Source organism: Hordeum vulgare, chromosome 4H, assembly GCF_904849725.1.
Source record: "Hordeum vulgare subsp. vulgare chromosome 4H, MorexV3_pseudomolecules_assembly, whole genome shotgun sequence".
NCBI lineage: Eukaryota > Viridiplantae > Streptophyta > Magnoliopsida > Poales > Poaceae > Hordeum > Hordeum vulgare.
In genome coordinates this window covers 45,330,532-45,401,589 of record NC_058521.1, presented here as the reverse complement: position 1 = coordinate 45,401,589, position 71,058 = coordinate 45,330,532, and the positions used below count along the sequence as shown (strand labels likewise).

Here is a 71,058-nt window from a genome sequence, read left to right as displayed (position 1 = left end):
TGAACCGGCCGCGGCGGCGGACCGATCCAAGCCGGCTAGGGGCCTTGGAAATCGGAGTGAGGCCGTATGCGGAGTTATACTCGCGCTGCGTGGCCTCCATCCGACGCTTTGCCGAGGCGATGGCAATGCCCTCCTCCAAGATATGCTTGCGAGCCTCCTCCAGTGAGGCTCGGGCGTCGTTAGTGTTTGCGGAAGCAGCGATGGGTGTCTTCAGGCCGGTGATAGCGTCCTGAAGAGTATCAACGGTGGCAGCAGCGGGCTCACCAGCGTTTGTTGACGCCTTGCCATGAGGCGCGCTGGTGCCAGCGCTGATAACCATCACCTCCACGATGTTGGAGACGGCGGCGACATGGTACGAGGTGAACAACCCCACCGACGGCGGAGGGCCGTCGAAGACGAGTACGTTGTTGGGATACACATCGTGTGCACGCGTCTCAGCGATAGAGAGCCTGCTGAAGCTGGCGCATAGCGCCTCCACGTCGAAGTCCTCATCGAAGTAGCGAGGACCGTCACTGAGACGCAGGTCACTAAAGAGGACATTGAGGTTCTCCATAGCAGCGACGACGATGCTAGGAAGCGCCTCGTCATCAGAATCTTCGTCCGAATCCGCATGGCGGACGGGGACGTCGATCGTCATCGGTGATGCCTGATACGTCCATTTTGCATCATGCTTTCATGTTGATATTTATTGCTTCTTGGGTTGTTATATTACTTGTGGTACCATATTTATGCCTTTTCTCTCTTATTTTGCAAGGATTATTTGAAGAGGGAGAATTCAGGCAGCTGGAATTCTGGACTGGAAAAGGAGCAAATCCTAGTCCACTATTCTGCACATCTCCAAATGCCGTGAAAATTTATGTGGTTTTTTATGGAATATATTAAAAATACTGGGCGAAAGAACTACCCGAGGAGGGCCACCAGCGCCCCACAAGCTTGCCCACCACCACCACCCCCCCCCCCTGGTGGTAGGGATGGCAATGGGTCGGGTTTGGAGCGGGTGGAGCTGGTCCAAATCCAACCCATGACCCATATTCCTACCCTTTGCCCATCCACCAAAGTATCCATGGGCACAAATTGTGCCCATGCCCAAACACATTGGATATCCAGATATCCATGGAGCTCCATGGGCATAGAAAAATATACATGAAGCCTTCCCAAAGATCAAATTAACTCATCATTGTTCGTTAACTAAGATTAGGTTTATTAATTACGTTAGTGGAGTTGTGGGGGATTAGGGAACATGGGTCACACTTTGACCTTCTCTGACTGCGAGTGACTTGGGGTTGGACATTTTCTTAGTTTAATGTGACTACCATAGGGGACCATTTGTCATATGGGTATCCATTGGATATCCATGGAGTATAATTAAAACTGTGTCCAACTCGGCTGGTCATGGGTATCCATATCCATGGATCCATGGGCAGAAATGCGCTCTATACCCTTGCCCAACCGGGTCGGGTATCCACGGGTATCCAGATCCATGGATAAAATTGCCATCCCTACCTGGTGGTGCAGGGCAGGCTTCTGGGCTGCGTGAAGGCCCACTAGCCCCCCTCTTTTGCTATATGAAGCGTCCTGGTCTGGAAAAAATCAATAGGGAGCTTTTTCGTGGTTTTGCCGCCGCCACGAGGCGGAACTTGAGCAGATCCAATCTAGAGCTCCGGCACGCGATCCTGCCGGGGAAACTTCCCTCCCGGAGGGGGAAATCGTCGCCATCGTCATCACCAACACTCCTCTCGTCGGAGGGGAGGCATCTTCATCAAAATCTTCATCAGCACCATCTCCTCTCCAATCCCTAGTTCATCTCTTGTAACCAATCTTCGTCTTGCAACTCTGATTGGTACTTGTAAGGTTGCTAGTAGTGTTGATTACTCTTTGTAGTTGATGCTAGTTGGATTATTTGGTGGAAGAGTTTATGTTAAGATCCTTGATGCTATTCATTACACCTCTGGTCATGATTATGATTATGTCTTGTGAGTAGTTACTTTAGTTCCATAGGACATGGAATAAGTCATGCTGATAATAGTCATGTGAATTTGATATTCGTTCGGTATTTTGATATGTTGTATGTTGTTTTTCCTCTAGTGGTGTTATGTGAACGTCGACTACATAACACTTCACCATATTTGGGCCTAGAGGAAGGCATTGGGAAGTAGTCAGTATATGATGGGTTGCTGGAGTGACAGAAGCTTAAACCCCAGTCTATGCGTTGCTTCGTGAGGGGCTGATTTGGATCCACTAGTTTAATGCTATGGTTAGACTTTTTCTTAATTCTTCTTTTGTAGTTGCGGATGCTTGCGAGAGAGGTTAATCATAAGTGGGATTCTTGTCCAAGTAAGGGCAGTACCCAAGCGCCGGTCCACCCACATATCAAACTATCAAAGTAACGAACGCGAATCATATGAACATGATGAAACTAGCATGACAGAAACTCCCGTGTGTCCTCGGGAGCGTTTTTCCTCCTATAAGACTTTGTTCAGGCTTGTCCCTTGCTGCAAAAGGGATTGGGCCACTTGCTGCACTGTTGCTACTACTTGTTACTTCTTACACTTTGCTTGCTACGTTTCACCTTGCTACACAATCACCTATTACCGCTACTTTCACTGCTTGCAGTTATTACCTTGCTGAATCCGTTTATCAGAGCCTTCTGCTCCTGTTGGGTTCGACACTCTTACTTATCGAAAGGACTACGATTGATCCCCTATACTTGTGGGTCATCAAGACTCTTTTCTGGCGCCATTGCCGGGGAGTGGAGCGCCTTTGGTAAGTGGAAATTGGTAAGGAAACATTTATATACTGTGCTGAAATTTATTGTCAGTTGTCACTATGGAAACTCTTCCTTTGAGGAGTTTGTTCGGGGTATCTTCACCACGAACGAAAGCACGAGGAGTTGCTCCTCAACCTGAGGTACCTACTGAAAATATCTTTTATGAAATTCCTTTGGGTATGCTTGAGAAACTGCTGGCTAATCCTTTTACACGAGATGGATCTTCACATCCAGACTTGCATCTAATCTATGTAGATGAAGTTTGTGGTTTATTTAAGCTTGCAGGTTTGCCCGAGGATGAGGTAAAGAAGAAAACCTTTCCTTTATCTTTGAAGGATAAGGTTTTGACATGGTATAGGCTATGTGATGATGCTGGATCATGGGGCTACAATCGGTTGAAATTGAAATTTCATCAAAAGATCTATCCTATGCATTTAGTACATCATGATCAGAACTTTATTTATAACTTTTGGCCTCGTGGCAGGGAAAGCATAGCTCAAGCTTGGGGAGGCTTAAATCAATGCTATATTCATGCCCCAATCATGAGCTCTCGAGAGAAATCATCACTCAAAACTTTTATGCTCGGCTTTCTCATGAAGATCGTACCATGCTTGACACTTCTTGTGTCGGTTCTTTTATGAAGAAGGATATTGATCACAAGTGGAATTTATTGGAGAGAATCAAACGCAACTCTGAAGATTGGGATCTAGAGGAAGGTAAGGAGTCAGGTATGAATTTCCAGTTTGATTGCGTTAAACCTTTTGTTGAGACAAACACTTCTAGAGATTTTAGCGCTAAGTATGGACTTGACTCTGAGATAGTAGCTTCTCTATGTGAATCTTTTGCTGCTCATGTTGATCTTCCCAAAGAGAAGTGGTTTAAATATCATCCTCCTGTAGAAAGCAACATAGCCAAAACCAATCTAGTTGAGGAGAAAATCATAGCTTTTAATGATCATGTTGTTCCTTGTGCTTACACTGAGAGACCACCATACCCTGCTAGGATAAAGGATTATTCTAAAGCTCCAACTGTGATACGTAGGGGTTATATTAGACCACTTGCACCCCCTGAGGAGATTAGAGTTGAACCTAGTGTTGCTATTATCAAAGATCTCTTAGCCGAAGACATAGACGGGCATGTTATTAAATTCTGTGAGGACTCCGCTAGAATTGCTAAACCTCACGCGAAAGACAAGCACGGACCTGTAGTTGGCCTGCCTGTTGTTTCTGTTAAGATAGGAGATCACTGTTACCATGGTTTTTGTGATATGGGAGCTAGTGTTAGTGCGATACCCCGTTCTCTCTATGATGAAATCAAAGATGAGATTGCACCTGCTGAGTTAGAACCCATTGATGTCACTATTACGCTAGCTAATAGAGACACTATCTGCCCTCTGGGAATTGTGAGAGGCGTAGAAGTCATGTGTGGTAAGAAGAAGTATCCTACTGATTTCCTCGTCCTTGGTACTGCACAAGATAGCTTTTGTCCCATCATATTTGGTAGACCCTTTCTCAACACTGTCAATGCTCACATTGATTGCATTAAGCAAACTGTCATAGCAAGTTTCGAGGGTGTGTCTCGTGAATTTAACTTCTCCAAGTTTGGAAGACAAACCCATGAAAGAGAGTCGTCTGGTAGAGATGAAATCATTGCTCTTGCCTCTATTGCCGTACCTCCTACGGATCCTTTAGAGCAATATCTGCTTGACCATGAAAATGATATGCATATGGAGGAGAGAGATGAGATAGATAGAATTGTCTTAGAACAACATCCTATTCTCAAGAATAATCTGCCTGTTAAACTGCTTGGGGATCCTCCCCCACCAAAGGGTGATCCTGTGTTCGAGCTTAAACAGTTGTCGGATACTCTTAAGTATGCCTATCTTGATGAGAAGGAGATATATCATGTCATTATTAGTGCTCTCCTCTTAGAGCGCGAAGAGAAGAAGTTACTAAAAACTCTGAGGAAACACCGCGCTGCTATTGGATATACTCTTGATGATCTTAAGGGTATTAGTCCTACTCTATGTCAGCACAAGATTAAAACCGATCCTGACTTTAAACCAGTTGCGGATCATCAAAGGAGATTAAATCCTAAGATGAAAGAGGTCGTTAGAAAAGAAATATTAAAGCTTCTGGAAGCAGGAATCATTTATCCTGTTGCTCATAGTGATTGGGTAAGTCCAGTACATTGCGTACCCAAGAAGGGAGGTATCACCATCGTTCCTAATGATAAAGATGAACTAATCTCACAAAGGATTATTATCGGCTATAGAATGGTGATAGACTTCCGGAAACTGAACAAGGCAACCAGGAAAGATCATTATCCTTTGCCATTCATCGACCAAATGCTAGAAAGGTTATCAAAGCACACACACTTCTGCTTTCTAGACGGTTATTTAGGTTTCTCGCAGATACCTGTTACACAATCTGATCAAGAGAAAACCACTTTCACCTGCCCTTTCGGTACCTTTGCCTATAGACGTATGCCTTTTGGCTTATGTAATGCACCTGCCACCTTCCAAAGATATATGATGGCTATATTCTCTGACTTTTGTGAAAAGATTGTCGAGGTTTTCATGGATGACTTCTCCGTTTACGGGTCTTCCTTTGATGATTGCCTCATCAACCTTGATCGAGTCTTACAGAGATGCGAAGAAACCAACCTCGTCTTGAATTGGGAGAAGTGCCACTTTATGGTTAATGAAGTTATCGTTTTAGGACACAAAATCTCTGAAAGAGGCATTGAAGTTGATAAGGCTAAGGTTGATGCAATTGAGAAAATGTCGTGCCCCACAGATATCAGAGGTATACGAAGTTTCCTAGGTCATGCTGGTTTCTATAGAAGGTTTATTAAAGACTTCTCTAAGATTTCTAGGCCTCTTACCAACCTCTTGCAGAAGGATGTTCCTTTTGTTTTTGATAAGGATTGTGAGGAAGCTTTCGAAATACTTAAGAAGGCTTTGATAACCGCACCTATTGTTCAACCACCTGACTGGAACTTGCCCTTTGAAATCATGTGTGACGCTAGTGATTATGTTGTTGGTGTTGTTCTAGGACAAAGAGTTGACAAGAAGTTGAATGTCATTCACTACGCTAGTAAAACTCTAGACAGTGCTCAAAGAAACTATGCCACTACGGAGAAGGAATTTTTAGCAGTCGTGTTTGCATGTGAAAAGTTCAGATCTTACATAGTTGACTCCAAAGTCACTATTCACTCTGATCATGCTGCTATTAAGTACCTTATGCAGAAGAAGGACGCTAAGCCTAGGCTGATCAGATGGGTTCTCCTGCTACAGGAATTTGATTTGCACGTCGTTGACCGAAAAGGTGCTCATAACCCTGTAGTAGATAACTTGTCTAGGCTAGAGAATGTCCTTGATGACCCACTACCAATTGATGACAGCTTTCCTGATGAGCAATTAAATGTCATCCGCACTTCACTTAGTGCACTGTGGTATGCCGATTATGCAAACTATATCGTAGCCAAATACATACCACCTAGTTTCACCTATCAACAAAAGAAGAAAATCTTCTTTGATTTGAGACACTACTTTTGGGATGATCCTCACCTTTATAAGGAAGGAGTATATGGTGTTATTAGGCGTTGTGTGCCTGAACATGAACAGGGACAGATCCTGCAGAAGTGTCATTCCGAAGCCTACGGAGGACACCATGCTGGAGATAGAACTGCCCATAAGGTATTGCAATCAGGTTTCTATTGGCCCACTCTCTTCAAGGATGCTCGTAAGTTTGTCTTGTCTTGTGACGAATGCCAAAGGGTAGGTAACATCAGTAAGCGTCAAGAGATGCCTATGAACTATTCACTTGTCATTGAACCATTTGATGTTTGGGGCTTTGATTATATGGGACCCTTCCCGAGTTCCAATGGGTATACTCACATCTTAGTTGCTGTGGATCACGTTACTAAGTGGGTAGAAGCTATCCCCACTAAAAATGTTGATCGCCACACCTCTATTAAGATGCTTAAAGAAGTCATATTCCCAAGATTTGGAGTCCCTAGATACTTGATGACTAATGGTGGTTCACACTTCATTCATGGTGTTTTCCGCAAGATGCTAGCTAAGTATGATGTCAACCATAGAGTTGCATCTCCTTATCATCCTCAGTCTAGTGGTCAAGTGGAGTTGAGTAATAGGGAGATCAAGTTGATCCTACAAAAGACCGTCAATAGATCTCGAAAGAACTGGTCTAGCAAACTTGACGATGCACTATGGGCTTATAGGACTGCTTATAAGAATCCCATGGGCATGTCACCGTATAAAATGGTTTACGATAAGGCCTGTCATTTACCTCTTGAGCTGGAACACAAAGCTTATTGGGCAATCAAAGAGCTCAACTTTGATTTCAAACTTTCTGGTGAGAAGCGGTTGTTTGATATCAGCTCGTTGGATGAATGGAGGGCCCAGGCATATGAGAATGCCAGGTTGTTCAAGGAAAAGGTTAAGAGATGGCACGACAAACGAATACAGAAACGAGAGTTCAATGTAGGTGATTATGTCTTGCTATACAATTCTCGTTTGAGATTCTTTGCAGGCAAGCTTCTCTCTAAATGGGAAGGTCCCTATGTTGTCGAGGAAGTATATCGTTCCGGTGCCATCAAAATCAATAACACGGAAGGAAATTTTCCTAGAGTGGTAAATGGGCAAAGAATCAAGCATTACATCTCTGGTACTCCCATAAATGTTGAGACCAATATCATCAATGTCATAACTCCAGAGGAGTACATAAGGGATGTTTATCAGCCTGCTTCAGACCTTGAAAACGAAGAGGTATCTGTTTTGGCAAGAAATTGGACTCCGATACTTTTCCAATAGAAAATTTCCTCAGTTTTGGAATTTTTGGAAAATTAGAAAAATAAGAAGCAGTCGGGAGAGCAAACGAGGCAGCCACAAGGGCCCACTCCGCCACCACCCCCCACTGGTGGCGGTGGGCAAGCTTGTGGGCACCTCGTGTGCCTCCCGGACTCCGTTTTCTTGCGGAGGACTCCTTCTGGCCCAGAAAAAATCAATATATAGTCGCCCGAAGGTTTTGATCTCCGTATCACGTAGTCTTCCTCTGTTTTCATTTCGAGCTTGTTTCTGCCGCAGATCTAGATCATCATGACTTCCCCAAACGCTCCTAAGGACAAGATCTTCGAGAAGGTCATCAATCCCTACCTCACGGAAGTGCTGAAACACCCTCAATCTATCAAGATGAGCGAGGGGATGTTGCACATCCGTGATGTTGAGGGGCCTAAGAAGACTGGAAGCGTGGAGACGAGGCTCGAAGCAATGGAGCAACAAGTCTTCAAGTGCCAAGGGATGGTTGAGCGTGGACTCAACGCCAACCATACGATGATCACGGAGTTCACTAGCAATCACAAGATGGATGCCATTGATATTGGGAAACACCTCTCCAGACTTTACGATAGGGTTGACCAACTTCAGGGCCAGATCTATGACCTGCTGAATCAAAACTTTGAGTATGAGTACAGATTTAAATCAATAAGGTTGGCTGCAGATTTGCGGATTCCGGTGACTCGTTCATCCTGCCATGATGGAGCACCTATGCCTTGGAAGACGGAGGATCAGACTACTCCAACAATACCGCCATCACCACCAAAGGAAGACAACTAAGCATTGGTATGGGCAATCCCCTTGGCTTCTGCCAAGCTTGGGGGAGTTGCCCTGGTATCGTATCACCTTTATATCTTTTGCTTTTACCTTTGTTTTAGTTCTTTCCTTTTCAGTTTTTATTTCTTCTTTTACAGGAATAAGTCTTTAGTTTTTAGTTTGAGTCTTTTTCTTTTGTCTCTCCCCCGATGCATTCGAGCTTACGAGCTATATAATAAAGAGTGTCTTAGTCAAGGGCTTTGCTTTGTGCCATGATCAAAGAGTATGAAAAGAACGATAGCATGAAAGATCATGAGACGATCTTATGGGAAGTGATAACTTCACTTATGACACGTATGATGATTGAAACTTGTTGAGAATAAATTAACATAGACCTCAGTCATTGTTGCAATTAATAAGAAGTAATAAGGAAAGAGAGGTTCACATATAAATATATCATCTTAGACACTTTTTACAATTGTGAGCACTCACCAAACTATTACATGCCTAGGAGTAGATGTTGGACAAGGAAGACAACATAATGAATTGTGTTTACTTGGTTCCAAACAATGTTATATGATTAGAGATCCCTTAGCATGTGACGATTGCTTCCACCTCATATTAGCCAAAACTCCCGCACCAAGTAGAGATACTACTTGTGCATCCATAAACCTCCAACCAGTTTTGCCATGAGAGTCCACCATACCTACCTATGGATTGAATAAGATCCTTCAAGTAAGCTGTCATCGGTGCAAGCAATAAAAATTGCTCTCTAATATGTATGATCTATTAGTGTGTGGAAAATAAGCTTTGTACGAACCTGTGATGAGGAAGACATAAAAGCGACAGACAGCATAATAAAGTTCTTTATCACAGGAGGCAATATAAAGTGACGTTCCTCCGCACTAAGAGGACACGCATTCAAACCTCAAAAGCGCATGACAACCTCTGCTTCCCTCTGCGAAGGGCCTATCTTGTACCTTTACTTTTTACCCTTGTAAGAGTCATGGTGATCATCACCAATTCCCTTTTTGCCTTTGTCTTGGCTACCGTCACATGCTTGAGAAAGATCTATATTCATATATCAACTTGGAGTTGAGTACTTATGCTTTATTGTTGTTGACTTTACCCTTGAGGTAAACCGTTGGGAGGCAAAACTATAAGCCCCTATCTTCCGCTGTGTCCAGCTGAAGCTTTGACACCATGAGTACCACGTGAGTTATAACAATTGTGGAAAACAAAAGAGATGATTGAGTATGTGGGTTTGCCTTACAAGCTCTTATTTGACTCTTTCTAATGTTGTGATAAATTGCAATTGCTTCAATGACTATGGACTATTGTTGGTTACTTCTCGGTAAGGTTTTTGCTTCATGCTTTGCTTTGTGAAGGAATTGTTACTTTCCCATAAGAATCTTTATGATATATTGTTGTCCTATGTGTGATCATGATGCCCTCATGTCCGTATTATGTTTTATCGACACCTTCATCCCCAAACATGTGGACATGTTTATGGAACTTGGTTTTCGCTTGAGGACGAGCGAGGTCTAAGCTTGGGGGAGTTGATACGTCCATTTTGCATCATGCTTTCATGGTTATATTTATTGCTTCTTGGGCTGTTATATTACTTGTGGTACCATATTTATGCCTTTTCTCTCTTATTTTGCAAGGATTATTTGAAGAGGGAGAATTCAGGCAGCTAGAATTCTGGACTGGAAAAGGAGCAAATCCTAGTCCACTGTTCTGCACATCTCCAAATGCCCTCAAAATTTACGTGGATTTTTTCTGGAATATATTGAAAATACTGGGCGAAAGAACTACCGGAGGGGGCCACCAGGGTCCCACAAGCTTGCCCACCGCCGCCGCCACCCTGGTGGCGCAGGGCAGGCTTGTGGGCTACCTGAAGGCCCACTAGCCCCCCTCTTTTGCTATATGAAGCGTCCAGGTCTGTAAAAAATCAATAGGGAGCTTTTTCGTGGTTTGGCCGCCGCCACGAGGCGGAACTTGAGCAGATCCAATCTAGAGCTCCGACAGGACGATCCTCCTGGGGAAACTTCCCTCCCGGAGGGGGAAATCGTCATCACCAACACTCCTCTCGTCGGAGGGGAGGTATCTTCATCAACATCTTCATCAGCACCATCTCCTCTCCAATCCCTAGTTCATCTCTTGTAACCAATCTTCGTCTCGCAACTCCGATTGGTACTTGTAAGGTTGCTAGTAGTGTTGATTACTCTTTGTAGTTGATGCTAGTTGGATTATTTGGTGGAAGAGTTTATGTTCAGATCCTTGATGCTATTCATTACTCCTCTGGTCATGATTATGATTATGTCTTGTGAGTAGTTACTTTTGTTCCTGAGGACATGGGATAAGTCATGTTGATAATAGTCATGTGAATTTGATATTCGTTCAGTATTTTGATATGTTGTATGTTGTTTTTCCTCTAGTGGTGTTATGTGAACGTCGACTACATAACACTTCACCATATTTGGGCCTAGAGGAAGGCATTGGGAAATAGTAAGTAGATGATGGGTTGCTGGAGTGACAGAAGCTTAAACCCCAGTCTATGCGTTGCTTCGTGAGGGGCTGATTTGGATCCACTAGTTTAATGCTATGGTTAGACTTTGTCTTAATAATTCTTCTTTTGTAGTTGCGGATGCTTGCGAGAGAGGTTAATCATAAGTGGCATGCTTGTCCAAGTAAGGGCAGTACCCAAGCGCCGGTCCACCCGCATATCAAACTATCAAAGTAACGAACGCGAATCATATGAACATGATGAAACTAGCATGACAGAAATTCCCGTGTGTCCTCGGGAGCGTTGTTCCTCCTATAATACTTTGTTCAGGCTTGTCCCTTGCTGCAAAAGGGATTGGGCCACTTGTTGCACCGTTGCTACTACTTGTTACTTGTTACTCTTTGCTTGCTACGTTTCACCTCGCTACACAATCACCTGTTACCGCTACTTTCAGTGCTTGCAGTTATTACCTTGCTGAAATCCGTTTACCAGAGCCTTCTGCTCCTCGTTGGGTTCGACACTCTTACTTATCGAAAGGAATACGATTGATCCCCTATACTTGTGGGTCATCATTACCTCATCGAAAGCGGGCTCCACGGGCATGCAGATCGATCTGGACGCGATGCATCCGGTGGCGTAGGTGCGGGGCCCCGCCCAGCGCGTAAAGCCAGCCGATGCCGCGATCGGCCCCACGGTGGGCGCTAAATGTCGGTGAATACTCACAACATATGCCATAAATAGGCTAAAGTCGGTGAGAACCGAAGGGACAAAGGAGGGCGCTGGGAACGAGGTTGGTACAAGCATGGAACGCACGATGTACCCAGGTTCAGGGCTCTCCGTAGAGATAAGACCCCTAGTCCTGCCGGAGTGTATGATGTATATGGATGGATTACAAGGTTGCTCCTAGAGCTATGTTGAGGAGGAAGAGGGGAGCAGCCGGCTCGTCTCTGCCTCTCTCTATGTGGTTGGTGGGTGTGAAGTGTTGTTCGACCGACCTCCTGCATGGAGGGTGACCGGGGGGTTTTATAGACGAACCCACCGGCCTACAATATGGATAAAGGGTACAAGAGTGGGACCCGGCTGGCAGCCTCGCCGGATGACCAAGGGGGGCACGAGGGTCTTGTCTTGTCGCTTGAGGGGCCCGCCGGTTGCATGGTCTCATCTGGCAGTGGGACCCGCCGGCTGGCCAATGAAGCTCTCGCGTAAGGTTGACGCCGAGCACGCGCTGTACGTCGAGCGTCGTCCAGCGAGATTTGTCATGGGCAGGTAGTACGACCGCCTCCATTGTTCCCCACGCCGAGTGCAGTGATGGAGTGGGAATTTGACGGTCCGACACTATGCTAGGTGATGGATCAGAGACGGGGTAGGTCAGCGGCGTGGCCGCCGACGCTCGTACCTGTCGGGCACTCCAATCCAGTACCTTTGCTGACGCATAGCTACCTTTAATCGTAAGATCTCGTCATGACCTACGATCTGATGTGACTTGAGATCCCCGGCCGGCTAGCCTGCTTGGCTAGCCGGCTTGGGCACGGCCGCCTCGTCCCTGCCCGGCTGGCTTGGCCAAGACGGCTAGGAAGAGGTGGCCGACTCGCTTCTAGCCGGTAGGGGTTGCCTAGCCGGCCAGAGAGTTGGCTGCCTCGTCCTCCAGCCGGTAGGCGCAGCCTAGCCGGCCAGAAGACTTGGGCCTTGGGGAACTGTACTTGGTCATTCCCTTTGGGCAGGAAATGAAGGAGCAGGCTCGATGAGCCTACCCCGGGGTTATCCCCCCGACACACCTATATACTTGGTAAATTACGGAAGGCCTAGCCTTTTGCTGGGTGATTTGTTCCGTTATTACCGCCTTAGTTTCGGCTACCGGTGTTTGATTCCATAACTGATCGCTCCTAACACGTTCGGGGTTGTTGTGGGGACCCCCTTGATAAATCTTGCAGTGTTAAGACTTGTCCGGCAGGACCCAACATTGGTTTTAAATTTGCTAATCACTTACTAATAATTTGCAGGGAATAGCTACCCCGAGGATTTAATCAACAACCCGGCCACTGCTCCTCATGAGTGTTGGTCCACCCACCTAGCAGTCGGCGATACCACCTCAGGGCAACTTGCGGCATTTGGTCATTGTCCACTATGCATAGACGGTGTTGTCCTGAGAACGAGATACGCGGCTCCTATCGGGTCGTCGACACACCGGGAGGTCCTGCTAGACTTGTCTTACCTTAGCGATATATCTTGCCTATAGGGATTCCGGTGAAACTTTGGGTCTCCTCAAAGTTGAGGTTTTCCTCTAAGGAATCCGATGAGATCACGAGTTTCGTGATAGAGGATTACTTTGCGGCCCGTGGCAGTTTGTGATGGACTAGTTGGAGCACCCCTGCAGGGTTTAATCTTTCGGAAAGCCGTGCCCGGGGTTATGTGGCAAACATGGATAATTTGTTAACATCCGGTTCTAGATAACTTGAAGTAACTCTAATAAAACTGCCAACTGTGTGCGTAACCGTGACTGTCTCCTTCGAAGACCTCTCTTCGATCGGGAACACGGTGGGGTTATGTTTGACGTAAGTAGGTGTTCAGGATCATTTAGTGATCATCTAGTCTTCGACCGCTCGCGTAGACCACCATATCAAATACTCTGATCGTCGTAAGTTAGCCACCATATAAGCTTAGGATGCTGCAACCTATACAGTGAACCTTCCTCACCTAATAACTTGACTAGATTCGTTACCAAGGTCATCCGATTGCTGAGTCCCCGTGGCTCACAGTTTACTACAAAACCCCAATAGGTACAGGTACAGGTACACCCGACGCAGGAGATCCTGATGGCACGCAGCTCGCGTGGCAATACGATGAGGAGAATGACTGACTGTACGTGTACTATCCGGAGGACTGAGGCCGTGATCGTGATCGTGGGCCAGCATGCGGGATATCATAGTCTTTTCCTTGTTTCATGTTGTTCGTAGCGGGACTAACTTGTTCTGAATAATTGTGTGGATATAAACCTTATGTTATACTATGTCAGATGGCAAGTGTATGCCCTACTTGTCATTCTTTGAATATGTAATGCTATGATTATCTCGCTTGTGAAACGTTTAGATGGGCCTCTTTTCCTTTTTGGGCATCGCCCCCAAAATAGGAAAGGGTCGCATCTTAGTCGTTACACTGCTTTAATGCCGACGTCCTCGGCCGGTGAGCCGCTTCAATGCCGACGTCCTCGGCCAGCGAGCCGTTTCAATACCAATGACAGTAAGAGGTCGCGTCTATTCTTCAATGTGAAGCGACCGCTCTACAACGGCATGAACACGCGCACTTGGCGCCGGCCAGAGATCGATGTGTTCCCACTGGTAAAAAGATGACCTACCAAGAGGTGGCACATGTGGCATTGGAGTATATTCGTATGCATAGATTTAAGGTTCCTATTTGACGCGCATGGGAGAAGGGCGGTGTTTTCTAATAGAATAAGATAACCGAAAGCTAATGCTTCTGCGTGATACTAAAAAAATACCTAATAAGTACAATATGAAAGTATGTTCCATCATGGATTTAATTATATTAATTTGGTGTTGTGAATATTTGATAGTTTTTCTTTAAATTTGGTTAAACTTCATAACTTTGGCTTGAGACAGAATTAATATAAGGAAATACAATTATTAAGTGACAGTTTCACACAGAAAACAAGTATACAAAATATAATGAAATCATTAGTATTATACTATGTTTTAGCTAACCTTTTGTTCTTGCTACACCTTTTATTCTTAAAAAAATGTAGAGTATAAGCAATGGTGTGTGCGAGAGATGGAATCAACTGTGTTTGCCCAAGATGTGTGCAACAGCAACGGTAGATGTCGACGCTGGCTACTGCATGATCACCGTACAATCTGATAATCAGCGAGTGCAGAAGAAACTCCTCAGCCAAATCGACCGCTAATCACTGCAAGTGTATGGTCTATGAGTTTTGCTACAACTACAGAGGTTTTACACGACTTTTACGGACAAGGTTGAGGTGGGTTGTTTTAATTGGTAATTAGATGAGGCCGGGCCCACCTTAAGAATCAGGGAGAGATTAATGAGGGGGGAGCGTGTAAGTCCGTAACTTTCTATAAAAGAAATTCGTAGGTCTAGCATTTTTTATGGTCTATTGGTAGGCTGAAATCGGATTGGGCTTCCTCCTGAACGGGTTTTACAAACTGATGCACACAACACATCAGCAACAGTGTCTAAAAAAACATCCGGAACAAAAGTTTTGATATTGTAGTTCTCGACATAGAAGTATTCCAAAAACACATTAGGAACTGACTATACCGAATCCATTATCGAGGAAACTATGGTAGTACGATATAGAAGCATGACACGGACAAGACTCGATCTAGGTCGATACTGGAGTTAACCGAGTTTTACCGGCACCATCATGCATTTGTCATGACGAGGCCATAACCTATCACGTTTCGTGTGACTAGGTTATTCCACGACCTTTCACAACTATCACTTGCCATCATCATGTTTTACCATTGTAATAATGTATGTAGTATGTATGAAATATGCAAGGTGGTGAATATTAAATATGAGTTAGGTTAGCAAACAACACATCAAGAGTTCAAACATGCTTGCCTGGTTCCACGTAGTTGGGATCAAGCTCGATGCAGTTAACGTCGGTGTTCCCTGAGTCGGAATCTACGATGTATAGTAAACAACGTCGTAACTGGTACTGCCTAGCTACTAGTTCCAAAATATTTTTAGAAAAATCTTAAAATAAACTAGGCATTATAAGGATCATTTTGCAAAAAGAACCACTGAAAAAGGAGTTGTGGATCAAAAGTTATAGCTAAAATAGTTCAGGGACTAATCTGTAATAAGAATAAATAGAATCAGGGCTAGCTTGAGATAAGTCAAAGCGCCCGAATATAAAGACGTTTCCCCGAAAGGAAAACAGCTTCACACAGAACACGCTTTCCTCGAAAACATTTCAGAGGAGAGAGGAGACGCTGACAAGGGGAGTCCCCCTGTCAGGTTCGAAGACTCACCGGCGCCAGAAGCTCACGGTGGTCGCCGGCGATGATAGGAAGGAGGAGGGGGCTAGCTAAGGGTGCGGCTGGACTCAACTTTGACCCTCCCGTCTGATGGATGAGGATTTGGACCAGCAGGAGGCTTCACGTCAATGGCAGCTGGACTCCGGCGGACGGCAGCTCCGGTCAACTTTGATTCCTACGATAGAGAACCTCCTGCGTTCGATTGGGCGATGGGTTAGGATGGGAAGAGCACTAAGATGCGAATGGAGGCCTCAGAGGGTCCTACCACAACTTACCAAGCTCGGGAGTGGCCGAATCCCGAAGCGGATCGGGGCGGCCGCAGCTGGGGAAGAAGGCCCCTTCAAGGACCCTCTCTGGTTCGGGCAGTGTTGTGGGGTGAAGAAGAGGTGCGGAGAGGTGGGGGATGAACTCTTAAGCTCGGGGGAGGGGCTCTATTTATAGGAGCCGCGGGGAGGAGCTACGACATTAACTCCGGCGAGCGATTCCGGTGGAGCAGGGGCTCGGGCCGGAAATTAGGTGGTGCGGGTTGCACCTAACCACCATGGGGGACTCTTTTTTGACCAGAGACGGGCTGGTCATCGACGGAGAAAGCGCGGCGACGTCGCGGGTCTCTCTGTGCATTGCGGCGGCAGAAAGTGCGCTCTGTGCAGACCAAGGCGTGGCGACGGCTTTCGCGGCGTGCACTGGCGATGGAGGACACGCGGAGGCTGCAGAGGCGTAGGGCGGTGCCGGGCGGCACGGGGTTGCAGCATAGGAGGTGTTGCGGCTATTGCAGGGCCGGTGCCGAAGCTTGGCCGGCTCTGCCAGCTTGCCACCGACACTGGGATTCGTCCATGCTTCGAGCGGCGCAAGGGGTAAGCTCGAGCACAGGATCGACGGCTCAGGCGATTCTACTCGCGAGATTGACGAACTAAAGCAGTTGCTGCACTGAACTGCATCTGTGTGAAATAAATTCAGAGAAGAACAGTAACAGCAGTGCAGGTCAGGTGCTCGATGAAATGAAATTGGCATGAGCACAAGGAATTATGAGCTGAAAATTTTTGGGGAGGGTTCTCATTGGATGCAGAGATAGTGTTGACAGAATTTTTGGAGGAGTTTAAGGCAAGTTTGAAATAAAAATCAGAATCTAAGGTCAAACTTCAGTCAAACCAAATTTGAAATTTTCAAACTTGTGGACTCAAAGTTTTTAGTGGAAATGAGTGAAGAAACTAGGTGCTACAAACTGCAAGAGTTTGGGGTCAAGATTCCAAAGGAATAAATGAGTTCCTTTGAAAAATAGCAGGGGTTCAAACTGATTACAAAAAATCCCTTTTTATCAAAATAAAATATGAAGGGTGATCCAATCCTTCTAAAGTTTTGGAAAACAATAATAAATGAATCTTTAAGGTTTGGTGAAGTGTAAAAATATTTAAAACAGAATGGGGAAAAAATAAATGTTTTTTTAAAGAAGGTAATGAAGGTTTATGGAATAATTTCCAAGGTTGCAAGAGAAAAAATATTCTTTCAAACCAATTCATTTTTTATAAGAGGCTAAAAGAGTATCTTTTAAAAAAAACTTGGTTGGTGGAGAATGAAGGCTCCAAAAGTTTTTCTCAAGAAGGTTTGTAAAAGAACTTCAAAGTTTTTATCAAAGCCAAAAATTTAAAAATCCAAAAAAAACAAGGAAATCTAAATTTAAAAATCTTGCGTGTTACAAGAGGTCAGATATAATGCTTAAATCTTGTAAATAATAAAGCGTCCCTTTTAAAAAAAAGGTTGGGGTACATAACCGTGAGACACTCTTTCCTTTCTGTCTACCTTGGTATTCATGAATCATGGGAAAAAAAAAACTAATGCCCGTACTCCGTAATCCGAGCTTTTTTTTAGTAGAGTACGATCAAAATCGTGCAGCATCTTCGAAAGAGTGAGCCGGTACATCATTTTAAGATTGACGAAGTTGTTACATACGCCTTCATAGTCGATAAGAACCTTCTCTCACTAAACGTGCGTCTGAAAACCTAAAATAAATTTTAAAAAAATACAAACACCGATGTCAAATCTGAGATTTAAACTCTGATGGATAAAGTTGGTGCAATGCAAGCACCACGGTCATTCTAACCATTTCGCATCCACGTGATTGATCGAGCTGGTGCAGTGGTGTCCGTCTCAAAGCCTCTGGCCCCACAACTGGCCGGGTCCCCTTCGACGGAAGCGCGCCACCCTCGGCGAAACTCCTCCTCTCGTAGCCAAGTGGGTTCCTGATTCTGATCCTGAATCCTGACCTCCTTTTGCAGTGCTGTTGCTAGCCCTAATCCCCCCGGTCATCATCGTTCCAGGAGCCCTCTGGTACGTACGTGAACAGATCGATCTAATAATCCCATCGATCCACGATTCCATGCACGGCTCCGCTACGTTCTTCCTCTCGTACGTCCTTGATTGATTGAAGATCGATCCATCCCGCGGATCACGCCGTTAATTTTCTCACCCGAGATTCCAAATCATATTCTTGACTGCGAAACAATGGCGAGGATCGTCGATTTTCTGGTTGCTAACCAGCTCTTCTTCCTCCACTAATTATCTGTCCAGGTCGCGGGAAGCTACGTACATATCTACGTATCTAGCAATCTGCGGCCGCCATGGAAAGCACCTTGCTGAGGCCGCCCGCTCTGGGGCTGGGATCACCCGCCGGGCTTGGAGGCAGCACGGCCAGCTGGAGGTCCCGGAGCGCCGAGAGGCCTCCCTCCGTGGTCCCGGCGCTCCCCATAAAGCCGGCACGCTGGCGGTCCGTCAAGATGTCAGCGATCGCCGGCCACCGGCGAGATTTACACACCCCTGCAGTCACGCTCACGCCTGCGTCCATGTTTGGCGGCGGCGGCTTCGGACCGTCGTCGTCGTCGTCCCGCGGATCGTCGACGAGGGGCCGACGCCGCGTTGTCGCCAGGGCCATGTTCGAGAGCTTCACCGAGAAGGCCATCAGGGTGATCATGCTGGCGCAGGAGGAGTCGAGGCGCCTCGGGCACCACACGGTCGGCAGCGAGCAGATCCTCCTGGGCCTCGTCGGAGAGGGCACCGGCATCGCCGCCAAGGTGCTCAGGTCCGCCGGGCTGAACCTCAAGGACGCTCGCGCCGAGGTGGAGAAGGTCCTCGGGAGGGGCCCCGGCCTCATCCCCGTCGAGATCCCCTTCACCGCCTCGGCCAAGAAGGTGATCGAGTCCTCAAATGAGGAGTCGCGCCAGCTAGGTATGTTACGCCCCCATTGCAAGTTTGTTCGTCCAAAGAAGATGTTCTTGCGTTAGGTTTTCTTTTGGTTATCTTTGTTGTTATTGGTGAAGTTCTTCTCTTGATCTAATGCTGATGCACAGCAATTTGTCAGCACAAATAGTTTTGTTTTGTCCACACACATGGTTCTCATTTTCAGTAAAATTTCACCGAAATTGCAGATACGTTTCAGTAGGCATGAGAATATTTGCATTTCGGTCAAAAAATGCATCGCCGTCAAAATATTTCAGTAAACGTTCATTTCAGCATAACTCAAAATTCCATCCAACTTTGATTGTATACCTCAGTCGAATTCAAGGGGGTTTTTTTTTCATTCGGCCAACCTAAAAACAGAAATATAACAAATGTCGGTGATTTTAGCGATGGCCCAGTTCTGATTGAAATCGAGAATATGAACAGTAGTCGGACAATACAAAGTACGTCATGGTTAACTGTAATCCCTTTCATCGAATATCATTAGCGAAATATTAAGCATTGTGACTTTCTTTTAGTTTTCTTATCACGCCAGCTAGATATGTCCCATTGCAAGTTCATCCAAAGAATATGTTCTTGCGCCAGCTAGGTTACCTTTTTACTGAAAAAGGCTTTCGCCCCGTTTTATAAATAAAGCAAACCGTCAGATCACAACATTCGAAGGTTATCATTTTGTAAAGTTCTTTGGTTTAATGCTGATGCATATCAGCACAAAGAATTTGTTAGTGACTGCTTTATCCACACACATGGTTTTCATTTTCAATAATTTTATGCAGATATTTCAATAGGCATAAGAATATTTGTATTTCAGTCAAAACTTGCAGCATCGCCGTCAAAATATTTCAGTGAATGTTAATTTGAGAGGAATTTAAATAACTCAAAATTGCATCCAAGTTTGGTTTTATTTCAGTCAAAGCCAAGGGAGAATTTATGTTATTCAGCCGAACTGAACTGAAATAACAATAATGTCAATGATTTCAGCAATGGCCTAATTCTGGTCGAAACCGAGAATATGAACCATAGTCAGATTTTACATTATGGTTAACTGTATTCCCTCATCATGGAATATCATTAGCGAATCATTAAGCATTATGACTTCTTTTAGTTCTTTCATCATTGTTCTTTGTTGCTACTGTGCATTATATTTTCTTGAAGAACCTAGGCAATCTTATCATTGTTCTTTGTGCTACTGCGTATTATATTTTCCTTGAAGAACTTGGACAGCCGGTTGTTTTTATAGCACTAAATCGCATCAAAACTGTCCAGGGCATAACTACATCGGAACGGAACACTTGCTTCTCGGGTTGATCCGTGAAGATGATGGTGCGGCAGCCATTGTACTTAAGAACTTTCAGGCTGATCTCGGTGACATACGCAATGAGGTAGATTTACACTGAGAGCTGCTGACCAAACGGTCAGTCTTTTTACTTCGATTCTCAGTTGGCAACCTCACAGCTGAGTTTCTTTTAGGTTATCAAAATGATTACTGAAATGTCTGAAGATCAAACTGTCGGTGCCGGCGTTGGGGGAGGAAGCAGTGGGGCCAAGATGCCAACCCTGGAGGAGTATGGGACTAATCTAACGAAATTAGCACAGGAGGTACTGAACTAGGCCCATCGTGTCATAACAATAGCAGTAGTTCAGAGTGCAAGGAAATAGATTTGTAAGCCTTAATTTTTCTGTAGGGGAAGCTAGATCCCGTCGTCGGAAGGAAAAAACAGATCGAGCGTGTGCTGCAGATCTTGGGGAGACGAACAAAGAACAATCCCTGCCTGATTGGAGAACCCGGTGTCGGAAAGACGGCTATCGCGGAAGGCCTTGCGCAGCGCATTGCCACCGGGGATGTGCCTGAAACAGTTGAAGGGAAAACGGTTTGTGTTCATCACATCTCTTGTGCTAAATATGCTGTGATATTGGCTCTGTGCATCTTTCCTTTTAGCTCTACGCCTGACACAGAAAGAGAATACTCTATGAAGCATAAAAATCACCACTGGCCATGTTTTCCTTTGTTTGAGCTGTCCTGAATTTTGTTTGGCATCACTAGCTAGGTGAGACGACTAACTGAACTTCTTGTAACCTGTCATGGTAGGTTATCACCCTTGATATGGGACTTCTTGTTGCCGGGACCAAATACCGTGGAGAGTTCGAAGAAAGGTTGAAGAAACTGATGGAAGAGATCAAGCAGAATGGAGACATAATACTTTTCCTTGATGAAGTCCACACTCTGGTGGGAGCAGGAGCAGCAGAAGGTGCTATTGACGCTGCTAACATTCTGAAGCCAGCATTGGCAAGAGGTGAACTTCAGGTACATATACATACACTTTTCATGCAGTGACTGGTGTGGTCTGATTCAAGGAAAATGCCAACAAGACATTGTCATAATGAAATACTCCGTAAACAAATATAAGTGCATTTAGATCACTACTTTAGTGATCTAAACACTCTTATATTTCTTTACAGAGGGAGTACTAATTTGTAATTTTTGTTAGTGCCTTGGGGCCACTACCATTGACGAATACAGGAAGCACATTGAGAAAGACCCTGCGCTGGAGAGGCGCTTCCAACCAGTGAAAGTTCCGGAGCCCACAGTTGATGAGACCATAGGAATCCTCAAAGGGCTCCGGGAGCGGTACGAGATCCACCACAAACTCCGATATACGGATGAAGCGCTGATTGCCGCTGCTCAGCTCTCATACCAATACATCAGGTTTGTGAATTCCAAGAGCCCTTGTACTATCACATACTGAGTAGTAGGAATTTCAGTGTTGGATAGTTCCCAGCGTACAATGAAGTTTTCTGACAGTCTATTTTGTTTTCAGTGATCGTTTCCTCCCAGACAAAGCAATCGACCTGGTTGATGAGGCGGGGTCTCTTGTCAGGCTACGCCATGCCAAGGTAGTATAGATGTTCTTGAATGATGATGCGCCTAAACATTTTTCCAAGTTGTTGCATTTACAAGATCTCGATCTGAATTTTGAACTATGTTGTGACAGCTACCTGACGAAGCTAAAGATCTCGACAAGAAGCTCAAGGAAATCACCAGACAGAAGAACGACGCCATCCGCTCCCAGCAATTCGAGACGGTAATCTTCTCGTCTACGATTCAACAAAAATCAGCCTGAAATGCACATCTTATTCCCTTTCTTATTCTGGTTTCGGAGCAAAACGATGTATTTCCCGTTATGCATATAATGGAAAGGGGGGAAGCCCGGTTCAAAAAAAATGCACATCTTGTAGGAGAATGTTAATTGTCTGAATGATTGTAGGCCGCAGAGCTCCGCAGCGAAGAGCTGGAGCTCAAGACCCAGATCATGTCGCTGGTGGACAAGAGCAAGGAGGTGAGCAAGGCGGAGGTGGAGTCCGGCGCGTCGACTGGCCCGATGGTGACGGAGGCGGACATCCAGCGCATCGTCGCGTCGTGGACCAGCGTCCCCGTGGAGAAGGTCTCCGTGGACGAGTCGAGCCGGCTGCTCAAGATGGAGGAGACCCTGCACGGGCGCGTCATCGGCCAGGACGAGGCCGTGAGGGCCATAGGCCGCGCCATCCGCCGCGCGCGCGTCGGGCTCAGGAACCCCAACCGGCCGGTGGCCAGCTTCATTTTCGCCGGCCCGACGGGCGTGGGCAAGTCGGAGCTGGCCAAGGCGCTGGCGGCCAGCTACTACGGCTCGGAGGAGGCCATGGTCCGGCTGGACATGAGCGAGTTCATGGAGCGGCACACGGTGGCCAAGCTCATCGGCTCCCCTCCCGGCTACGTCGGGTACACGGAGGGCGGGCAGCTGACGGAGGCCGTCCGGCGGCGGCCCTACACCGTGGTCCTCCTGGACGAGATCGAGAAGGCGCACCCGGACGTGTTCAACCTGATGCTGCAGATCATGGAGGACGGCCGGCTGACGGACAGCAGGGGCCGGACGGTGGACTTCAAGAACACGCTCATCATCATGACCTCCAACGTCGGCAGCAGCGTGATCGAGAAGGGCGGGAAGCAGCTGGGCTTCGACCACGACGACGGCGAGGCCCGCAACAGCTACGGCAGGATCAAGAGCCTGGTGGACGAGGAGATGAAGCAGTACTTCCGGCCAGAGTTCCTGAACCGGCTCGACGAGATGATCGTGTTCCGGCAGCTCACTAAGATGGAGGTCAAGGAGATCGCCGCCATCATGCTCGACGAGGTGGCCGGCCGGATGAGGGCCAAGGGGATCGAGCTGCTGGTGACGGAGAGCTTCAAGGAGCTGGTCGTGGAGGAAGGCTACGACCCCAGCTACGGCGCGCGGCCGCTGAGGAGGGCCATCATGAGGCTTCTCGAGGACAAGCTCGCCGACAAGATGCTCGCCGAGGATGTCAAGGAGGGAGATGGGGTCATCGTCGACGCCGACCCGGCAGGGAACGTCGTCGTCCTCAGCCGGCACAGCGACTTGCCGGAGGACCAGCCGCTGGCGTTTCCTGCCTAGTAGAGTTTAATCAAGCAGTTCGTTTTATATTTTGTACTATTGGGGATTAAGCAGTTGCATAGTTCAGTTGTCAGGTGTCAGCCATGTTCAGCATTTTGGTAAGCGATGAATGAAAGAGAGACCTCCTGGTTACTGAAGCAATACAAGATCATCATCATGGGATTAAAACTCCGATGATTTTCCGTGCTATCTTTCAGTTGATGGACATCATACTGCAACTTGACAAAGGTCGATATATTGCTTCGCAATATCTTGAATATCCTACTTCTATACAAATTGGCGCTGCAAAAGGAGGCTATCCAAACAATATAGACCAGCCAAAAGAACCCAGGAAAGTATACCTTCCATACCACATCAGTAACTAACGCACCTTTAAAAGGTTCAGAAAGCACCCCCTAAATTAGCTTCTGCCTAGACCTCGCTTCTTTTGCTTTGGGTTGGGACTTGATGCTTCCTTAAAAGCCGATGGGCAAATGGTGTTTATGCCACAGCTGCCGCACTTGGGCCTCAACGGAGTACAGATTGTCTGACCAAATCCAACCTACATGCGATGAGATTTTCAGTTCCAAACGCTGAGCATTTATTCTGAGATTTTAAAAGGTATATAACCAATTCAGTGAAGCATTACCAGTAGCGGGTTTATCGGCTCCCACTCATCCTTCGGCAACCACTTCTCAAGAGACATCCTTGTCTGCTCTGGTGTAGTAGTTTTCTGGGCAAAAATAAATGGTAAAGATAACTTGTTTCCAGGCAGAAAGAATAGACAATACAAGCTTAACAAACAACCTGCTTTGTTCCTTCTCGGAAGACCCATCCAAGACGGTTGGAAATGCGATGCACATGAGTGTCCACGCAGATCCCTTGAGTATTCTTCCATGCGATGCTCATCACCTGTTTAGTGGAAAATAGCTGTGAAAAGGCTCGAGCTTAAATTCCAACTGTGAAGGATGTAATTAGTAGATAAATTACCAGATGGGCCATTTTAGGGCCAACTCCTTTCAGAGCAAGCAGATCAGTCAAAGTATCTGGAATATCTCCTCCAAATCGTTCAAGGCAAATTCTCGAAGCTTCTTTTATGAATTGGGCCTTTCTCTGATAGAATCCAACCTGATTAAATATAAACAGCACTGTTTAAATAGCTGGCCTCAATAGCTTAATGTAAACTGTGCATTATTATTATTTTGCGAAAAGTGTAAGCTGTGCAAGGTAACAGCAAAAGCTAACAAAAAGGGTAAGGCGCTTGCCTCTGACTAGCTCATTTAGCAACAACTGCAATTAACCACCCGGGATAGTAATAAATCTAAAGCAGGGTTATACGGGTCTAGTCTATTATTTAGCAACAAAAGTAGATCAAATTCTATCTTCATGTTCCATGCAAAAAATATATATATATATATCTTCATGTTTATAGCTTCAGGTACTAATAATGTAACAGTTATTATTTAAACTAAATCGGGAAGGCACCATTAGTTGTGATCCTAATTAAGCAAAAGGCCCTGGCAACTTACAGGTTTGATAAGATTTGCTAGTGTGGCCTCATCTGTTCTGACGATAGCATCAGGGTCAAGTAAACCATTCTCACCGAGACGCTCCACAGCAGCTGATAACAATTCAGTCCAAAATACAATCATCATTTGTCAGAAGGAGAAACACTACTAAGTATAGTTATAGCTGGGGAAAATAATCAAGTAGAGTCAGACTTTTTCATGACAAGATTGGTTCAATTCAGTGGACAGACAACTGGAAAATCCACCTCAAGTTTGGAAATCTGAACAGCCATTCATTAATCTATATTAACACTATATAACAAATTCCTACTAAATTCAAATTCAAATTTCAGTAAAAAAACAAATTCGTATAGAATAATGAAAGAGCTGACAAGCGTAAGCATGCTCAAGTCTTCCCTAGGGCCCTCTTCATCGAAGATATGTTTATTAATACACCATGGTTAGATCCATGTAAGTATTTTTTGCCACCAAAGGATGAGCAAACCAGACAAATAATAAGATCATTGTCATCTGCTAATTGCTTACAAACTTATGTTTCTAACAATTGTCAAGACAGAGTGAAATTACACGTTTTTGGAGAGATGGGGAGAGGGTATGGAACAGAAGAGTGTATTCCAGCAATGATTTGGACTTACTGTTGAACCATCTATGTAAGAACACCATCACAGTTGAACGGTTTTCAGCAGAATATGGGTTAGCATCAGTTTCAGCATTCACAGGCTATCACTAATAGGCATGAAATTATAAGTTGAGTCAAGTTCCACTAAGTACTATCTTCTGAGCAGTAATTGCGAGAGAATTAAGTCTCAGATGCATATGCTAAAGTCAGAATGTCATGGTCATGGAAACTGAACGGAAAGTGATTAGAATTCTCGAGCATTTTCAACAATCGGCGCTAAGTGAACCACTGATGCAGTTACTTTCAGTTCCACTACAAAATTAGAAGATAAATATAGTAATAATCCATTGCAAAAGAAGAGATTTCCTAAGGCATCATACCATGCGTAACTTCATCCTTTGTTTGGCTTGACATCATAGTTGATATAAGAACTGCAAACCTTCTTTCCTGCACAGGAAGAAATGTAGGTTATGGTTTGTTAACTTATGGGGATCAATAGCGTTGCATAGCATCATTCAATGCAACTGGAGCCAATGGAAAACAATATGAGATCCACCTAAAAATAGCAGATCAATGTGCAAAACTCTGTTTACAGCAAATATGCAGTGATATGAGATCAATAAAAAATTCGTGGATCAGTAGGCCCAAATCCATGACCAATCTGCAATCCATTAGCCATGAACCCATGTACAGACTGCATTTTCTGCCTAGCTATTAAACAGAAATACAATTTCAAATGGTAACATAGCACAAGAAAATTAGGGGAATTTGCAAACTACATAAAACGCACATCTCCTTATGTATGACATATTAAGCCAAAGAGAATCACATCCTCGTGTACTGTTCATAGTAAATGGATTTGTAAAGTACACTTTTTAGTCTGGACAACTCTGACGGATACCTTGGGTGGAAGAAGAGAGCCAGCCTTTTCACAGCCCTTTGTATCTACGGGGGCCTCGCCAGATAACCTAATGTTTTTAATACCTTCAAGAACTGCTTCCCAATTTTCTGGAGCTGCAACTGCAAACATTATTACTATATGAGCTTCTTGATTAGCAAACGGACACGGGGATCAACACGGTTAAATGTGAGAGCAAAAACTCTTAATAGAGTAGTCAAAATATCTGGTTTCGACACAATTTCTTCGCATGGTGCAACATTTAACTATTCCGGTGGCACGTATGTAATGATGTGAAGTCACGAAAAGCGGACCGAGTGTATCAACAGCCTAAGTTGAAAGAGTTTGAACTCCGTCAAAAATTAGGCATCCCAATAAAGATGTCTCCGGGAATCAAAAGGCCGGAATGTAGGAGCAACATGTATGGTTAAATTGATTCCACGTAACAAGAATGCAAATCCTCAGTACAATCATTATGGTAATGAAGAGCGAAAGAATTTAAGCACTATATGGCCAAAATGATGCAATTCACTAATTCAAAAATTGGGGAATATTGTTGATACTGATTGAACAGGTTTGACTTGATATCAGGTTTGGTTTGAAGCAGAAGCTGTGTCTGTCTATTTTCATAAAGCTCATCATTTTGGTAACATAGGCCATCTGGAACACTAGAAACGAATTTATTTCTAAAGGTCTTCAGCCAAATGTATACAGATGCAGGAATAGATTTAAGGAGGAAATGGAAATGAGATTGCTAGTTCACAGGGCTAAAAGGAAAGCATACTCAGGGCTGCAACCTTGGGTTGAGGCGTTCATCTGACTTGGTGTATACTAGTAAAGGGCTCTGCCTTGTATTAGTTTTAATTTATTTTATGTTTCGCTGTGCATCATTTTTAACTTAAAATATAAATACATGCAGTAGGGAAATCTACTGTCTTCCTAAAAAAAGGTTGCAACACCAGAAATCATCTATAGTAAGAATAACAGCGACATAAGTAGACAAAATATGACATAATTTATCTTTCCTAGAAATCTTCTGACGTCTAATTACCTTCCACTTTCACAACAGATGAAACTCTGATCTTTTTCTCCAACCTGACTGAAGACGTGAAAGGGTAAGCTTTTCATACGACATAAGGGCAAAATTTACACCTAGAGTACAATAACACATGTAGATTTACAACAAGATTAACCATATGCAGCAAACCCAAAAGGGGGGTTACTGCACAGAATAATGATAACAAGCCACGCTTGAAGAAACAAACACAAACATGCAATAACTGGCTCTTAACATTCATAATAGTCCTTAAAAACTTGAGCGATGCAAAATATAAGCACGTGGTATATGTAGAGCAATTGATTGACGAACTATGATTATGGATCAAACCATTTAGATGAAACATTGAAACTTACCTGGTGAACTGCTCTTATTTGACGATGCTGGTACCCTCTTTGTAGATACTGATGTTTGTGCCTCGGTCTTTACATATCGAAAATCTTCGATGTCAGGAACAATACCAACCTGCATATGTGTAAACATTTTCTTTAGTGGGGCCTGAATTGGACCAAAAACCAATAGTAGAAAAGGAGGCACTGCTAAACTGAGAGAATGAATGCACAAATCCACTGAAAGGGTTAAGCTGCAGCTCTACAATTACATCTCAGCATTACCAAACACTCAAGCGGATAGTAATTTAAACCAAGTCCAGGAAGATAAATTAATGATGCACAACACTTCATTTTTAACAAAAAGAGAAACATTATTATAGTTAGTCAGCAGATACCCGCTTCTTAGGATGCTCCTCCTTTACTTCAAGCACACGGTTCAGCCTTTTCGTCTTAACAGAATTCATTTCAGACTTGGAGTAGTCAAAAGAAACACTGGATTCACACTTCACTTCCTTTACACCTGAAAAGGCATCGATTCATGCTTTAGAAAAAACAAATAATACTGAATACAGTACGAAAACAAGAATGCAGATTTTAACAGTCATGGATACGGCTAAGAATGGAAAGTATTGAGTCATAGCTGAAGTGAATCATTGCGTAAAAAAAATAAGTGTTCTTATTATGGAAGGAAAAAAGAATATATTTTACATCGCATTTATGTCTTGAAATTAAAAGGTTCAGGCAACATGAACATACAGAAATAAGTGAGATAACTTATCGAAAAAAATGTTTTTCTTAAGGGGGGTTACTGCACAGAATAATGATAACAAGCCACGCTTGAACAAACAAATACAAACATGCAACAACTGACTCTTAACATCATAATAGTCCTTAAGCAATGCAAACACAAGCATATGGTACAATGTAGAGCAATTGATTGACGAGCTATGATAGACTCTTAACATTCATAATAGTCCTTAAGCAATGCAAAATATAAGCACATGGTACATGTAGAGCAATTGATTGACGAACTATGATAGACTCTTAACATTCATAATAGCCCTTAAGCAATGCAAAATATAAGCATATGGTACATGTAGAGCAACTGATTGACGAACTATGATTATGGATCAAACCATTTCAATGAAACGTCAAAACTTACCTGGTGAACTGTTCTTATTTGATGATGCTGGTACCCTCTTTGTAGTTACTGATGTTTTCTCCTCGGTCTTTACATATCGAAAATCTTCGAGGTCAGGAACAACACCAACCTGCATATGATATTTTCTTAAGTGGGACCTGAATTGGACCAAAAACCAATAGTAGAAAAGGAAGCACTGCTCAACTGAGAGCACGAATGCACAAATGCACTGAAAGGGGTTAAGCCGCAGCTGAAGAATTACAACTCAGCATTACCAAACACTCAAGCAGATAGTAATTTAAACCAAGTTCAGGAAGATAAATTAATGATGCACAACGCTTCATTTTCAATACGAAGAGAAACTTTATTATAGTTAGTCAGCAGATACCTGCTTCTTAGGATGTTCCTCCTTTACTTCAAGCACCCTTAGAAATAGCAGTGCGACCAAGGTAAATTTCTACTACCTTAGGCTGGTTGTAATGGGTAGTATCATATACTAGTATTATGCATATGATACTAATGTATGATATCACATTCGTAATGCATAATACTATCATATGTTAGTATCATAGGGTAATGCATTTATTGTCATGCAAGGCACATAGTAGCACATCATTTAATATGATACGATATCATGATACGATACTCAATCATTTATTTCTTCATTTAAATCTATGTCACCTTATTAAAATTGCCTAGTTAACATGCATGATACTTCCTCTGTTCCAAAATAAATGTATCAAGCTTAGTAGTAGTACAATTTTGTACTAGATTGAGACAATTACTTTGAAACGAAGGGAATACAAGTAGTACATATGACACCTATCAACGACTAGCTAGGATCTTTTAATTAATTCCATCATTAAGGAAGGCAACCAAAGAACGGTTGAGGCCCACGGAAAAGAGTTGCGTGCACCTGTTCACACTTGTATGCAACCAAGAAAAAGGGGCTTCTGGCGCGGGGTACGGCCAAGAGTAATTCTTGCAGGGAGGGAAAGACATCTATTGCAATTAATTAGCATTTCTAATCCTGATGCTAGAAAGGCGAGACCTATCCCTGATCCTGATGTTGGAATGGTGGAACGTGCGAAACAAGGCGAATGCGGGAGAGAAAATCTAGTCTGCGGGGGAAACTTGTTACTTCCTCGGCCTCGGTGCATTAGGTATTTTAGGAGGTGCACTGCAACCTAGGCACGTATAGATTGGGTAGGAGAAGAAAATTAAATTGCAGAGAAAGCCAATCACACCATTCATTTCTCAACTGAAAACGTGCTATTAATTAGAAGCATTCTTGAAATCCAAAAAATGTGTCACATAAATTGCATTCGATTAATAGATGTGGTTTAATTAACATGCATACAACTAGTACTATTTTAATGTGCCTTAATGTTTTGGGAAGTACTTCATTCGGAAGCCCTATGACGACTTTTGCGCTTCGGACGAGGGGTCTTGACTCTCGAGCACAGTCACTCCCTCCCGAGACTCAAACCTGGCGTCGGCCATGTGAGGGCTTTTGTCAAAATAAGCTTCGATGCTGCCTTCCTTTTACATGGAGCAGGGGAATGGTGCCTGGGGCTGTGTTGCTCGCTCGGAAGCTTCAAAATAAGTTCAGTTCATTGCTGCGTGTGCTGGTACATTCTCGAGTACCCGTCCTCCCCCCTGCTTGCTGAAGCGACGGCGTGTATAAAAAGCTATTGAGGCGGCAAGTGAGATGGGCGTCCACATGGGTTCTTTTCGAATCAGACTCGCTGCAGCTCGTCAACGGCTTGATCTCCGGCGATTATGATCTGTCCAGCATCGGCGTCCTGCTAAGAGAAGCACGCGGCTTGTGTCGCGCGTCTTTTGATGCCTTTGAATTTCGTTTTGTTAACCGAGAGTGTAATAGGATGGCCCATGAATTAGCAGACTTTGACTATAAGGCTGGTCTGCACCTGGTGGAAGGACTACGCCCCAGGCTATGTACTTGATTTGGTCGCCTGACCGAGTCTGTTGGGACTTTAGTGGATGATTTTTGGTTAGACAGCAATAGTTGCTTCAATACATATATACTACTAGCAAAAAAGCCCGTGCGTTGCAACGGAAGAAAAAATAACACACGCTTTGAACGTAATATATTTTCACATGGCATCATATTTGTGTTGTTGACGATGGCCTCAGTGCTCACACAACGAAAACGCGTTTGAATGTACACTCACTCGAAATAAGATGAGAAATATGTTGTTTTTCCCCACGAGATTTTTCAAAGATGTGCATGTGTCGTTAACGATGTTTTCTTTCCTCTTAATTTGGTTTTAATTTAATGGATATTTATTGCAATTTGTATGGTCGTCTGAAAGAGAGAAAAAAAAGACTGTGCACTACAGATTAAATTTGCATCAAAAATAATATTTAAGAATTATTCAACAGCTAAAAATAACATCCTATTAAGATTCTACACATTTTTTCAATCAAATTTCATATATAACATGTTAAAATCGGAGTTACGGTTTAAAAGATATGGATAATTTTGTTTTAGATAAAATATAGATTGATTAATTGAAAAGTTAGGTTTTTTTTGTTAAAACAAAAAAAAGTTTCGGCTGACTTAAATAGGGACGGCGGGTTGATTACCTGAAACATCAGGGAGTTTTCTGTAAAATGCAAAAAAAAGCGGTTCGGCTCTGACTAAAAGATGGACCGCGGGTTGATTATCTAAAATTGTGAAGACTTTTCTGCAAAACGGCAGAAAACGGTTCGTTCTGACTTAAAGTTGGACTGCGGGTTAATTAACTGAAACTGCGAGGGCTTTTCTGCAAAATGACCGACGACGGTCGACAGAAACGCTACGCGCTTTATTATTAGTAGGGGAGATTAAAAGCACGAGAAGTCAGATCCATCTTCCGATCTTGACCCTCTAAACACTCAATCAACGGTATGGATAGTACGTTAACGATACTAATTAGTTTTCGTTAGAGCTAATCGCACACCCCGCACGATCGTCTCGCGGTTAATCCGGCCTCTCGCCTTCTCCCCCTGCCAGCCCCGCTCACCGCGTCTCCCCCCGCTCGCCCCGCGTCCTCCGCCCGCTTGCCCCGCTTGCCGCGTCGCGCCTCCTCCCCGCGCTCACCCCGCTCGCCGCGCCGCGCCTCCTCCGCGCGCACCGTGGAGTCCACGACGAACGTCGATATGCGCTCGGTCCGGTTGACCGGCGAAGACGAGGCCGCCGCCGCCGCCACCACGGAACGGAGGAGTCGGCCGAGCTCCTCCTCACGAGCGGGGTGGAAGGACTGGACGCTGCAGGAGCTGAGGATCTCGACGGTGCATATCTTGTGAAGCTGCCGCCACGCGTCGTCGTATGCCATCTTTTGCATGGAGGTCAGAGGCCTGGACGCGAAGGAGGCGTCGTGGGTCTTCATGATTTCGTGCGCGACGTCAGGGGATGATGCGACCACGTCGTCGAGCTCGCTGAGGCGGAGCATCATGGGCGGGCCGTGGCGTTGCGCCAGGTCGCGCAGAGCGCGGTGTGGGAGGGCGCCGACAAGGTGGCCGATGACCGGCAGCGCCCATGGCCTCGGCGGGAGCGGCCCGGCCCTATCACCGGTGCCACGACGAGGCGCCGAGCGCCTGGACTTGAAGAAGAGGAATGGGATGGCGAGGAGAAGCACGACAAGCAGGTAGAGCGGGAACACGGCGACCATGGCAGCTTGGATCGATCTTGCTCGAATTGCTGGTAGCCTGGTAGGTTGGAATGATTATCCTTCGCCTTTCCTTTTTCTGAAGTGCTTTTCTATGATGATTACTTTCAAAGTCAAGGGTCAAACTCATCTAGAATGGTTAGACAATCCAAATACATGCCTAAATCTTCGGATCGCTAGCCAGCGGGTCGTCGCGGTTCTAATTTAGAATGGGACGACAGGTTCTGGATCGCTAGCCAGCGGGTCGTCGCGGTCGACGCGCGGTGTTGGCCCCGCCGGAGGTACCTTCGCCCTTCCTCCCTTTCGTTGCGCCTCCTTAGTTCTGGCATTGACGGTTGACACCCCCCACCCCGGTACAGGTCTGTCCTCTTTCGCTGGTAGTACTTCATTACCAATATGTAGCATTTTGGAGATCAATTTTTTTTAGGTGCTATGCTAGCAATGCTTAAGTACAACTTCAGGTTTCGGTTGAGGTTTATGTACATCGGCCATTTTCTGCACTATTGATCCATGGAGATGGAGTATGTTTTGTATGAAAATATCATAACCAAATCTCATGTAGCTCGATGTAATATGCCTTGTTCTACTGAAAAATTATGAAACCCAAGTTTCATGTTGATCCGTAGTTTGAGTACATAATACCCATATAGACCTTCCTTGTTCATTTATAAGCATATCTTGCTCTTGTATACAATAGAAAATGGTTTCCTTGTTCGTTATCAGAAATAGTAATTTACAATGGGTAAACGGTTTCAAATAATCAAAAAACAATTATTGATTCGTAGATAATGGCTATTTTCTGAAACAGATCCAAATTTGTGGTGTAATCTTAGCCAATGAATTTGGTAATTATTATGAATGGATATGATTGATTGTGTAAAAAATGTGTCGTGTTTGTATAGTGTCAAACGTGAGTTGTGTGCATGGTCAATTTGAACAAAACACCATCCTTTATGTTCAAATTCGTTAAGTCATTATTGTATCTTGTGGTAGTAATGCTAAGAAAGGATTATAATTTTTCGTCCTACAAATATACCAAACATAATATTTTTAAACGTAATGATTACTCCAGTTATGATTCTCTAATTGTGCGTACCATGCAAAAATTTACAAATGCATAAAAAAACAATTCAAATTTTGAATTTTAAAAGACGTGCAAAATGCACGTACACGCTAACTAGTTGTCTCTAGGTATTGGTATCTAAATGAGTTGTATTTAATTGGTTTAAGGATTAAAATTAGCATTTTCTACATTGTGTTATGTGTTAGGAAGTATTACTATTAATCTAGGAGTCCTCATTAGACTATTAGTATTAGTCTAGGAGTCCTTATTAGTCTATGTTTACTTTCCTTGCACCTTAAGTCATGTGTAATATATATATATATATATATATGCCCCTTGGGCCTTCAATAGAGATAAGTTGCTTTCCTAACATGGTATTAGAGCTTAGGTTATTTTTTTCGGGCGCAGCAACTCGCCCTCCCGATCCAATCTCTCCATCACGATCGATCCCTGCGGGCCTCCCCGCTCGATCTCCTCTCTTGGCGCTATGTCCGATCGGCTCCCGATTCGTTTCGGTCGCTGCTCCCTCGATCTGGAGGTCGCTGCTACCTCGATCTGGTATCAACTCCACCCGCCGCGACCTGCTCCCTGTCCCGCTACGTCCGGCCGGCTCCCGGTCCGTTGTGGTGCCGCTGGACGACCCTGTTGTCCTCGCACTCTTCGCAGCGCTAGAGGCATGCGCAGGCTTGGCCGGAGCGGGAGGTGTCGACGTCATGCAGCCAGATCTGCCGTGGCGTCCGTTGTGGTGCCTGGACGAATCAGCTTTACCGGGCTTTCTCGTCAGCTTGCCTGCTCTCCGCTCGGGCCAGCACTGCTGCGCACGAAGGCCGCTGCAACGTCGCCTCACAGCCCCGGGTGGCTGCTACAAGTCAACAACCCTACAGCAGGGTCTCCCATCCAGATCGATGCTTAGCTGCTGGATAGGGATGCTCCTACGTGGTGCTACTATCTATTGTGTTACCTGTCGTGCATTGCTGGTAGTGCTACTATCAGCCATGTGCTGCTACTGCTAGCTACTTTCTGCTGCTACTTCGCAGCTTAGCTAAAAAAAGTACAATGTCTTCTACATACACGATGAATTTTGCATCTTTGTGTCGTGTATGCTTCCTAGCTTTTAGCTTTCTTGTTTTTCGCTATGTCCACCAAATCCGTTGATAATTTGTGTTTTCTCATGCCATGCGAGTCCACCATACCTTAGTCCGTCAGCCTTTCTTTGGTCCTCATTCTTTCTATGCAACTTTTGTGGCATACTTGACCTTGTTGTTTTCTATAGGATTTTCTGGACTTCTTTTGCATTGTCGATCTACGTCCATCGTGCCTTATCCGCCGAGCTTCTTTCGCCGACGGTTGTTGTGGACTATGATTTTCTGCACAATGCTTTATTCTCTTGATGTGTCATCTTCTTTTGACAACCCATCTTCTCTTGGTACTTATCTTATACTCCCTTCGTTCCTAAATATAAGTCTTTTTAGAGTTTTTAGTAAGGAACTACATACGGATGTATGTAGACATATTTTAGAGTATAGATTAACTCATTTTGCTCCGTATGTAGTCACTTAGTGAAATTTCTTAAAAGACTTATATTTAGGAACGGAGGAAGTATCTTCAAGTGATGCGGTGTCTACCTCTGATGTGCCATCTTTTCGTTCTCTCCTTCGACGACTCGGCAAGGTTTGGAAACTCTTCATGCTACGACGACACTCTCAAGACGCGGATTTGGATTATCATTTTTTTTTAGTATTAAACTTCTTCAAATGCAATGCTAGTATTAGTATTAGTCTAGGAGTCCTCATTAGACTATTAATATTAGTCTAGGAGTCCTTATTAGTCTATGTTTACTTTTCTTGCACCTCAAGTCATGTGTAATATATATATATATATATATATATATGCCCCTTGCACCTTTAATAGAGATAAGTTGCTTTCCTAACATTACGATCCACATTATGATCCAAACATTTGGGGTGCCTGGTTGCTTAACCGTCTAGATTATTTTCATCTCTTCATGTCTGTCTGATGAGCAAACTCTGACGATAATAGGGAAGTGATTCCAGTACATTTGCAAAGAGAGATTATGATCACCAGCATTCCAACCACACGTTTTGATCTCCATAACCATGATCAATGTATTTATTAAAAGTGCACTACTAGAAAGATCAAAGGAGCCTGTCATGCAAAACGACAGCAATTTACACGACAAGCGGAAAATGAACATTCAGCAGACTTTCACTCCTGGTCCAGGTCGAAGGCAACGGTTTCCTCTGTGACATCAACCAGCTCCTCGGCCTCAATCTCCTTGTACTCCGCCTCTTCTTCCTTGTCACTGTCCTCCCCGCCTCTGAGTTGCATCCTGAATGCTCGCTCCTCCTCGTGCAGCTGCTTCCACTTGGTGACCCATGATTCCCACACCTCTTGAAGCTGCATCCGTCTCTTGCGCTCCTCCAAGTCCAAATGGGCGTTCACATCCTGGTCCTCTTGTTCGTACTTCTTGCTGTACCGCTTGAGGTTCTTCGAGATGTCCTCCTCCTTCTCAGGAGTAAGTAGCGACGGTGGCCTTGGGCGCCATTGGAACTGCACCATATATCATGCAAAGGGCAAAGCATTATTAGTACTAAAGAGGGATGCAGCAATGAACAGATTCAAACAACAAAGGACGATGGATGAAAGCTCTACCTGATAGAAGTGATCTTTTGAGATCTTGTAAATTAGCTTGCCATTGAAGGACCAGATGTGGAAACCATTTTCCATCTCATGAACCGAGGTAACTGCGGTTGCGAGGTATCTGGACAAGCAAGTTCCAAAACCAGATTAGTTCCTCCGTTGTAAACCAAACACATTTTAGTTCTTCTGAATTAGAAGGATATCAATCCACGATAAATGAAACACAATATTATTAGTGTCACTTTCAACTAGTAAGTCTGTACAATTTGGGGGTGAGTGTTGTTTTAACAGTTGAAGAAGATTAAAATTCCATCTATTCCAGCTGAGCATCCACGTTCGTAGTATTCAAGGTGTGGTAATTCCTATAACCTATTCAGTATATGTTTATTATTGCTTTAACACTTGGTTTTGTAAATATCACCGGATAGTGACGAGAAGAAAATTTTCATGAAGTAATTAATAAGCTCACCTTCCAGTAGGATCCCACATGATGTCGGTCGCCATAAAATGTTCTCCTGTTGCCATGGTCTCAAGATCATCAACGTTGAAGAACTCCAGCTGGCCATTGAAACCCTTCAACCCTGCCAGAACAATGAAACGCCCAGCAGGAGACCAGAACAATGCATTGGCCTGCTTGCCCTTGAGTGTGGTGAGCTTGGACACACGACTAACATTATTGTTGACTGCTTTCATGGTGTAGAAACTTATATCAGGCTTAGGCCCATCACCATGAATAACAGCAAAGCGGTGACCTTTAGGCTCCCATGCGAAGGCAATTATCTTGTCATTCTTGTTGTCCAGTTCAAAGACCTCAATTGGGATGTCACGTTCCTTGATTCTGAACAGCTCGAACCCAGTATAAATGCTCTTCTTTGTTTTTGTGTACCTGTCTACCTGGACAGCCAGATATTCTCCATTGTTCTGCCAGTACATTTTGCAGTCGCTAACACTGAAAAGGTTTTTCTGTCGAATCTCCTCCTTGCCCGGAATTTGCACAAGACTCACCTTTCAACACAACACACATACTTTAGCATTTGATGCTAACTGCATAAAAAAGAAAGAGGTAGCTGCAGCAATTTGTACTTACCCTGGCAGGCTGATTTCCACCACCCAATTCAGGCACAAAGAGTGATATGATAGGATCAGTGGGAGACCAACTGAAGTCAACCACATTTTCTACCTTCAAGGACTTCTTATCAATAAGAGCGAACGTCTCAGTATCATAGACAGATATAACATTCTTTCCAAGCCTAGCAAAATACTTATCATCTGTTCCACCACCCCACCTTCAAAGGAACACATTAAAACATACTAAGAATCAAACCATGACAACCTAATAAGTTGTGCATTCACTTCGAAGTACTGAAGTAGTGGGTTCACCTGAAGATAGGCCATGAAACACCAGAGACACCCATATTTCCACCAGTAGTGAAATCATCAGCACTTCCCTTGAACTCCCGCATTACTTTTCCAGTCCGTACATCAAAGATAATTAGTACAACCCTCTACAAGTATAACATTGGAAGTCAGATAGGAGAAAAGATATGAGAAGAAAGAAGTTTTATCACATTCACTTACATGTGTGTCTCTGGGGTTGCTAGGCTCATGGCTGCTGTAAGTGATCAAATATTTCTCACCAGGAGAGAAATCGATGAGTTTCAGCTGTGATAGGTAGCTGTCAGCTAAAAGAACATTGCATATTGCATATATTTACGGTTAGCACAAACCAGTACCTGTGGATGAGCAAAGCGCATTAGACGAACAAACTTATCATCACCACCCCACACCTGCGCGCCCTGCCTATGCACGGTAGCCAAGTGTGTTCCAAGAGGGGACCACTGAATATAGCTATCCGTCCAATACTGTCAAAGAAGAAGGGTACAGGATAAATTAGTTCTCCTTATAGGATATATGATAGGTCTCCATGACCTTTAGTTTCCATTTTCCAATAAAACTAAAAGTAAAAGGTAAATAAACAAAATGAAGTACCTGTTTTTGGTACACAAGCTCAGGCATTGCCCGTCTAGCGTCATTCCAGTACACTTCCGTGAACGTACTAGCACGGATCACAAACTGATCTCTGGCCTTATCATCAGTTAGCCACTTCAGAAGATTTTCCTGCAAGACATACATATATAACAGTCACGTTACATAAAACCTCTAGTAATGTATAGAAACATGTGCGTGCGTGCGTGTGGGGGGGGGGGGGGGGGGGGGTAGAGAGCACGCACTCCAGGAGTGTATGGCTTGATTTCAGCAGGCGCCCACTCATCAGGAACCTTCATGTACTTCTCAAAGTCATCAAACATATTAACAGCAAATATGTGAGATTTGTCCAGTTTGTAGCCATGTGTCTTTTCCACAGCAAGCTCAGCTTCCTGGCACATTGTCAAATAATCCTCTTTCAATCAACCAAGTGGGTCATGAATAACTCCATTCACAAAATGCAAAACAATTTATGAAAGCAAAAGTGGAGTTAAATTTGGATGGGCATTTAATTAAATTTGGTCATAACAGTAATCCAGTAAAACTAAAAGTACAGAGTCTTGCTTCAAACAATCATCTTACTGCAAAAAAATCGCAACCGCTAAGCAATACAACAAACTCTACCAAAAAAAGAGGTGTTCCACGTACAAAAGTTAACCAGGATACAGAATTCAAACGGAGTAGGGATGACCTTTCTCATGGTAGGAATGCACAGAAATTGCAAAAGGACACAGAATCAAGCCATTGCCTCATTCCATCATGCAGATATGTAAACAGATGCAACTGACAAGAAGCAACAAACCTGCGGAGTATTATACTCAATGAAGCAGTAGCCCAGGGTCTTCTTCGTCTTCGGGTCTGTAGGCATCCAAAGCCCGCCTTCTTTGATCACACCAAGTTGACCATATATCTTGCGCAAAACATTCTCCAGCTTCTCGTACTTCTCCGGGGGAACAACCGGCAGATTGTCCACCACAATAATGTTTGCAAAACCCATCTCAAGCTCTGGAATGTCTTCATTCTGAAGCAAATCCTCGTCGTCACTGCCAAACATGATCGAATGGCAACATGAATCACAAGATCAACAAATACTCGGAGCCAGGAAAACTACAGATTAAAATGCGAAGACGCCCCAGAATTAGTTTCACTCCTGGAAATTGGATTGTTGGGCAAGATTCGAGCTATTAGAAGCCAATTCTTGTGAAACGTGTTTAAACCTTCACCGCCGCTACCCTAGCAATTAGCTAATGGTGACGATCTACAGCCGCAATTCTCTAATCGACGAGGTTCCAGGGTCACGAACAGATTCTTCTGCTTTTTCCTATATAAAAATACCAAAACCTAGAAGGGCAATTGCACGCTCGATTCGACACGGCTGAGAGGTTTGATTCGGGATTGGTAGAGCCGGTGCTGCTGCTGCTGCGACTCCCGCTTTGACCACGCTTGTAGTAGGAAGGAGGCGGCGGGGCTGGGAAGATGATGGATGGGTACCTGAGGATGTCGAAGTCCTCGCCGGGAGGGAGGGTGATGGAGTCGAGGTCGACGGAGTCGAGGTCGATCCCCAGCTCCCGCGCGCGCGCATCTATGGCTTCCATCGAGATTGCTAGCGCCATCTTCACGGAGTTTGGGGGCACCCGCAGGTCAGCGGCGGAGCGCAGGCGAGGGAGCGGCGGAGCGCAGGCGAGGGCGGGGGAGCGGAGGCGATGTTGAGCTAGGGTTTAGGATTTGGGGGTGACGGATTCGGTCGCGGGCTCGCGGCACTGCTATGTAGGAGGGCCGGCCCAGTAGCACGCGTGCCCGGCAAGTCACGTACGGCAGATCCTATTGATCGCACGCGTCGGCGCATAGCGAGGAAACGTTTTTTTTTCTCTCACACAGTGACACAGTAAAGTGCTCATATATGCATTTCTATGAATGCACACGTGCACATTTGATTCCTATGAACATCTTCAGAAGACTGAACTGACATATTATCTTACATTTACGAAATTATCATAATGTCTTGTTGTCGACGAAAACGTCTCCTTACATTAAATACGCATTGCCGGAAAATCCTAAAATAAAGTCACGAATAAATACGAGCACCAGGAGTTAAACTCTCGTAGGTACGTTAGAGAGATACCACAGTTCCATAGCAAGGAAACGTGCACACTCGGTTTAATATGGTGTTCATTTTTTTCCATCTATTCTGTTTTCTTTTTCTCTTTTTAATTTTTCCAATTTCAACATTTTATCATTTTAAAACGTATTTTCTAATTTTGAGAAAAAAAAATTAAATTAGTGAACATTTTCAAAACTCATAAATAATTCAGGAATTCATGAATATTTTTTACATTCACGAGCATATTTAAAGCGAAGAATATTTTCGAATTCCTCCAAAAAAATTGAATCGATGAACATTCTTTGAAATTCAAAAGAAATTTTAAATTTGTGAACATTTTTTAAAATTCATAAACTTTTCCCCCAAATTCGTGATCACCTTTTGGAATTTGTGTGGGAACATTGTGCCCACATGTTTAAATTTAGTAATTGATGATAGTCTCTATGGACTAATAGTTGTCTTGAGTTATATTCAAAGTATTTGTTCATAGGCATTTCTTAAAGACTGTTTTCTGATTTCAAGGAGTTTATGAGATGATCAAGATGGTATCCAAGAATTTATCCAAAGAATAGGCATGTGAGAGTTGAGCTTATTGTAAGCATGTCTTACATAAGAAGATTATGAAAACATTCATGTTTGTCTTCAAGGCATCATTTTATAAAGATAGAAGATAAGTTTTAAGATTGATCAAGACTAAGTCAAAGAGTGAATCAAGTTGATCAACACACAAAGGGTACATGATGTATCGAGAGCGATCAAGTGATTCATGGTATGATAAGAGCATCTCTAGCAGATCCCGTATAATGCTGACCCGCAAAAGTCGTTTAGAGTTCGCGAAAAACGGGTTTTACGGGTCGGTGCGGGTGCGTACAGTAGCAGACCCCAAAAAACGGACCCGTATAAAAGCATATTCATAGAAGATGCAATTATACGGGTCGCCAATGCGGGGGCTGCTCGGGCGTCACCGCGTCGACCCGCAAGCCGGAAAACCATGCAATAGAAAACATAGTTGGAATTTGACAACGATTCCGGCAAATGAATTCGAATTTAAACAATGAAGCATAGTTCGCACGCGAAAATAAAAGCATAGTTTGAAAGACAAACGCAAAAGGACTTCACGCATCATCGTTCTTCAGTATGCACCATCGAGTTCATGGCCGCCCCCGAATCAATCGACTCCCCCGGATCCATTGATGTCGGCACTTGTCCCTAATCCGACAGTTGTCCCTACTCCGACACCGAAATCATCTGTTTTGATTCCCGAGGAGAAACCATCGCCACCATTGTAACACGCAAGCATCCTCCTCTTCAAGATTTCTCTCCTTGTCATATCATGACATTCTTTGTTGATGTCGTCAATGTCATTGCGGTTCAAAGTCATGATCATGTTTGTTGGGGATCGTAGTAATTTTAAAAAAAAATCCTATGCCATACAAGGATGTATCTATGGAGAAACCAGCAACGAGCAAAGGAGTAGAGCATCTTCATACATTTGAAGATCGCTAAGCGGAAGCGTTGCTAGAACGCGGTTGATGGAGTCGTACTCGCAACGATCTATGCGCCGAACGTCGACGCCTCCGCGTTCAACACACGTGCAGCCCGGTGACGTCTCCAACGCCTTGATCCAGCAAGGAGGGAGGAGAGGTTTGAGGGAGAGCTCCGGCAGCACGACGGCGTGGTGACGATGGAGCTACGTGGCACTCCGACAGGGCTTCGCCAAGCACTATGCAAGACGAGGAGGAGGAGGTGTAGGGCTGCGCCGAGAGAGAGAGAAAAAACATCTCAAATCTGCCCAAAACCCTCACTATATATAGGAGAGGGAGGAGGGTGCCCACCCTTAGGGTTTCCCACCCTAAGGGTGCGGCAGCCCTAGATGGCATTGGGGTGGCGGCCAAGGTGGTGGAGGCGCCCTAGGGTGGGCCTTGAGGCCCAAGGTGGCCTCCCCATGCCTAGGGTTTGCCCCCTCCACCCCTTGATGTGCCTTGGGCTGTTTGTGGAGGCGCACGAGCCCACTTAGGGGATGGTTCCCACCCACTCTTGGCCCATGTAATAGATTGGGGCTGGTGGCCCTTGCCGGTGGACCCCCGGAACCCTTCTGGTGGTCCCGGTACATTACGAGTGTCGCCCAAAACACTTCCGGTGACCAAATACTCACTTCCTATATATGAATCTTTACCTACGGACCATTCCGGAACTCCTCATGACGTTCGGGGTCTCATCCGGGACTCCGAACAACCTTTGGTAACCACATACACTATTCCCCTATAACCCTAGCGTCATTGAACCTTAAGTGTGTAGACCCTACGGGTTCGGGAAGCATGCAAACATGACCGAGACACCTCTCCGGTCAATAACCAACAGCGGGGTATTGATATCCATGTTGGTTCCTGCATGTTCCACGATGATCTCATCGGATGAACCATGATGTCGGGGGTTCGATCAATCCCGTATGCAATTCCCTTTGTCTACCGGTATGATACTTGCCCGAGATTCGATCGTCGGTATCCCTATACCTTGTTCAATATCGTTACCGGCAAGTCTCTTTACTCATTCCGTAACGCATCATCCCGTGGCTAACTCCTTAGTCACACTGAGCTCAATATGATGATGGATTAACGAGTGGGCGCACAGATACCTCTACGTCACACGGAGTGACAAATCCTAGTCTCGATTCGTACAATCCAACAAACACTTTCGGAGATACGTGTAGTGCACCTTTATAATCACCCAGTTACGTTGTGACGTTTGATACACCCAAAGCACTCCTACAGTATCCGGGAGTTGCACAATCTAATGGTCTAAGGAAATGATACTTGACATTAGAAAAGCTTTAGCAGACGAACAACACGATCTATTGGTATGCTCAGGATTGGGTCTTGTCCATCACATCATTCCCCAATGATATGATCCCATTATCAATGACATCCAATGTCCATGATCGGGAAACCATGATCATCTATTGATCAATGATCTAGCCAACTAGAGGCTCACTGGGGACACATTGTGATCTATATATTCACACATGTATTACAGTTTCCGATTAATGCAATTATAGCATGAATAATAGACAATTATCATGAACCAGGAAATGTAATAACGAACACTTTATTATTGCCTCTGGGGCATATTTCCAACAATCTCCCACTTGCACTAGAGTCAATAATCTAGTTACATTGTGATGAATCGAACACCCATAGAGCTCTGGTGTTGATCATGTTTTTCCCGTGGAAGAGGTCTAGTCAACGGTTCTGCGACATTCAGATCCGTATGTACTTTACAAATATCAATATCTCCATCATGGATGTATCCACGAATGGAGTTGAAGCGGCTCTTGATGTGCTTGGTCTTCTTGTGAAACCTGGGCTCCTTTGCAATGGCAATGGCTCGAGTCTTGTCACAGAATAGAGTCATCGGGCCCGACGCACTTGGAATCACTCCTAGGTCGGTGATGAACTCCTTCATCTAGACTCCTTCATGTGCTGCTTCCGAAGCAGCTATGTACTCCGCTTCACATGTAGATGTCGCGAGGACGCTTTGCTTGCAACTACACCAACTAACTGCCCCATTATTCAAAATATACACGTATCCGGTTTGTGACTTGGAGTCATCTGGATCTGTGTCGAAGCTAGCATCAACGTAACCCTTTACGACACGAGCTCTTTCAGCACCTCCATAAACGAGAAACATATCTTTAGTCCTTTTCAGGTAGTTAAGGATGTTCTTGACCGCTGTCTAGTGATCCACTCCTGGATCACTTTAGTACCTCCCTACCAAACTTATGGCAAGGGTCACATCAGGTCTAGTACACAGCATGGCATACATGATAGAGCCTATGCCTGAAGTATAGGGGATGGTACTCATCTTTTCTCTATCTTCTGTCGTGGTCGGGCGTTGAGTCGTACTCAACCTCACACCTTGTAATACAGGCAAGAACCTCTTCTTGGCCTTATCCACATTGAACTTCTTCAATATCTTTTCAAGGTATGTGCTTTGTGAAAGACCTATGAGGAGTCTCGATCTATCTCTATAGATCTTGATGCCTAATATGTAAGCAGTTTCTCCAAGGTCCTTCATTGAAAAACTTTTATTCAAAAGTCCTTGATGCTTTCCCATAGTTTTATATCATTTCCCATCAACAATATGTCATCCACATATAATATGAGAAATGCTACAGAGCTCCCACTCACTTTCTTGTAAATACAAGCTTCTCCATAAGTCTGTACAAACTGAAACGCTTTGATCACCTCATCAAAGCGAATGTTCCAACTCCGAGATGCTTGCACCAGCCCATAGATGGAGCGTGGATCTTGCATACCTTGTTAGCATAGCTAGGATCGACAAAACCTTTTGGCTGTATCATATACAATTCTTCTTTAAGAAAACCGTTCAGGAATGCTGTTTTGACGTCCATTTGCCAGATTTCATAATCATAAAATGTGGCAATTGCTAACATGATTCAGACCGACTTCAACATCGCTACGGGTGAGATGGTCTCATTGTAGTCAATCCCTTGAACTTGTCGATAACCCTTAGCGACAAATCGAGCCTTATAGATGGTCATATGGCCATCCGCGCCAGTCTTCTTCTTAAAAATCCATTTATTTTCTATGGCTCGCTGATGACCCACAAGTATAGGGGATTAATCGTAGTCCTTTTGATAAGTAAGAGTATCGAACCCAACGAGGAGCAGAATGATCTGACAAGTGGTGTCGGTGAATACTCACAACATATGCCATAGGTAGGCTAAAGTCGGTGAGAACCGAAGGGACAATGGTGGACGCTGGGAACGAGGTTGGTACACGCATGGGACGCACGATGTACCCAGGTTCAGGGCTCTCCGTAAAGATAATACCCCTAATCCTGCCGGAGCATTTGATGTGTATGAACAGAGTACAGGGTTGCTCCTGGAGCTGTACTCGGAGGAGGAAGAGGGGAGCAGCCGGCTCGTCTCTGCCTCTCTCTGTGGTTGGTGAGCGTATAGTGCTGTTCGGTTGTGGAATGATCGGCCGCCCTGCATGGAGGGCGACCAGGGGTTTTTATAAACGAACCCGCCGGCCTACAATATGGATAAAGGGTACAAGTGTGGGACCCGGCTGGCAGCCTCGCTGGCTGACCAGGGGCCCACTAGAGTCTTGTCTTGTCGCTTGTGGGACCCGCCGGATGCATGGTCTCGATTGGCCGTGGGACCCGCCGGTTGGCCAATGAGGCTCTCGCGTAAGGTTGACGCCGAGCACGCGTTGTACGTCAAGCGTCGCCCCGCGAGATTCGTCATGGGCAGGTAGTACGACCGCCTCCACTGTTCCCCACGCCGAGTGCAGTAATGGAGTGGGAGTGTGACGGTCCGACACTATGCTAGGTGATGGATCAGAGCCGGGGTAGGTCAGCGGCGTGGTCGCCGGCGCTCGTACCTGTCGGGCGCCCCGATCCAGTACCTTTTGCAGATGCATAGCTACCTTTAATCGTAAGGTCTCATCCTGACCTACGATCTGAGGTGACTTGTGATCTTTGGCCGGCTAGCCTGCTTGGCTAGCCGGCTTGGGCGCGGCCGCCTCCTTCCGAGCCGGGCTGGCGGGACCATGCCGGCTCAGGAGAGGTAGCCGCCTTGACTCTAGCCGGCGGGGGTTGCCTGGCCGGCCACAGGAATGGCCGCCTCGTCCTCTAGCCGATAGGCGCTGCCTAGCCGGCCGGAAGACTTGGGTCTTGGGAATCTGTATACGTTCATGTCCTTTGGGCTGGAAATGAAGGAGCAAGCTTGATGAGCCTACCCCGGGGTTATCCCCCCGACAGTAGTCCCCGAAGCTGGCGAGGCCTGCCGTCTGCGAGCGGGCGGCCTCACCGGCTTGTCGATTTGTCTTGATATTTTTCGCCGCCACTCGTGACAAAGGGCGACGGCTTCGAGACCGATTGGCTTCGAAGTGACGCATCGGCCTCGTCGCAATTTGCTCGGAGAACGCCACATGCCAGGCCCCGCCTGGCGTAATGATGGTGATTACTGATGACGGGGCGGGGCCTGGGCCCTGGGTCCCGTCATGACGCCCCCTCGGCCTCCGCGCGGGAGATCCTCTACGGATTTATTCCGCGACGGTTGGGCTTAGGGAAGCGTTACCGCCCGTAATACACGGGGTTAATGGGGGGTCCGATGCGCACCGGATCCCCTCCCCGACGCTTCGTGGGGGTTTAAATGGGATGTAGGGGTTCCGAGGAGGCCATTCGCCCCCCTCCTTGCTCCGCATCTGCGCTATCTTCCTCCGTGCGCCTAGAGAGAAAGAGCTCGCATCCTTCGTCTTCCTTGTCTTCGTCGCTGCGAAGTCGCCAACTCACCAACCCCTTCGGGTTCCCGTCATCCGCAGCCATGGCCGGTGGTTCTTCCTCGAAGAGGCCCTCGGCACAGAAAGCGTCCTCGCAGGGAGCCTGGCTAGGCAGTGACGTCGGCGAGGGGCACATCGAAGCGCTCCGTGACCACCGACTACTGCCCCCGGCCTCCCAAGTGTTGGTGCGACTCCCTGGCGCCGAGAACGCTCCCGCACCCGCCGCGGGAGAGGTAGTGGTCTTCGTCGAGCATTTCTACCGGGGCTTCGGGCTCCCGGCCAGCGCTTTCTTCGCCGAATGGCTCCACTTCTTCGGCCTGCAGCCGCATCACTTGGCGTCGAACGACATTCTGCACCTGTCGGCCTTCGTGGTCCTCTGCGAGGGCTTCGTGGGGATCGAGCCTCGCGTCGACCTGTGGCGCGTCCTGTTTTTCTTCAAGCAGCAGTCTATCGCCATGGAGAAATCCGAGGAGGAGAAGCTCCACGGGACGCGCCCGATGACGCTGTGCGGGGCCGCGTTGGTGCACCACCGCTCAAAGTTGGGCTTCCCCTAGATGCCTCTGCAAGAATCCATCAAGCATTGGCAGAAGGGTTTATTCTATGTGAAGAGCGTCGACCCGGCCCAGGATGCCCTCAACATGCCCCCGTTCGACATCGCTCCGCCGACGAGGAGGAACTGGGACACGAAGACCCCCAAGCCGATTCCCGAGGTGGCGCTGATCTGTGCCCACCTTGACATTTTGGAGAAGAGCGGCCTCCTTGGCCGCGACCTTCTCACCACCATGGTGGCCCGCCGGATCCTGCCCTTGTAGAGGCGGCCGCATCTGGTCTGCCAGATGAGCGGCCGGCATGATCCATGCCGGCTATCCACCAAGAGGTTCACCCCCGGCGCAGTAGCGCGAAGGGTGAACCTGATCTCCATCACCCGCATGGATGAGAGCGGGGAATGGACGTGGGGGATGTCCCCCTTCAACAGGGCCCATCCGCCTCAGATGGTAGGTGGCTTCTTTATTCTTTGTTGTTTGCCTTGAAGCCAATTGTGTTGCTGAGCCGACGATTGAATCCCTTTCCATAGCTGTTCGAGAATCTACAGGGGTCCCTCCGTCCGCCCGCTCCTGCCGTGGATGTGTCTGACGCCTCGGAGATTAAGGACTAGGGCATGATTGAATCCCGCCCGGACTCCTCCGCCAGCTCGGAGAATCCCCTAGAGTCGGAAGGGATAGAGCCGTCTGGTGAGTACGCACGGCCCTCCGTTGCGGACTGGACGGATGACGACGAGATTCCCTCATTCATTTCTGGTGCAGCCTTCGGGGAGGACTCTGGTGGGGTGGAAGAGGTCACCAGTCCGCCACCGACGCGCGACAGGCGCCAGAGGGGCGGAGCGACCGCTGCTCACGAGGCAGCCGGGAAGAAGGGCAAGGGTGCCACTGTTGGAATTATGCCCTAGAGGCAATAATAAATATAGTTATTATTATAATTCCTATATCAAGATAATCGTTTATTATCCATGCTATAATTGTATTGAATGAAGACTTATATACATGTGTGGATACATAGACAAAACACTGTCCCTAGCGAGCCTCTAGTTGGCTAGCCACTTGATCAAAGATAGTCAGGGTCTTCTGATTATGTACAAGGTGTTGTTGCTTGATAACTGGATCACGTCATTAGGAGAATCACGTGATGGACTAGACCCAAACTAATAGACGTAGCATGTTGATCGTATCATTTTGTTGCTACTGTTTTCTGCGTGTCAAGTATTTGTTCCTATGACCATGAGATCATATAACTCACTGACACCGGAGGAATGATTTGTCTGTATCAAACGTTGCAACGTAATTGGGTGACTATAAAGATGCTCTACAGGTATATCCGAAGGTGTTCGTTGAGTTAGTATGGATCGAGACTGGGATTTGTCACTCCGTGTGACGGAGAGGTATCTCGGGGCCCACTCGGTAATACAACATCACACACAAGCCTTGCAAGCAATGTGACTTAGTGTAAGTTGCGGGATCTTGTATTACGGAACGAGTAAAGAGACTTACCGGTAAACGAGATTGAAATAGGTATGCGGATACTGACGATCGAATCTCGGGCAAGTAACATACCAAAGGACAAAGGGAATGACATACGGGATTATATGAATCCTTGGCACTGAGGTTCAAACGATAAGATCTTCGTAGAATATGTGGGATCCAATATGGGAATCCAGGTCCCGCTATTGGATATTGATCGAGGAGTCACTCGGGTCATGTCTACATAGTTCTCGAACCCGCAGGGTCTGCACACTTAAGGTTCGACGTTGTTTTATGCGTATTTGAGTTATATGGTTGGTTACCGAATATTGTTTGGAGTCCCGGATGAGATCACGGACGTCACGAGGGTTTCCGGAATGGTCCGGAAACGAAGATTGATATATAGGATGACCTCATTTGATTACCGGAAGGTTTTCGGAGTTACCGGGAATGACGAATGGGTTCCGGGTGTTCACCGGGGGGGGGGGGGGCAACCCACCCCGGGGAAGCCCATAGGCCTTCGGGGTGGCGCACCAGCCCTTGGTGGGCTGGTGGGACAGCCCAATAAGGCCCTATGCGCCAAGGATAGAAAATCAAAGAGAAAGAAAAAAAAGGAGGTGGGAAAGGAGAGAAGGACTCCACTTTCCAATCCTAGTTGGACTAGGATTGGAGGAGGACTCCTCCTCCCTTGGTGGCGCAGCCCTTGGGGATCCTTGAGCCTCAAGGCAAGCCTCCCCTCCCTCCTCCTATATATATGGAGCAATTAGGGCTGACTTGAGACAACTTTTCCAAGGCAGCCCAACCACATAACTCCACGGTTTTACCTCTAGATCGCGTTTCTGCGGAGCTCGGGCGGAGTCCTGCCGAGATTAGATCACAACCAACCTCCGGAGTGCCGTCAAGCTGCCGGAGAACTCATCTACCTCTCCGTCTCTCTTGCTGGATCAAGAAGGCCGAGATCATCGTCGAGCTGTACGTGTGTTGAACGCGGAGGTGCCGTCCGTTCGGCACTAGATCGTGGGACGGTTCGCGGGGCGGATCGAGGGACGTGAGGACGTTCCACTACATCAACCGCGTTCACTAACGCTTCTGCTGTGCGATCTACAAGGGTACGTAGATCAGAAATCTCCTCTCGTAGATGGACATCACCATGATAGGTCTCCGTGCGCGTAGGAAATTTTTTGTTTCCCATGCGACGTTCCCCAAGAGTGGCATCATGAGCTAGGTTCATGCGTAGATGTAATCTCGAGTAGAACACAAAAGTTTTTGTGGGCGGTGATGTGCGTCTTGCTGCCCTCCTTAGTCTTTTCTTGATTCCACGGTATTGTTGGATTGAAGCGGCTTGGACCGACATTACTCGTACGCTTACGAGAGACTGGTTTCATTGCTACGAGTAACTCCGTTGCTCAAAGATGACTGGCAAGTGTCGGTTTCTCCAACTTTAGTTGAATCGGATTTGACCAAGGAGGTCCTTGTATGAGGTTAAATAGCAATTCATATATCTCCGTTGTGGTGTTTGCGTAAGTAAGATGCGATCCTACTAGATACCCATGGTCACCACGTAAAACATGCAACAACAAAATTAGAGGACGTCTAACTTGTTTTTGCAGGGTATGCTTGTGATGTGATATGGCCAACGATGTGATGTGATATATTGGATGTATGAGATGATCATGTTGTAATAGATAATATCGACTTGCACGTCGATGGTACGGCAACTGGCAGGAGCCATAGGGTTGTCTTTAAACTAACGTTTGTGCTTGCAGATGCGTTTACTATTTTGCTAGGATGTAGCTTTAGTAGTAATAGCATGAGTAGCACGACAACCCCGATGGCAACACGTTGATGGAGATCATGGTGTGGCGCCGGTGACAAAAAGATCGTGCCGGTGCTTTGGTGATGGAGATCAAGGAGCACGTAATGATGGCCATATCATGTCACTTATGAATTGCATGTGATATTAATCCTTTTATGCACCTTATTTTGCTTAGAACGACGGTAGCATTATGAGGTGATCTCTCACTAAAATTTCAAGACGAAATTGTGTTCTCCCCGACTGTGCACCGTTGCTACAGTTCGTCGTTTCGAGACACCACATGATGATCGGGTGTGATAGACTCAACGTTCACATACAACGGGTGCAAAACAGTTGCACACGCGGAACACTCGGGTTAAGCTTGACGAGCCTAGCATATGCAGACATGGCCTCGGAACACATGAGACCGAAAGGTCGATCATGAATCATATAGATGATATGATTAGCATAGGGATGCTTACCACTGAAACTATACTCAACTCACGTGATGATCGGACTTGAGCTAGTGTAAGTGGGTCATGAACCACTCAAATGACTAGAGAGATGTACTTTTTGAGTGGGAGTTTAGCAAGTAATTTGATTAAGTTAAACTCTAATTATCTTGAACATAGTCTAAGTCCACTTTGAATATATTTGTGTTGTAGATCATGGCTCACGCGACAGTCACCCTGAATTTTAATACGTTCCTAGAGAAAGCTAAGTTGAAAGATAATGGAAGCAACTTTGTAGACTGGGCTCGTAATCTTAAGTTGATCCTACAAGCTGGGAAGAAGGATTATGTCCTTGATGCTGCGCTAGGAGATGAACCACCCGCTACGGCTGACCAAGATGTTAAGAACGCTTGGTTAACATGTAAGGAGGACTACTCAGTAGTTCAATGTGCAGTTTTGTATGGCTTAGAGCCGGGACTTCAACGTCGCTTTGAGCGTCATGGAGCATATGAGATGTGACAGGAGTTGAAGTTTATCTTTCAGAAGAACGCCCAGATCGAGAGGTATGAGACCTCTGATAAATTCTATGCTTGCAAGATGGAGGAGAATTCGTCTGTCAGTGAACATGTGCTCAAAATGTCTGGGTACTCAAACCGTCTAGCTGAGCTGGGGATTGAACTCCCGCAAGAGGCTATCACTGACAGAATTCTTCAATCACTGCCACCAAGCTATAAGGGCTTTGTGTTGAACTACAACATGCAAGGGATGAACAAGTCACCCGGTGAGTTGTTTGCGATGCTGAAAGTCGCAGAGTCTGAACTCCGTAAAGAACATCAAGTGTTGATGGTGAATAAGACCACTAGTTTCAAGAGAAACGACAAAGGCAAGAAGGGTAATTCAAAGAAGAGCGGCAAGCCTGTTGCCAATCCGACGAAGAAACCCAAAGCTGGACCTAAGCCTGAAACAAAGTGCTACTATTGCAAGGGTATGGGTCACTGGAAGCGCAACTGCCCCAAGTATCTGGCTGATAAGAAGGCAGCCATAGAAAATTCAGGTATATTTGATATACATGTTATTGATGTGTACTTAACCAGCTCTCTAGTAGTGCCTGGGTATTCGATACCGGTTCTGTTGCTCATATTTGCAACTCAAAACAGGAACTGCGGAATAGGCAAAGGCTGGCGAAAGATGAAGTGACGATGCGCGTAGGAAATGGTTCTAAGGTTGATGCAATCGCCGTCGGCACAATGTCACTTCAGTTACCATCAGGATTAGTTATGAACTTGAATAATTGTTATTTAGTGCCTGCGTTGAGCATGAACATTATATCTGGATCTTGTTTATTGCGAGACGGTTACTCTTTCAAGTCAAAGAATAATGGTTGTTCTATTTCTATGAGTAACATCTTTTATGGTCATGCACCCAATGTGAGAGGATTGTTCATATTGAATCTTGATAGTGATAATACACATATACATAACATTGAGACCAAAAGAGTTAGAGTTAACAATGATAGCGCCATATTTTTGTGGCACTGCCACTTAGGTCATATTGGTGTAAAGCGCATGAAGAAACTCCATGCCGATAGACTTTTGGAGTCACTTGACACGTGCGAACCATGCCTCATGGGCAAGATGACTAAAACTCCGTTCTCCGGAACAATGGAGTGTGCCAGTGACTTGTTGGAAATCATACATACCGATGTGTGCGGTCCGATGAGCGTAGAGGCACGCGGCGGATATCGTTATTTTCTCACCTTCAGTGACGATTTGAGTAGATATGGTTATGTCTACTTAATGAAGCACAAGTCTGAAACATTTGAAAAGTTCAAGCAATTTCAGAGTGAAGTTGAAAATCATCGTAACAAGAAGATCAAGTTCCTACGGTCTGATCGTGGGGGTGAATATCTGAGTTTCGAGTTTGGTGCTCACTTAAGACAATGTGGAATTGTTTCACAGTTGACACCTCCTGGAACACCACAACGTAATGGTGTGTCCGAACGTCGTAATCGTACTCTATTAGAGATGGTGCGATCTATGATGTCTCTTACCGATTTGCCATTATCGTTTTGGGGTTATGCATTAGACACAGCTGCATTCACTTTAAATAGGGCACCATCAAAATCCGTTGAGACGACACCATACAAACTGTGGTATGGCAAAAGGCCAAAGTTGTCATTTCTTAAAGTTTGGGGATGTGATGCTTATGTCAAAAAGCTTCAGCCTGAAAAGCTGGAACCCAAAGCGGAAAAGTGCATCTTCATAGGTTACCCAAAAGAGACAGTTGGGTACACCTTCTATCTCAAATCCGAGGGCAAAGTGTTTGTTGCTAAAAACGGAGCTTTTCTCGAGAAGGAGTTTCTCTCGAGAGAATTGAGTGGGAGGAAGATAGAACTTGATGAGGTTGTCGAACCTCTCATCCCTCTGGATGGTGGCGCAGGGCAAGGGGAAACCCCTGTCGTTGCGACGCCGGTTGAGGAGGAAGTTAATGATGATGATCATGAAACTCCGGTTCAAGTTCCTATCGAACCACGTAGGTCGACGAGACCACGTGCTGCTCCAGAGTGGTACGGTAATCCCGTTTTGTCAATCATGTTGTTAGACAACAATGAACCTGCAAATTATGAAGAAGCAATGGTGGGCCCAGATTCCAACAAATGGCTGGAGGCCATGAAGTCCGAGATAGGATCCATGTATGAAAACAAAGTGTGGACTTTGGAAGTACTACCTGAGGGCCGTAAGGCTATTCAGAACAAATGGATCTTTAAGAAGAAGACGGACGCTGACGGCAATGTGACCGTTTATAAAGCTCGACTTGTGGCAAAGGTTTTTTTTCACAAGTTCAAGGAGTTGACTACGATGAGACATTCTCACCCGTAGCGATGCTTAAGTCCGTCAGAATCATGTTAGCAATAGCTCCATTTTTCGATTATGAAATCTGGCAGATGGATGCCAAAACGGCGTTCCTTAACGGTTCCCTTAAGGAAGAGTTGTATATGATGCAACCCGAAGGTTTTGTCGATCCTAAAAATGCTAACAAGGTGTGCAAGCTCCAGCGATCCATTTATGGACTGGTGCAAGCATCTCGGAGTTGGAACAAATGCTTTGATGAGGTGATCAAAGCATTTGGGTTTATACAAGTGGTTGGAGAATCTTGTATTTACAAGAAAGTGAGTGGGAGCTCTGTGGCGTTTCTAATATTATATGTGGATGACATATTGCTGATTGGAAACAACGTAGAGTTTTTGGAGAGCATAAAGGATTACTTGAATAAAAGTTTCTCTATGAAGGACCTAGGAGAAGCTGCTTACATTCTAGGCATTAAGATCTACATGAATAGATCGAAACGCTTGATAGGCCTTTCACAAAGCACATACCTTGATAAAGTTTTGAAGAGGTTCAAAATGGAACAGTCCAAGAAAGGGTTCTTGCCGGTTTTACAAGGTACGAGATTGAGTAAGACTCAGTGCCCAGCAACTGATAAGGATAGAGAGCATATGAGCACCATCTCCTATGCTTCAGCCATAGGTTCTATCATGTATGCAATGTTGTGCACCAGACCAGACGTTAGCCTGGCCATAAGTATGGCGGGCAGGTTCCAGAGTAATCCAGGAGTGGATCACTGGACGGCGGTCAAGAATATCCTGAAGTACCTGAAAAGGACTAAGGAGATGTTTCTCGTGTATGGAGGTGACGAAGAGCTCGCCGTAAAGGGTTACGTCAATGCAAGCTTTGACACAGATCCGGACGACTCTAAGTCGCAAACCGGATACGTATTTATTATTAATGGGGGTGCGGTAAGCTGGTGCAGTTCCAAGCAAAGCGTCGTAGCAGATTCTACATGTGAAGCGGAGTACATGGCTGCCTCGGAGGCGGCTAAGGAGGGTGTCTGGATGAAGCAGTTCATGACGGATCTTGGAGTGGTGCCAAGCGCACTGAATCCAATAACCTTGTTCTGTGACAACATGGGTGCCATTGCCTTAGCAAAGGAACCACAGTTTCACAAGAAGACCAGACACATCAAACAACGCTTCAAACTCATCCGCGACTATGTCGAAGGGGAGGACGTAAATATATGCAAAGTGCACACGGATCTGAATGTAGCAGACCCGCTGACTAAACCTCTTCCACGGGCAAAGCATGATCAACACCAGAACTGTATGGGTGTTAGATTTATTACAATGTAATTCGCATGATGATGTGAGGGCTAGATTATTGACTCTAGTGCAAGTGGGAGACTGTTGGAATTATGCCCTAGAGGCAATAATAAATATAGTTATTATTATAATTCCTGTATCAATATAATCGTTTATTATCCATGCTATAATTGTATTGAATGAAGACTTATATACATGTGTGGATACATAGACAAAACACTGTCCCTAGCGAGCCTCTAGTTGGCTAGCCAGTTGATCAAAGATAGTCAGGGTCTTCTGATTATGTACAAGGTGTTGTTGCTTGATAACTGGATCACGTCATTAGGAGAATCACGTGATGGACTAGACCCAAACTAATAGACGTAGCATGTTGATCGTATCATTTTGTTGCTACTGTTTTCTGCGTGTCAAGTATTTGTTCCTATGACCATGAGATCATATAACTCACTGACACCGGAGGAATGCTTTGTGTGTATCAAACGTCGCAACGTAACTGGGTGACTATAAAGATGCTCTATAGGTATATCCGAAGGTGTTCGTTGAGTTAGTATGGATCGAGACTGGGATCTGTCACTCCGTGTGACGGAGAGGTATCTCGGGGCCCACTCGGTAATACAACATCACACACAAGCCTTGCAAGCAATGTGACTTAGTGTAAGTTGCGGGATCTTGTATTACGGAACGAGTAAAGAGACTTGCCGGTAAACGAGATTGAAATAGGTATGCGGATACTGACGATCGAATCTCGGGCAAGTAACATACCAAAGGACAAAGGGAATGACATACGGGATTATATGAATCCTTGGCACTGAGGTTCAAACGATAAGATCTTCGTAGAATATGTGGGATCCAATATGGGAATCCAGGTCCCGCTATTGGATATTGACCGAGGAGTCACTCGGGTCATGTCTACATAGTTCTCGAACCCGCAGGGTCTGCACACTTAAGGTTCGACGTTGTTTTATGCGTATTTGAGTTATATGGTTGGTTACCGAATATTGTTTGGAGTCCCGGATGAGATCACGGACGTCACGAGGGTTTCCGGAATGGTCCGGAAACGAAGATTGATATATAGGATGACCTCATTTGATTACCGGAAGGTTTTCGGAGTTACCGGGAATGACGAATGGGTTCCGGGTGTTCACCGGGGGGGGGGGGGCAACCCACCCCGGGGAAGCCCATAGGCCTTGGGGGTGGCGCACCAACCCTTGATGGGCTGGTGGGACAGCCCAAGATGGCCCTATGCGCCAAGGATAGAAAATCAAAGAGAAAGAAAAAAAAAAGGAGGTGGGAAAGGAGAGAAGGACTCCACTTTCCAATCCTAGTTGGACTAGGATTGGAGGAGGACTCCTCCTCCCTTGGTGGCGCAGCCCTTGGGGATCCTTGAGCCTCAAGGCAAGCCTCCCCTCCCTCCTCCTATATATATGGAGCAATTAGGGCTGACTTGAGACAACTTTTCCAAGGCAGCCCGACCACATAACTCCACGGTTTTACCTCTAGATCGCGTTTCTGCGGAGCTCGGGCGGAGTCCTGCCGAGATTAGATCACCACCAACCTCCGGAGTGCCGTCACGCTGCCGGAGAACTCATCTACCTCTCCGTCTCTCTTGCTGGATCAAGAAGGCCGAGATCATCGTCGAGCTGTACGTGTGTTGAACGCGGAGGTGCCGTCCGTTCGGCACTAGATCGTGGGACGGTTCGTGGGACGGTTCGCGGGGCTGATCGAGGGACGTGAGGACGTTCCACTACATCAACCGCGTTCACTAACGCTTCTGCTGTGCGATCTACAAGGGTACGTAGATCAGAAATCCCCTCTCGTAGATGCACATCACCATGATAGGTCTCCGTGCGCGTAGGAAATTTTTTGTTTCCCATGCGACGTTCCCCAACAGCCACAGCTTCCCGACCGGCTCCTAAGCGGCCGGCGCCGGGTCCTCCAGCCGGACAGCGAGCAGGCGACACGAAGAGACGCCGCGGTGCTGGCTGGAGGCAGTTCCCTGTGGTAGCGGGGTAAGATTTCCTCCCCCTTTTCTTCATCTATCTTGCGAGGAGCTTTGTTCTGTAGGAGTTTTGCTTGACAGGGAGGCGGAGGATGTGGATGAAGACACCGCCTCCACAGCCGAGCGGGCTGGCTGGGCAGCAGCCGATGCTGCCCAGAGGGAGCTTGAGACGGAGTCGAAGCGCCGGTGGGACACGGCTGCGGGGAAGGCTGTCGTGGTCCATCCTTGCCCTAGTCGGGTCGAGAGGCCGGTGGAGAAGTGTGCGAAGGCTAGACATGACCCCTCCGCACATGCTCGTGCGGAGGAGCCAACTAGCAAGGCCGCCTCAAGGCTGGCCCCAAGGGCTGAGGGGGGCAACCTTCAGGGCCGGAAGCCTCGGCGAAGGTGGACCTGGAAACGGTCCCTGACTCCCCCAGGGCCGAGGCGGCACCCGACGCACCAGAGCTGGACCTAGCTGCGCCAGACACGGCCCCTGATGCCCTAGGGGCGACCATGGATGCGCCGGACGCGGCCCATCCGCCTCCCGCGGAGGAGGCAGCGTCAGCCGGGATGGCGCCAGAGCCGGCTGCCGAGCCGGCACCAGGAGCCGGTGCCATCTTCATTCCCTGGCACGACCCTGTTGCGCCGGGAGCTAGGAGCCGGCCCATGAAGACATGGCGGGCGGCAAACCTAGCCCGCCTGCGACTGCCCGTCGGCACCGCGCTTTTCGGCGTCCCGGAGCTGGTGACGATGTTTACCAGCAGCCGGTCCAAGGTAGAGCAGTCAGCCCGCGTGGTGTGCGGCGACATGGAGCGTGTGGAGGCCCGCACCTTGGTAGGTGTTTCCTCTTTGGCTTTTTGAACTTTTTTCTCTTCCTTTTGCGTTAGTGGGGGCGCGACAGCGCACCCACTTGTTGTAGCCCCCGAGAATTGGGCCGGTCAATCGTCGACCGGTCCGAATCTCTTGGAGGTCCTTTTCCCTGTATTGTTTCTTTAGTGGGGGCGCGCTAGCGCACCCACTGGGTGTAGCCCCCGAGAATTGGGCTGGTTAAGTCTTCACCAGGCCGAATCTTAATCCTGTTCCTTTTTGCTTTTTTGGCAGGAGCTTTATGACGCTTAGGCGCAGGCTTATAACGAGCCGCGGACCCAACACCTAGGGGCTGATAGCCGGATCACCGAGCTCGAAGTCCAGCTGGGCGAAGCTGCCACGGAGCGGGATGCCCTGTGTAACGCCGGCAACCAGCTCCAGGACCAGCTGGTCCTTCTTCAGACGGAGAAGAAGGAGCTCGAGGCGGCCAGCCGGGTTGAGCTGGAGCGATTGCACGCTACGTTGTAGGAGAAGGAGGCCTCCTACTCCGCCGACGTGGATCGCCTCGCGTCGCTTCATCTCAAGGAGATGGACGTCAAGGACGCCGCCTTGAGGGAGAAGGAGGAGGCCCTTGTCCAGAAGCAAACGCAGCTGGCCAAGGCCTTGGAGTCCGCGGCGACTCTCCAGGAGGAGGTTGCCCGCCTTACTCATGCGAGTAAGGTGCGGGAGGGTGAGGTCCTCGAGAGCTCCCATGAGACTGATGGCGCCTTCCATCATGAGTCTCTCTTCCTTGTCTTGTTTTTGGTCTTTTTGGCCGTATCCTCTTTTTGTTGTGTTCTTACGTCCTGGCTGCTGCCATTCCAGGTCTCTTTCCTGAGACCGAGATCGCGGCCGACACCGCCGTCGAGGTGAGCCGCGAGGAGCGCCGCGCGGCCGGGCAGGAGGTAGGCACTACCTCCAGCTGGAGCGTGGAGGAGATCGGGGTGGGCCCTCGGGCCCGCCTGCGTGCCCTGGACGAGTCTGTGGCTCAGCTCCAGATCGCAGACTCGTCGATGGTGGCGGCCTTGTGGCCGGAAGGCGTGGAGCCGGCGTCCATGAGCCGGCTCGCTCGCTGGCTTGCAGCAGACGGAGATCGCCTGGATGCCTGGCGCGCCTGTGCCGCGTGGGCTGGGGCTTACATGGCCCTGTGCTTGGCCAAGTCCTGGTATCGGAACCTAGACTTGGGAAAGCTTGCCGCCCAGCGTGATGGCTCGGAGGTGGAGCTACAAGGCATGGAGGAGGCGCTTCGTGTGAGGGCCAGCGACATCGCCGAGTACGCAGCCTGGGACGACTTTGTTTTGGAGCGGGGTGAAGATGGCGGTGTGATCACTGAAGATCTGCACGGCCTTCAGCCCTATGACCCCGACGACAGCTCCAACGAGGCGACCCGAGCTATGGAATCTGTTGCCGCCTCCAGCGGTGCAACGTACGCCGACTCCGGTGCGGACGGAGCCGGGAGCCCTCGCGAAGGAGACGGTGCAACCACCTCGGGAGCAGCCGGAGATGGTGATGCTACCACATCAGGAGCAGCGGCCGGGGCGACCGATGAGGGCGCAACCCCGTAGCTGGTGTCCTGTGTGTTTTGTTCTACCCCCGGAGGGATGTAATGAACGTGGGTCGTGGTCCAATGCTTTTTTGAATGTATATATTCAGCATTATAGTCGTATTGCCAAGTGTGTTGTCTTATATTCTTGTCTTTTGATTCCTGGTTGACTCCTTTTTCGAAGCCATCAAGACTTAAAGAACAAGACATAAACCAACAGAGGCCGGCTTGAATGAGATCGTATATATGATCAAGCCAGCTCGAGTCGGCGACCCTTTATAGTCGAACTTTGCATGTATCCAACCTGACCTGGCGTCACCTCGCAAACCAGGCGGCCGGAGCCAGCCCGCAGGCTCGTACGAGGTGACCAGGGATCAGACGGTTACATTATGTGTTCTTTTACAATAGGGAAGGCGTCCGAGCGGCTAGCGAGCCCCCAAGCTTGTTAAAGCCAGCAAGGGGCGTGCGCTGCGTAGCCTCCGAGCTTGATAAAGCCAGCAAGAGGTGTACGCGGTGTAGCCCCCGAGCTTATTGAAGCCAGTCAGGGGGCGTAGACTGAGTGAAAACTCTCAATAAAAAGAAACATGAAGCATGCTCTTTTTATTGCATTTGTTGTTGCTCCCTGAAAAGGGAGAAAGATACATGTGCATGCTCTTTCCCTTGCTTGATTCTTGCCTTTTAGCAATAGAACGGGCGAAGTCGCGCCGCATTCCATGGACGTTCCGTTTCATGGCTGGAGTCGCCCCTCTTGCGCTTCCTTGGCTTTTGGGCATCGATCAAGTAGTAAGCGTTGTTGTGCAACGCCCTACTGATGATGAAGGGTCCCTCCCATGGGGATGAGAGTTTGTGCTGGCCGGCAGTGCGCTGGATTCTTTTGAGGACCAAGTCTCCCTCCCTGAAAGAGAGAGGCTTGATCTTTTTGCTGTGGTAGTATCTCAGCTTATGTTGATAGATGGTCGTCCGGCTCAAGGCCAAGTCCCTTGCTTCTTCGAGGAGATCCACACCGTCTTCTCTTGCCACCTTCGCCTCCGTTTCTGTGTACGGGGTGACCCGAGGCGAGTCGAACTCAATATCCGTGGGAAGCCTCGGACCCGTATACCAGAAAGAATGGAGTGAAGCCGGTAGACCGGTTGGGCGTGGTGCAGAGACTCCATAGCACAGCCGGAAGTTCTTCAATCCAGCAGCAGGCTGATCTGACCAGTGGTGCCACCAGTCTTGGCTTGATGCCGGCCAGAATTAGGCCGTTGGCCCTCTCTGCTTGGCCGTTCGACTGAGGGTGCGCCACTGATGCCAAATCGAGCCGGATGCCTACCTTGGAACAGTAGAGCGCTAGAGCGCCCTTGGCGAAATTGGTGCCGTTGTCGGTGATGATGCTGTGGGGAACGCCATATCGAACAGATATGTGCGTGATGAACTTGACAGCGGTAGGGCCATCAAGCTTCTTGATAGGTCTGGCTTCAATCCACTTGGTAAACTTGTCGACAGCCACCAAGAGATGCGCCATCCCACCGTGAGTCGTCTTGAAGGGTCCTACCATGTCCAGTCCCCAGACGGCGAATGGCCATGATAGAGGGATGGTTTTGAGGACCGAAGGCAACATATGGCTCTTCGCGTTGAAGAATTGGCAGCCTTCGCACTTGTCGACCAGATCCACGGCCTCCTCGAGAGCCGTGGGCCAGTAGAATCCGTGGCGGAATGCCTTGGCCATCAGGGTTCTAGAGGCGGCATGATGCCCGCACTCCCCCTGGTGAATGTCTCTGAGGATCTCCTGTCCCTTTTCTGATTCGACGCAGCGCTGGAACACGCTAGTCACACTGCGCCGCACCAGCTCGCGATTGATGATGGCGTAGGCTGCAGATCGGCACTGGATCTGCCTCGCCTACGCCTCGTCTTGAGGAAGCTCGGCGCGAAGGAGGAAGGCCAGGATAAGTTGAGCTCATGACGGAGCCGACACAAGGGTTGACTCTGCCTCGTCCTGACTGTTAGGGGCTTCTGCAGCCCCCGCGCTTGATGAAGCATCGGTCGTGGGCTCGAGACAATGTGTCTCTGGTGCTGTCGCGGCAGCCGGCTCACCGTCTACTTCCATGACGTCCACCCACTGGGTGTCGAGATGACAGGATTCGAGTCCAGACAGAGCCGGGGTTGTTGTCGTAGCCGGTGCCACCATTGGAGTCGGTGGGGGCAAATAGAGCCGGCATAGGAACTTTAGCCGGCGTAGTTGGTGGAGCCGACGACGCTTGCACCGCTGATTCAGCCGGTGCCGCTATTGGAGTCGGCGTAGTCAGCAGCCGGCGTGGGAACCGCAGCCGGCGTAGCTGATGGAGCCAACGGCGCTTGCATCATAGAGTCAGCCGGCACAAAGATCGATGCCGACTCGGGAGATGACTTGATAGACGGCTTATGGAGTTGCTCGAGGGAGACGCCGGGTGGAATGGCCTGTCTCGTGGAGCCGATCTTCGCCAGTGTATCGGCCGCCTCATTTTCTGCCCTAGGAACGTGGTGAAACTCACAGCCCTCGAAGGGGCCGCTGAGCTACTGAATGAGGAAGCGGTAGCTTGCCATGTTGGCGTCCTTGGCGTCCCATTCGCCAGAGACCTGCTGCACTACCAAGTCTGAATCTCCGAAGCATATGAGCCGCCGGATGCCGATCTCCTTGGCAAGCCGGAGGCCGTGAGCAAGTTATTCGTACTCGACGACGTTGTTGGAGTCGGCGAAATGGATCTGGAGAGCATACTTGAGCTGGTCCCCTTTTGGAGACGTCAAGACGATGCCGGCTCCCAGTCCTGTCCGCATCTTTGAGCCGTCGAAGTGCATCCGCCAATGCGTGGAGTCTGGAGGTGGTGGCTCAAACCGGGTCTCGGCCCAGTCGACTAAGAAGTCGGCCACCACCTGAGATTTGATGGCGGTACGAGGCTCGTACCGGATATCGTGATCCGCCATAGCGATGGACCATTTGGTAATCCTGCTCGTGGCATCACGGTTGCCCATGATCTGTGGAAGTGGAGTAGTGCTCACCACGGTGATGGCATGCTCTTGGAAGTATTGCTTTAACTTATTTGTAGCAAGGTAAACACCATAACACATTTTTTGATAATGTGGATAGTTCTTCTTAGAGGCGGACAAGACCTCGCTAAGGTAATAGACGGGGCGCTGCACTGGCAGTGCCTTGCCCTCCTCTTTACACTGAACTACCAACACTACGCTAACCACGCGAGTAGTCGCCGCAATGTATATGAGTATGGGTTCCCTTTGAGACGGCGCTGCCAAGATTGGCAGGCTCGAGATTACCCGCTTGAGGTCGCGGAAGGCTTCGTCCGCCTGGTCGTTCCACTCGAACTTCGTTGTCTTCTTCATGAGTTGATAGAGTGGAAGGGCCTTCTCGCCAAGCCGGCTGACGAACCGGCTAAGGGACGCCAAGCAACCGGCGAACTTCCGGACGTCGAGGATTCGAGCCGGCCACACCATCCGCTCGATGGTGCCGATTTTCTTGGGGTTTGCTTCGATACCGCGGGCGGACACAAAGAACCCCAAGAGTTTGCCGCCTGGAACCCCGAAGACGCACTTCTCCGGGTTGAGCCGGATCTTGTACTCGCGCAGATTGGCGAACGTCTCCCGCAAGTCGTCGAGGAGGCTGAAGTGCTGCTTTGTCTTGACAATGATGTCATCCACATAGACGTGGATGTTTCTGCCTATCTGTGGCAGTAGGCACTGCTGCATGCAGCGTTGGAACGTCGCACGTGCGTTCTTCAGACCGAACGTCATGGTGGTGTAGCAGTAGGCCCCGAAGGGCGTGATGAAGGAGGTCTTCAGGCGATCAGCTAGATCCAGCTTGATTTGATGATAGCCTGAATAAGCATCCAGAAATGACAGCAGTTCGCAGCCTGCAGTGGAGTTGATCACTTGATCTATCCTAGGCAACGCGAAAGGGTCTTTCGGACAGGCCTTATTCAGGCTAGTGTAGTCAATACACATTCGCCATGTGTTGTTCTTCTTCAGCACCAGGACTGGATTAGCCAGCTAGTCCGGGTGGAAAACCTCCATGATGAAGCCGGCTGTAAGGAGCCGGGTGATCTCTTCTCCGATCGTGCGTCGCTTCCCCTCAGCGAAGCGGAGCAAGGGTTGTTTCACCGGCTTTGCATCCGGTCGCACATGAAGTTTGTGCTCGGCGTACTTCCTCGGAACACCCGGCTTGTCCTTGGGGGACCATGCAAAGATGTCCCGATTCTCACAGAGGAAGTCGACGAGCTCGCCTTCCTATTTGGGGCTGAGGCCAGCCCCGATGGTGACGCACTGCTTTGGGTTGGCAGGGTCGAGTGGGACCTGCTTGGTCTCTTTAGCCGGCTTGAAAGAGCCCTCGCCAGCCGATTGGGATGGAGGAGAAGGAATCGCCGGCTGCTCAGTAGCCTGGGCCACGAGCCGGTCGATCTGCCGCTTCTCCTCAGCAATCACCAAGGCGTCGGCGAGGCGGCTGCTATCTTGGGCACACTCAAGCGACTTCTTGTAGTCGCCAACAACAGTGATGATGCCCTTGGGGCTCGGCATCTTCATCTTCAGGTAGGCGTAATGCGGAATAGCCATGAACTTGGCCAGAGCCGGTCTTCCCAGCAGCGCGTGATATGGGCTACTGAGATCCACTACCTCGAACCATATGGACTCTCGGCGGAAGTGGGCTTTGTCGCCGAAGAGGACGTCTAGCTGGATCTTGCCGATGGGAGAGCAGGACTGCCCAGGCACGATGCCATGGAAGACGTACTGGATGGTAGGACGTCCGTCTCCTTGAGTCCGAGCTTGAGGAGAGTGTCGAGGTAGAGGATGTTGATGCTGTTGCCGCCGTCGACCAACACCCGGGAGAATCGGCAGGTGAGCCTCTTGGAGGCGAAGGTGGGGTCGAGGACGAGTGCGTATGATCCCGGGTTGGGCATCACCGCAGGATGGTCCACCCGGATCCATGTGATTGGTTTGTCGGACCAATGCATGTACTGGGGAACCGGGGGGACAGTGGCGTTTACCTCGCGCCGCCTCTGGCGCAGGCTGTGCTTGTCGTCGCCTTCACTGGTGAAGACGACGAACGCTCCGTCTTGATGAGGGTAGTCGTCTTGGTGGTGGCCGTCGTCGCGAGGCGGCGGCGGCGGAGCCGGAGCGTGGTTGGGAGCCGGTGCACGAGGGGCCGCCTGCGCACCTGGAGGAGCCGGCAGGCCATCCCCTTGCGACAGCCGGCGCACAAAGCTGCACTGTCGAAGGGTGTGGGAAGACGGCTGCGCCCCAGAATGTATCTTGCAGGGGGCGTCGAGCAGCTGCTCGAAGGACTGCTTGGGCAGCGAGTTGGTGTTGCTTCTATTGGGACGCTTTCGTGGAGGGCCGGCTTGAGGAGCCGATGTTTTGCCCTCCACGCTGGCCACCAACTTGCTGTTGGAGCGGGGATCCATCTGATTCGCCTTGCGCTTGTAGTTGTTCTGGCCGCCTCGGTTGTCCCCAGCCGGCTTGGGAGTAGCCGGCGTAGGCATAACCTTATCCGAAGCGGTCACCTTAACGCACATTGCTGAGTCGGCCGTGGCGTATTTGTCCGCCTTGGCCATGAGCACCGCCAGAGAGGTGGGCTCGGTGCACATGAGCTTGTGCTTGAGGAGGGTGCCGTCCCGGCAACCGTCGATGAAGTACTGGATGGCTTGTACCTCATGCACCCCCTCGTAGGAATTAGGAGCTCAGTCCACCGGGTGACGTAGTCACGAAGGGGTTCGTCGGCCTTCTGGATGCACATGGCCAGCTCGCGGGGCCAGCCGGGGCGCTTGTAGGTGCGAGTGAAGTTGCAGACGAATGCCTCCTCGAAGTCCACCCAGGAGTTGACACTGCCGTCCGGGAGGCTGTTAAGCCAAGTCTGGGTTGAGCCGGTCAACATGAGTGGCACGTAGCGGACTACTACGCGCTTGTTGCCCCTGGCAATGCCGACGGCCGTGGTGTAGTCAATCAGCCAGTCCTCTGGCTTGGCCGTGCCATTGTATTTTGGCGTGTCCCGAGGTAGGGTGAAGCCTCGGGGGAACGGCTCCCCTCGGATCCGGGGGCCGAAGCAGGCCGGACCAACGAGACCGTCTTCCTCTAGGAGGGCTGACTGGGCCAGGACGATGAGACGTCGGCGAGCGTCCCGATCATCCTGGGTGGCGTGAGCGCCAGCCCTAGTGGCGAGAGGGGAGGCGCCTCGCGAACCAGAGATGTGAGTTCTTCGTGTGGGAAGAATCTCACACTCCGAATAGCCCTCGTCGCCTCCGCGACGCAAGCCTGAAGTGTGCTCACTCTGGCGCTGAGAGCGCCGGTCTTGGCTTCCCTCGCCCCTCCGGCCAGAAGGGCGATGCGAGGAAGATCCTTCCGCATGATGCTGACCGCTAGGGTTGCGGCGTGCCCCGGGGTTGGGTCCCGGGGACTCCGACTGAGCCTGACTGGGGTCGCATCGAGCGTGTTGTTGTTTGGCGGCGTCAAGGAGGTCCTTGACCCACTTCTCCTGGAAAGCACGCTCATCGCCTTCCAGGTTCGCCATCTCCTCCATGGCTGCCTGAGCCGCTCGCATGTTGGCTGCAGGGGTCTCGTAGGTGGGTAGATCGCTAGCTAGGACTTCGGTGATGAACCGTCCGCGGCTGCGGATCGATCCAAGCCGGCTAGGGGCCTCGGAAATCGGAGTAAGGCCGTATGCGGAGTTATACTCGCGCTGCGTAGCCTCCATCCGACGTTTTGCCGAAGCTACGACAATGCCTTCCTCCAGGATACGCTTGCGAGCCTCCTCCAGCGAGGCCCGAGCATCAGCAGGGTTGGCGGAAGCGGTGACGGGTGTCTTCAGGCCGGCAATGGCGTCCCAAAGAGTATCAGCGGTGGCAACGGCGGGCTCGCCAGCGCCTGCCGAGGCCTTGCCGGGAGCTGTGCTGGTGCCGGCGCTGATAACCATCACTTCCACGGTGTTGGAGACGGCAACAACGTGGTATGGGGTGAAGAACCCCACTGACGACGGTGGGCCGTCAAAGATGAGGATGTTGCTGGGATATATGTCATGGGCAGGCATCTCAGCGATAGTGAGCATGTTGAAGCTGGCGCAGAGCGCCTCAACGTCGAAGTCCTCGCCGAAGTAGCGCGGACCGTCGTTGATACGTAGTTCGCTGAAGAGAACGCTCAGGTTCTCCATAGCAGCGATGACGACGCTAGGGAGCGCCTCGTCATCGGAATCTTCGTCCAAATCCGCATGGCGGACGGGGACGTCGATCATCATGGGTGTTGCCTCGTTGAAAGCGGGCTCCACGGGCATGCAAACTGATCCGGACGCGATGCATCCTGTGGTGTAGGTGCGGGGCCCCGCCCAACGCGTAAAGCCAGCCGATGTCGCGATCGGCCCCACGGTGGGCGCCAAATGTCGGTGAATAGTCACAACATATGCCATAGGTAGGCTAAAGTCGGTGAGAACCGAAGGGACAAAGGTGGATGCTGGGAACGAGGTTGGTACACGCATGGGACGCACGATGTACCCAGGTTCAAGGCTCTCCGTAGAGATAATACCCCTAATCCTGCCAGAGTGTTTGATGTGTATGAACAGAGTACAGGGTTGCTCCTAGAGCTGTATTGGGAGGAGGAAGAGGGGAGCAGCTGGCTCGTGTCTGCCTCTCTATGTGGTTGGTGAGCGTATAGTGTTGTTCTGTTGTGGAATGATCGGCCCCCTGCATGGAGGGCGACCGGGGCGTTTTATAGACGAACCCGCCGGCCTACAATATGGATAAAGGGTACAAGTGTTGGACCCGGCTGGCAGCCTCGCCGTCTGACCAGGGGCCCACTAGAGTCTTGTCTTGTCGCTTGAGGGACCCACCGGCTGCATGGTCTCGATTGGCCTTGGGATCCGCCGGCTGGCCAATGAGGCTCTCGCGTAAGGTTGACGCCGAGCACGCGTTGTACGTCAAGTGTCGCCCCGCGAGATTCGTCATGGGCAGGTAGTACGGCCGCCTCCACTATTCCCCACGCCGAGTGCAGTAATGGAGTGGGAGTGTGACGGTCCGACACTATGCTAGATGATGGATCAAAGCCAGGGTAGGTCAGCAGCGTGGCCGCCGACGCTCGTACCTGTCGGGCGCCCCGATCCAGTACCTTTTGCTAACGCGTAGCTACCTTTAATCGCAAGGTCTCATCCTGACCTACGATCTGAGGTGACTTGTGATCTTTGGCCGGCTAGCCTGCTTGTCTAGCCGGCTTGGGCGCGACCGCCTCCTTCCGAGCCGGGCTGGCGGGACCAGGCCGGCTCATGAGAGGTAGCCGCCTCGACTCTAGCCGACGGGGGTTTCCTGGCCGGCCAGAGGAATGGCCGCCTGGTCCTCTAGACGGTAGGTGCTACCTTGCCGGCCGGAAGACTTGGGCCTTGGGAATCTGTATACGTTCATGTCCTTTGGGCTGGAAATGAAGGAGCAGGCTTGACGAGCCTACCCCGGGGTTATCCCCCCGACAAGTGGTTTTCAGCAAGGTAAAATCTGCAGGCACTGAAATTGTCGGTAACAAGTGATTGTGTGGTGAGATGATTCGTAGCAAGCAACAAGTAACAAAAGTAGCAACGGTGCAACAAAGTGCCCCAATCCCTTTTGTAGCAAGGGACAAGCCTGGACAAAGTCTTATAGGAGGGAAAACGCTCCCGAGGACACACGGGAATTTCTGTCATGCTAGTTTCATCATGTTCATATGATTCACGTTTGTTACTTTGATAGTTTGATATGTGGGTGGACCAGCGCTTGGGTACTGCCCTTACTTGGACAAGCATCCCACTTATGATTAACCCCTCTCGCAAGCATCCGCAACTACGAAAGAAGAATTAAGACAAAGTCTAACCATAGCATTAAACTAGTGGATCCAAATCAGCCCCTTGCGAAGCAACGCATAAACTAGGGTTTAAGCTTATGTCACTCTAGCAACCCATCATCTACTTACTACTTCCCAATGCCTTCCTCTATGCCCAAATAATGGTGAAGTGTTATGTAGTCGTCGTTCGCATAACACAACTAGAGGAAAAACAACATACAACATATCAAATTACCGAACGAATACCAAATTCACATGACTACTATTAGCATGACTTATCCCATGTCCTCAGGAACAAAAGTAACTACTCACAAAGCATAATCATATCCATGACCAGAGAGGTAATGAGTAGCATCAAGGATCTGAACATAAACTCTTCCACCAAATAATCCAAATAGCATCAACTACAAAGAGTAATCAACACTACTAGCAACCTTACAAGTACCAATCGGAGTCGCGAGACGGAGATTGGTTACAAGTGATGAACTAGGGTTTGGAGATGAGATGGTGCTGATGAAGATGTTGATGGTGACGAGTCCCCTCAAATGAGAGGAGTGTTGGTGATGACGATGTCGATGATTTCCCCCTCCGGGAGGGAAGTTTCCCCGGCAGGATCGTCGTGCCGGGGCTCTAGATTGGTTCTGCTCAAGTTCCGCCTCGTGGTGGTGGCGAAACCACGAAAAAGCTCCTCCTTGTTCTTTTCCAGACGAAACCCTTCATATAGCAGAAGAGGGGGCAAGTGGGCCAGCAGGCTGCCCACAAGCCCTCATGGCGCGGCCTGGGGGGGGGGGGGGGTGGCCGCACCGTGCAGGCTTGTGGACACGTGCTGGCGCCCCTCTGGCGCTTCTTCGGCCCAGTATTTTTTATAAATCCGGAAAAAAATCCTCGTTCATTTTTACGGCGTTTGGAGTTGCGCAGAATACGTATCTCAACTTTGCTCCACTTTCAGGCCAGAATTCCAGCTGTCGACATTCTCCCTCTTCATGTAAACCTTGCAAAATAAGGGAGAAAAGGCATAAGTATTGTACCGTGAAGTGAAATAACAGCCCAAGAAGCGATAAATATCAACATGAAAACATGATGCAAAATGGACGTATCAACTCCCCCAAGCTTAGACCTCGCTTGTCCTCAAGCGAAAGCCTAGCTCAATAAATATGTCCACATGTTTAGGGAGAGAGGTGTCGACAAAACAAGATACGAACCTGCATGCATCATGATCATGGTCAGAGCAGCAATACCAACATATAATCTCTCATGCTAAAGTGATAATTCCTTCACAAAGTAAAGCATGGATCAAGAACCTTACCGAGAAGTAACAACCGATAGCCTTTAGTCATTGAAGCAATTGCAATTTATCACAACATTAGAAAGAGTCAAATAAGAGCTTGTAAAGCAAATCCACATACTCAATCATTCTTTCGTTCTCTACAATTGCTACAACTCACGTGGTACCCATGAGATCAAAGTTTCAGCTGGACACAGAGAAAGATAGGGGCTTACAGTTTTGCCTCCCAACTGCTTACAGATACGTTGGGGACGTATCAACTCCCCCAAGTTTAAAACCTTGCTTGTCCTCAAGCAACTTAGTTGACAAACTGAGAGAGAAAGAAAAACTTTGACAAACTCTGTTTGATCTTGTTGTTGCAACTATGTCTAACTCATAACCAGAATTTCAGCAAGATCACAAGTTAACCACATAAGCAAATGACACAAAGGTCTCACGGTAAACTAATATCAATGGCATAATCAGCTAACGGGCAAATAATAATGAGTTTCAAATACCAACACTTCAATCAAAACAAGCATGAAGCAATATGAATAGGTGGTATCTCGCTAGCTCTTTCTCAGACCGCAAAACATAAATGCAGAGCACTTTCAAAGATCAAGGGCTGACTAAACATTGTAATTCATAGCAACAAAGATCCAGTCATAGTCATACTCAATATCAATCAAAAGCAAAGCATAAAAATGACAGAGGTGCTCTCTAATTGGTGCTTATATAAGAGAAGGATGACTTGACAGGAAAATAAATAGACAAGCCCTTCGCAGAGGGAAGCATTGATTTGCAGAGGTGCGAGAGCTCGAGCTTGAAAACAAAGATAATAATTTTGGGTGGCATGCTTTCATTGTCAACGCAATGACCAAGAGTTCTCAATATCTTCCATGCTACTCATGCTATAGGCGGTTCCCAAACAGAAAAGTAAAGTTTTAACTCCCCCACCACCAATCAATCACACTCCACGGCTAGCCGAATCCTCGGGTACCGTCCATACTAACATCAATCCAAGGGGGAGTCTTGTTTTACAGTTATGTTTTCGATTTAAGCATGGAACTGGGCATCCCAAGTACCGCCCCCTTTCTCGTGAATGACAGTGAGTAAACACATGTCGAGGATAACACTCCTAGCATGGAAGATATCAATAGCCCTGTGTCACCACATGAGCGGTTCGGGCATGCAAAACATATTTATTTCTTGAAGGTTTAGAGAATGGCACATGCAAATTTACTTGGAACGACAGGTAGATAC

General features: G+C 47.6%; 3 protein-coding genes across 3 annotated transcripts; 1 reads left to right on the top strand and 2 right to left on the bottom strand.

Annotated features, from left to right (window-relative positions):
* The first annotated feature begins 18,054 nt into the window (after window positions 1-18,054).
* On the top strand, window positions 18,055-23,776 carry LOC123447806 (chaperone protein ClpC2, chloroplastic-like). The gene is made up of 10 exons (XM_045124487.1): window positions 18,055-18,233; window positions 18,474-19,127; window positions 20,406-20,521; window positions 20,610-20,738; window positions 20,825-21,010; window positions 21,229-21,444; window positions 21,629-21,846; window positions 21,959-22,034; window positions 22,133-22,222; window positions 22,406-23,776. Exons 2-10 carry the CDS (start codon window positions 18,524-18,526, stop codon window positions 23,585-23,587), a joined length of 2,817 nt encoding a protein of 938 aa, XP_044980422.1. The 5' UTR covers window positions 18,055-18,233; window positions 18,474-18,523; the 3' UTR covers window positions 23,588-23,776.
* Window positions 23,717-32,819, bottom strand: LOC123450246 (endonuclease III homolog 1, chloroplastic-like). The gene is made up of 13 exons (XM_045127595.1): window positions 32,146-32,819; window positions 29,531-29,567; window positions 29,164-29,272; window positions 28,397-28,521; window positions 28,026-28,134; window positions 27,664-27,711; window positions 26,616-26,734; window positions 26,095-26,161; window positions 25,096-25,187; window positions 24,557-24,694; window positions 24,374-24,478; window positions 24,216-24,299; window positions 23,717-24,128 (listed from the first exon to the last, which is right to left on the bottom strand). Exons 1-13 carry the CDS (start codon window positions 32,817-32,819, stop codon window positions 23,988-23,990), a joined length of 1,848 nt encoding a protein of 615 aa, XP_044983530.1. The 3' UTR covers window positions 23,717-23,987.
* A 3,132-nt stretch (window positions 32,820-35,951) lies between these two features.
* LOC123447805 (eukaryotic translation initiation factor 3 subunit B-like) lies at window positions 35,952-40,258 on the bottom strand. The gene is made up of 11 exons (XM_045124486.1): window positions 40,018-40,258; window positions 39,329-39,569; window positions 38,772-38,918; window positions 38,530-38,658; window positions 38,274-38,402; window positions 38,119-38,202; window positions 37,921-38,045; window positions 37,628-37,826; window positions 37,010-37,545; window positions 36,553-36,661; window positions 35,952-36,450 (listed from the first exon to the last, which is right to left on the bottom strand). The coding sequence occupies exons 1-11, from the start codon at window positions 40,137-40,139 to the stop codon at window positions 36,106-36,108; spliced, it is 2,166 nt and encodes a 721-aa protein (XP_044980421.1). The 5' UTR covers window positions 40,140-40,258; the 3' UTR covers window positions 35,952-36,105.
* Window positions 40,259-71,058: the final 30,800 nt, after the last annotated feature.

What these genes read in the sequence shown, in the direction of transcription:
- LOC123447805 (XM_045124486.1), bottom strand. Translation starts at nt 40,139, where the DNA reads ATGGCGCTAGCAATCTCGATGGAAGCCATAGATGCGCGCGCGCGGGAG. An exon ending in TCAAGCCATACACTCCTGGA is followed by an intron (nt 38,659 to 38,771) that starts GTGCGTGCTCTC and finishes TATGTCTTGCAG; the next exon opens with GAAAATCTTCTGAAGTGGCT. An exon ending in AGCTTGTGTACCAAAAACAG is followed by an intron (nt 38,403 to 38,529) that starts GTACTTCATTTT and finishes CTTCTTTGACAG; the next exon opens with TATTGGACGGATAGCTATAT.
- LOC123447806 (XM_045124487.1), top strand. Translation starts at nt 18,524, where the DNA reads ATGGAAAGCACCTTGCTGAGGCCGCCCGCTCTGGGGCTGGGATCACCC. An exon ending in TAACGAAATTAGCACAGGAG is followed by an intron (nt 20,739 to 20,824) that starts GTACTGAACTAG and finishes ATTTTTCTGTAG; the next exon opens with GGGAAGCTAGATCCCGTCGT. An exon ending in GCTCCCAGCAATTCGAGACG is followed by an intron (nt 22,223 to 22,405) that starts GTAATCTTCTCG and finishes GAATGATTGTAG; the next exon opens with GCCGCAGAGCTCCGCAGCGA.
- LOC123450246 (XM_045127595.1), bottom strand. Translation starts at nt 32,819, where the DNA reads ATGGTCGCCGTGTTCCCGCTCTACCTGCTTGTCGTGCTTCTCCTCGCC. An exon ending in AGGAGCATCCTAAGAAGCGG is followed by an intron (nt 28,135 to 28,396) that starts GTATCTGCTGAC and finishes ACACATATGCAG; the next exon opens with GTTGGTATTGTTCCTGACAT. An exon ending in TAGCAAATCTTATCAAACCT is followed by an intron (nt 24,695 to 25,095) that starts GTAAGTTGCCAG and finishes ATATTTAATCAG; the next exon opens with GTTGGATTCTATCAGAGAAA.